Here is a 72089-nt window from a genome sequence, read left to right on the forward strand (position 1 = left end):
ACCTGCCATTCCACGAGTTGATATCACAGGAGAGAAGGGCCAGAGTGGGCAAGAAGGGAGGATCATGTGGGGTGGAGGAGGAGAGTGTGTACGGATGGGTGGACACTGATTAGAAAGGCTGGGTGCGATGCCAACAAGACTGGCGAAGGACCGCCTGCACTTGATGGAACGGCAGAAGCAAATTTAAAGTGGAGAATGTCCGTAATTAGGCGAACACCAACATGTCAGGAAGGCTGCTAAAAGTGGAGAGAGAAGTGGAGGGGATTAGGGAGGGAGTTCGAGAGCAGAAGCAGGGGGTAAGGGAGACCAGACTTAGAAGACTGAAAGGTACGGGAGGTGGGTGCAAGATTGTAAGCGTTTGCAGAGATCGGGTGGAGCAAAGCAGTGGAGGGATTTTAAATATAAACATTTTGGGGGATGGGTAGCAGACGTAGATTAGTGAGGATGGGAGGACTTGACTTAGTGAGTGTTGTTTAGGACTAATTACAGCAGTTGGAATATCAGACGAATCAGCCACCAGTGATGAGGATCATAGGAACAGGATGAGGCCATTCAGCCCCTCGAGCCTGTTCCACCATTCAATTAGATCAAGGCTGATCTGTATCTTAACTCCACTCACCCACCTTGCTCCCATATCCCTTTATACCCTTATCTAACAAAAATCTATCAATCTCAGTTTTTACATTTTCAATTGACCCCCAGGCTTTTTGGGGGAAGAGAGTTCCAGGTTTCCACTGCCCTTTGTGTGAAGCAGCTTCCTGACATCACCAGAAACGGCCGGGCTCTAATTTTAAGGTTATGCCCCCTTGTTCTGGACTCCCCCACCAGAGGAAATAGTTTCTCTCTATCCACCCGATCAAATCCTTTAATCATCTTAAACACAATGTTAAGCCTTTGAACACAACTCAGAGCTGTTTGTAATGCAAAAATGTTTTTCATTCAATATGCCCAGCAGGGGAACAGAGTTAAACAGACAAATGTCATCACCATGGGTTGCAAACCAGTGGGGACAGATTCTCTCATTCATCATGGTCAAGTCTGACCAGTAGTTCCACAAACCAATTTCTCTCTGCACAAGTCATGGGCCATTCGGCCCAACTGGTCCGTGCTGGTGTTTATGCTGTACACGAGCCTCCTCCCTCCCTACTTCATCCGACCCGATCAACACATCCTTCTATTCTTTTCTCCCTCGTGTTTATCCAACTTCCCCTTAAATGTATCTATGCTATTTGTCTCAGCTACTCCTTGTGGTCGCAAGTTCCACATTCTCACTACTCTCTGGTGAAGAACTTTCTCCTGCATTCCCTATTGGATTTATTAGCCACTATTTTATATTTATAACCTCTAATTTTAATCTCCCCCAGAAATGGAAACATTTTCTCTGAATCTGCCCTATCATCTTCAAGACCTCTCAGGTCACCTCTCAGTCTTCTCTTTTCTGAAGAAGAGCCCCAGCCTTTTTAAAAAAAAAACTACAGAATTTACAGCATAGAAACAGGCCATTCAGTCCAACTTTTTCTGAAGCAGAGGGAGGCTGTGAGGGGACATGTTTGGCCGGTATGGGATCAGTCCCAGTCAGTTTCGGAACTGTTCATTTCTAGTGTATTAAGCCCAATAATAAAAGGCAGAGTGGCAGTTTTTTGTTTTTACATATTATAGAATTTACAGCACAGAAACAGGCCATTCGGCCCAACTGGTCTGCGCTGGTGTTTATGCTCCACACGAACCACCTCCCTCCCTCACTTCACCCCAACAGATCCTTCTAATCTTTTTTCGCTCATGTTCTTATCTAGCTTCCCCTTAAATGTATCTGTGCTATTTGCCTCAACTACTCCTTGTGGTCGTGCATTCCACATTCTCACCACCCTCTGGGTAAAGAAGTTTCTCCTGAACTCCGTCCTGGATTTATTGGTGGCGGTTTTATATTTATGACCTTTAGTTCCTTGACTCCCCACAAGTGGAGATATCTTCTCCACATCCACCCTATCAAACCCCTTTGATCGTGATATGGAGCATCGTGGTCACAGTCACTGAGGATGTCATTCATGAGTTCAGCCAGGACTGAAGTGAGTGGATGCAGGACTGGAGCACTTTGACCAAGTTACTCCATAACAGGCCTCTAGGAGTTTTGACAGTAGCATCTGAGACTACCGCCAAACAGGATTGGCAAAGCTATGATTGCCCCCATGATTCAGCAGCCTGCCAATAGCCTCTGTCTGGGCTCACTCACGCAGAATCAACACTAGAACGAAGCACTAGACATTTGCCAATACTAAATGATGCAGCACTGAAAGCGGCCATTCGGCCCATCGTGCCTGTGCTGGCTCTTTGAAAGGAGCTATCCCATTAATCCCACTGGCCTGCTCTTCCCCCCCATAGCCCTGAAAATTTTTCCCCTTCGAGTGTTTATCCAATTCCCTTTTGAAAGTTATTAAATCTGCTTCCACCGCCCTTTCTGCTTCCACATCATAACTCGCTGCGTAAATAAAATTCTCATCTCACCTTTGGTTCTTTTGCCAATTACCTTAAATTGCTGGATCAGGTCCCAAGGAGGAGTTGAAGAGGAAAAAAGGAGGGAGGAGGAAGAGGGATGGAAGGAGGAGTGGAGGTGAAAAGTCAAGGGAAAGTTCTCAGCATCCACAGAACTTAAAATTAACAGAGGACTCCCCAGTCATAAAGGAAAGAGTTTATTTTTCCAAGATTGTCTATGTTGTCGAACACATTGCAAGTAGCAGAAAATGCCCATTCACTCCTCACTGCATCGGTCATACTCGAAGAAATCACAGAAAAAAGTGAAACAAAAAAAGTTATATTGTCATTTTCAGAACTGTGCAGGTTATATACGGATGAAGTGTACATTCAACAGATAACACAAACCACTGAATATCCTGCATAAAAGTTCCCACTTGATAGCCACCAGTCCCAGCAATGCTCGCATATCCACCACATCCCCCCCCCCCCAATCTGGTTTTAAGTAAATTAGTGATGAATCTTTCATTCTGTAGCAGGCTTCTGAATGCTGACAATTACCATTTGTCTAAAACCCATTTCTATAGGTGTTCAATATCGCTCAAGTGACTTAGACTTGTACTCAAAGACAAGCAGCACTTAACAGAACAGAAAGTTTCATTAGAGGTGAGAGTTTATATAAAGACAGCGATTCCAACAGAGGGGTTTGATTACACTCTAACAACATTTACCTGAGGAAGGAGGAAGCCTCCGAAAGCTTGTGAATTTAAAATAAAATTGCTGGACTATAACTTGGTGTTGTAAAATTGTTCACATGGGTAGAGAGTATGGGACTCTAACACATGGGTAGAGAGTATGGGACTCTAACACATGGGTAGAGAGTATGGGACTCTAACACATGGGTAGAGAGTATGGGACTCTAACACATGGGTAGAGAGTATGGGACTCTAACACATGGGTAGAGAGTATGGGACTCTAACACATGGGTAGAGAGTATGGGACTCTAACACATGGGTAGAGAGTATGGGACTCTAACACATGGGTAGAGAGTATGGGACTCTAACACATGGGTAGAGAGTATGGGACTCTAACACATGGGTAGAGAGTATGGGACTCTAACACATGGGTAGAGAGTATGGGACTCTAACACATGGGTAGAGAGTATGGGACTCTAACACATGGGTAGAGAGTATGGGACTCTAACACATGGGTAGAGAGTATGGGACTCTAACACATGGGTAGAGAGTATGGGACTCCACCCTCCCTCCCCACGCACTGCCAGCCATTTGATTTTCGTTCGCCAAGAGTCCCTTACAATAGTGTTCCATCCAGTGAAATTAGGTATTCAACTGCAGCAGCACAAGATTTTGGTAAAACCCAGTGCCCATGGCATTCATAACGCGAAATGGAATTGCACACGCGAGAAGGTGGGACAAAAGGCCTTAGTGTACAAGTGCCAAGGACCATATCGAGCTGATTCCCTGCAGAAGCAACATAAGTATAAGCAAGAGGTCGCATCATCCATTTCTATAAAAACATTTTGACGCAAGGAGCATTACCGATCAATAATCTAATCGCAACACTGTTCAAAATGCAGTTTGGCATCAGAAATTGAGTGTTCACCTTTTCCCTGACCGCTTAATAACTAAACCATTACCTTCACCTCCTGAGCAGAACCTAGAGATTCCGCCTTTGACCAGTGGAAGCCCTCCTGACTTCCTATTCAGTTGTCAAACAAAGCAATGCCATGGAGTTGAGGGATCCGGAAGGGAAGGGGGACATCTCGTCTCACTCGTATCCCTAAGGCACTCAATTCTTCCCAGATTATATACAGCCCCACTCACGGCAAACGCCCGCGATGCGAAACCCTTTAATAAAAATCATACAAGCATTTAAAATAGAAGGCAATCTGGGAACAGTCTGTTGGGACTGCGAGGAACTCACTGGATTTCCCAGTGAGAAGGCAGCGATTACTTTCCACGTTACAAATACATTTGGTTTGTCGGTACAAAAATATCAGCGAGGGTTTTCACATGAATGTAAATCGGGTTTTATTACAGGAAGCACTTTCAAATTTCCACCTGGGTTCCTGCCCGAGAAAAGGGATCTTTCCCTCCGATTGCTGGGAAGAATGTAAATAAACGCAACACAGGATGAAGACAAGAGAAATTAAGAGATCGTGGAAGGCCAAAAGTTACAAAACTTCATGTTCTAAACTACTTCTTTGATCTAAGATGATATTTCTGCAGCAGTGTGCATGATTGGGATTGTATTTAAGGCTGAAGACAAGCACTCAATCAGGGAGGACCCCATGTACAGCTCGACTCTTCAGGCAAGCTTTGCACTGATCCAAATCAGTCCCTACTCAATTCATTTTCATGAAGTTCGCAAGACACGGTTCCCTTGGTTTCAACCAATTCTTGTCCATTTTAAGGGAGTTGCACTCTTGCATCAGTAAGTCAACAAGTCAAACAGTGCATTTTGCACCTCAAGCGAAAGCTGTAATAGTGATGGATTGATCCTCGTAACACCTTCTCAGCACGAACGCTTCATCAATCTACAAGCCTTATCGAAGCTCGACAGTCATGAAACATTACAACTTTTATCCAAAATAATTTGGAAAACAATTCTCAATTTTTAAAAGCTAATCATTTAAAAGCACCCAGCATTTGCAGAGAATCTGTACGTACATTTAAATCTCACCAATATATTAAATTGTATAAAATAATCTATACATAATTCATGTTAATATACAACACCAGCCCCAAATACCTATAAATAACTTGTCTGTTATTCACCAAAAATAACCCAAGGACAAAAAAAAAGTTAGAATAGTCGGCCATCTAGTTAAAGGTTGATGACCCCACTTGTGCAAATCACAACTTTTGCACAAGAGATATATTTTCTGTACCTTTTAAGTACAAATCCAGCTCTTCTCACCTCCCCCTCCCCTTCTAAAAAAAACCCAACAAACTAGTCTCAAATCCAACCCACAGTCCAACGCTCTGATCTGCTTTACCGGATTAACCAAAGATCAAAAACATTCTGTTAAATGCACAGCTGTTAAAGGAAACATTTCTCCTTAATTGGCCTCCTTGGAAGTAGTCAGCTGGCTTGGCTCTTAAGTATCAATCTGACTATATTGGGTGTAATAGGACCGAGTGTCCCAAGCTCTTCAGCTGATGCCTGCAGTGTTGTACTTTGTACAGTGTTTCCCCAGCCCAAGATTTCTTTTGCTGGGCGGGTAGGCGCAGATGGAGGATGGGGCTAATGCAGTTTGTGATCTTACTGACCACCCCAAAATCAGCACAAACACGCCTTAAATATCTACCTCTGCCCAATCATTGCCTCTGCAGAGCCAAAAGGCAGTGGATTGGGAGGAGAGAGTTGGGAGGGGGAAGGTGGCAAGAAAAATGGATTGGAACGAAACAGAAAAGTACATGCAAGGAAAATTAGTTCAGGGCCAATTAGTAATCAATATTCACCCATTTTAAAAATTAGACTTATAAAAAAGATATACTTGTCCAAAAATACATAAATTCACTCATACTTTATACATATTATAACCTGCTCCTCTCCCATCATTCATAAAGCTTCAAACTATTTCCAGAAGTCAGATTTGGTACAAAGGAATTAAGCAGCTTTGTTTTGAGAGCTTTCAGACATTTGACAAGAAACAGGCCGTCAGTCCAAATATTCTCAGATCAAGGGCCAGAGCGGGAGCTGCATTGACCCAAAGTGTGTTTGGAGGAACACTGGGTCGAGGTGGGGAAAATTAAACTTCTCCCCCGTTCTCGATCGTAAGCAAAATACAAAAATCTCAACATCCATCCGATTTATCCATAACCTGCAATGGCACAGAGTAATTTTAGCCTCATTTGAGGAACCGTTAACTTGAAGTGAACCCCTGGCCAAATCGGAGATGACCTACTCTACACTTACCAACTTCTTGGTCAAAAGGCGGAGTATCGACCCAACCATTGCACTTCCGTCTACTTAAATACACCAATTTTGAATGTTACCAGTCTGGGATTGTTCAATCCCAACGCACAGAGTGCTGGGAATTCCACTCGGCAATTTTAAGGCTGCACCTCACGCAGGAGAGTGAAAAAAGTCAATTAAAAGAAACGGTGATCTCTGCGTTTCAATTTTCACATTGCTAGCTTCCCAAACTCAAAGGCTCTCGGAGGCTTTGCCCTTAAGAGGTGGAGAAACAGCCAACTGTCGGCAAATGCAGTACCTGATGGGCATTTTTCTCAACATCAGGCCAAGGTAGCGTAAAGTAGTTTAAGTCAAAATAAGCAACTCAAAACAATTTGATGGTCAGTTGCAATGGATGGAAGAAACCTCCATATCACAGAGCCGTTATAAGAGGGAGAACACGAAAAGGTGGCAAAAGTGACTAGTCTTAACACACTCAGGGAAAGACCCTCCCCCCTCAAGTTGTAGGAAAAGATGTGTTACAAAATATTGCTGGCCACCCCCTCCCGCTTCATGCAGAATGACATTAAACAAACATTCTTCAGTCTAAGCTCACAGCTGATCTCTACACAGTCCTGACAGTGTACCAGACCCTTAAAGAGCACCTGCCCAATGTACCAAACCCACTTTCTGCACAGCGATTTTGCTGCATTTCTTCCTTATTTGAATTATCATTTATTTTTAGGTCACAAAAAACCCGTTTGGTCACAGAAGTGTCTGTAATTCTGCACCAATAATGGGAAGTCTCAGGCTTGGCGACAGGTCATTGTGCCGGGGGGGGGGGGGAAAGAGGGCAGGGAGGAGGACGGTCAACGTGCATTTTGTTCACTGGCCTTTCAATGCTACTGCTGACTGTCAAAGGCAGAAAAATGTTTAGTGGCAGTGTGCGTGGGGAGTTAGATTACAGTCACTGCGGTAAAAAAATCCGAGAGAGTTGGGCGTTCAGGGTCAGACTTCAGGTTGAAGTAACTTTCCAAAAACATTTTTAAAAAAAAAGGGGGACAAACCAGGTGAGCTTCACAATTGATTCTTGATCTGCCCAACCCAGCTCGGTAACAAACCAATCCCTTACTCTCGTCCTCCCCCTATCACCCAGTGGAGTCAGAAGCTTCACCCACATCATTCCAGGCGCACAGCAAGGCACAAACTAAAAGCACGGAGACACGATTTGGGGAAAAATCAAGTGTTGGAATCGGACGCGGGTGACTGTTTTGCAACTGGAATCACTTTCTAATGAGATCTGGCTACCACTTGATGGGAGCAAATTCAAAAAGGGATTTAAAAAAAAACAAAAACAAAACCCAACAAATTCAACACCGGGTAGACTTTAGATCAGACATCTATGTTCATCCAAAGGCAATAATCAACAATCTCCATCACTGGCCAGTTACAAGGCATGATCTGTAATATTTCAAATAGCAGCACAGTTGACTTCAGCTTCCTCTCCACTCCGTGGCCTCTGCCCTCTCGAGTTCCCCTCCGTCACACTCTCTCAGCCTTCCTGTTGGGCTGGTACGCCACACGGAGGATGTTGGGGGTTTCCTCCATGACGCGGACCAGCAGGTTGTCGATGTAGCTCTCCAATTCTCGAACGTGACCGTCTTTCTTCGAGATGATATCTTTCTGTTTCAGAACCAGCTGGATCAGCTCGTCGTGAGTAAGCTGTGCGTAAGCAGCCGCAGGGTCGGATGGATCGTAGTCCTTAAAGGAGGCGAGAAAGAGAGAGAGAGATGGGTTGGGACTCGCAAACAAAGACGGTGGAAAAAAAAAACCTTCCGGGTCGACCAAAATCACAGCTCAAGTTTCAAACTGCAGCTTTCTTACTTAAAATTGAAATCTGAAAATTAATTACAATACAAGGGTCACAATTATAGACCCATGTGAAGTAAACTGTTTCCATTGAAAAGAAGCAGCAAGCTCAGCTTCACCTGTCTCAGAATAAAACCAAATCATTTGACACTTCAGGAACAAGAAGAATCTGGCACCAACATGAAACACTCGTCTTTCTGTTCAGTTTGGTGACTGCCATCGTTGAGCGTGAAACAGTTTGACTCGTGCTTTTCACATCGAGTGAGGAACCTCATTGCTACAGACCTCCTCATTTTCCCCATCACGCGAAAAGATCATTGTACTAAAGTTCTTTCTTTTAATAATTGCCTGCAGTGGCGGGGTGGGGCATTGTCCCTCGCTAAGGTAGGGTCACATGGGCACAGCAGCCGTTTGGGATCTCATCACTCTTCGTGTAAAAGCCTAGACACAGAGCGCGCAGGCTATTCATTCATGGAACCTGATCCTATTCTCAGCCAACGTCCGCACAAGTGCACACTCCATTACGGGGTCACTGAATCGTGGTCAGCAGCAGCACCCCATGCCAATCTTCCCCTTCCCCAACACAAGGACACTGAGTCCAACTGTTGCGTGCGACTTGCTGAAGGCAGCTAACGCAAACATAATATCTAAATCAGGCAAGTGCATGGAAGAGGAATAAACAAAGGGACCAGGCAGTGCATTCCACTCCATCCAAGCTGGAAATTAAAGTCAGTGGGAACCTTTAGACCCAGTTAAAACGGTTGGAAGTTCATTATCTCAGCAGGGACTGATACAATAAGCTAGGCTCTTGGGTTTTAGCCCTTTTCTGGGAATAGAAAACAGAAAAATGATCTTAAAAGATAGCACAAAGCAGGAATTTAGGAGCAAATATTTTACTCTGCAAAGGTCGATTTTACAGTTCAGTTGGGTCAATCATACCCCCTTACCCATTGGGGCAAGGACTGGACAGGCTGATATTTCAGAGAAACATTGCCTTTGCCTCCATCCAAAATCTACAGTCATCTTTCATCCCAAATCCGCAATAGAATATTGGGTATCAGTGGAGTTTCGTAACTGGCTTCGAAAATAGTCGACATATTTTCAAAGGTTTCACAGGTGGAAACAGAGGTCATTTTATTACAGACCCTGGAGATTGAGATATGTTTTCCTCACCCATATCTAGTCCGATTCCTGCTCCGTCAATGCATTCTAAAGCCCCCTGCTGATCACGTGCACTCAGGCTCACTCACGGGAATCAGTATTGGAGCTGCTTTACAACTCAATTTGGAATGGGGACCTTACTCAATCAGAAGAAGAGTAAACTCATCTGGAGTTCACCTTCATAAACAAACGATGCACAGTTGGCATCTGACCTCCTTCAATATATTCTGGAACCTAAAAAAAGCACACTCTGCATCTTGCAAACAGAGTTTGTTCTTTTTAAAAAAAAAATTAGGAGGGAGTCAGTTTGGACAATTAGAAACCCAACATCTGAATCAGTCAAAAAAGGAAACAAGATAATGAACATGGGAAATGTGTTACATTAAATTATATCCAACAGAGTTGAGAAATCAATCTTAACCTTCAATTTCCAACCACTTATGGGGCCTCAATTATTTTCTGCAACTCCTGGATATTTATATTTTAAGACCAATTCCAGGAACGTAAAACCCTAGAACATGATCTTTAGTTACAAGTTATTGTTTAATGACATTCAAATTGCATTAATACTAATATTTCTGATGAATAAACTTAGTTCACCAGGCGACATACTGGTTAGTTGCCCACAAACAATCACTGTATAGTTTCTGGAAGATGACTGCAGCCATTAAAACTGCTTGGACTCGAGACTTGTCTGGGAAGAGAGAGCAAAGAAATAGCAAACTGCCATCCTCAATCGATGTCTTCAGTTCCTCGCCGATGTGTCAATCACATTTCTTCATCACACTGATGTGGGCACAATTTCCCTCATCTTTGCACAGTCAATGCATTTAATTATTAACATTAAATGTGCAAAGATTTAAACCAAGGTATTTGAAAAACCCGCACTCCCCAGGATTAAGGCAGCTTCAACATTGCCAAAATATAAGCCCAAGGTTTCTCACCTGTGCATTTTCCAGCCTTCTATTCCCCCACCCCATTTCCTTCAAATGGACAGAAATGTCTTGGTCTGTGAGCACATGGGAAACCCCTCCCTGCCCCGCGCAGAGTCTGCACTGACAATCACACAAAGCTTGTGTACACTGCATCGCAGTAGGGTGTTGGTTGGAGGAAGCAGTTTCTGAATCTGTTATTTACTGGAGTTCAAAGTATTTACACCAATGACAATATTTTCCACAATTTGTATAACAATTAATTAAAATGAACAAATGCCTCCAACTCCACCCACCTTTAGAAAGGCTTGACTTTCATTGAGTGTTAATGAACGTCCATTTGAAGATTTGCTCACCATCACATCCATATTCTTGATTCTGGTCTTCAAGTTTTCCTCTGAAGTAACTTCGTGCAACCTGGTCTCAGCCGTGTTCATCGGCTTCACAGGGTGAGGTCTGGGAAGAAGAATTTAAACACGTTAAAAAAAAAAACACCCAAGACACCATATTGTACCAAGATACGGTGTGATTGTGCACACCATTCTCTCAAAGGCTTTCAGGGAGTGGGAACCTGACTTAATCCCACTCTCGGGATCAGCTATCACCTGTCCATGCAAATCTTGTTCCAACTTCCTGCAGCTCCCATTCTGAAGCCCGCACCGTGATTCGAGCAATCATCATGCATTATTCTATTAGTTCAACAACTGGGCTAATACATCAATATTGTTCACGTTCAGACAAATCTGCAAAGGGGGGGGGGGGGTAAAGAGGGGAGGTGGGCGGGGAAACAAAAATAATCTTGCTTTGGAAATGGGAATCCTCCAGTCCAACAGCACACTCACATCAGTGTGTTGGATGAAGTGCTTGGAGTGAGAGGTCTCTCTCACCCCCGCCCCAGACAAATCTTACCATGAAACAATGCGTAATGCTTTCAAATTTAAAAATTGAAAGTTTTTCTTGTCCACAGAATTTGAATTCCAATTTAGTGCTAAAAGTGTAAGGGACATTGTGGAAAAAGAACCCAATAGAATTACAATTGGCACTGTAGCTTAGCTTTGGTGGGGTGGAATAGGTCACCCAATTGCTCGCCAGTGATTCTGCTGTTATGCCCCAGACTGATATTATATATTTGTTGCTTGGGCTCATACACTTGAGCAAGGTTTTGTAAGGCGGCACTTGCCCAGGGAACTATACTTCAGGAGGAGAGTGAAGCAGTGCTAGAATTTTCATGTTCACTATGCGTTAACCTAAAACGGTGTACTGTCAGAATTAATGCAGCTCAAAAAGGTGCACAGACTAGAACTACAGATCTGGTCACCTTTCCAAACACTTATCTGGTTATTGTTCAACTACAGGTAGAAAAGAAAAAAGGCTGAGCTCTGCTAAACCACAATGGCATTTAACCCTCCCAAACACACACCCTACCCCCCAGTCACCTGCTTCCACTATTTCAGCTTGAAGAGGATAGAGAACAAAAAAAACTCAAAGCCAAATAAACATGGGCGTAATTAGTTAACCAACAAAACAATGGATATGTGAAGGTAGTGATTGAAAAAAAAAACCCAGCACCAATGGGAGCTCGAGGGCATTTTGAAATCCAGCTCATGCTACAAACCTAAGCTAACAAAGCCTCACCTGCGTCTGGAAGGCACTGCCAACGCACTGTTCTGTGACTGAATTGGTTGTGTCTCCGTGGGCGAAACCCACGCCTGAAGCTGCCTCTTCTGGCCAGAGTGTTCCACTTCATGAGAACTCCCTGCTGGTGGCTTTATCAAGGGAGTGTCATCAGTCACAGGTGATGTGGACTGGGAGACAGGAGATGGAGACAAAGATGGAGACAGAGGGGAAACTGAAAACCCAACAGAATCTAAAAGTGGAGGGGAAGCTTCAATCTGGTCAGAGTCAATGGACCCAACTAGTTTGGTGGAACTGGGAGGGACTGCAATTGAACTTTTGGAAGTCTGCTGCTGGTATTCGTTGAAAGATTCTCCACTTAATTTCAACGTGGAATTCTTCTGCAAGGACTGTGAAGTACTGAAGCTAACTTCTGAAGAATCCAGTTTGGCCACAGTTTCTGTTGGTACCTGATTATCAAAGTCATTCTTGGCTTTTATGGATATATTTGAACTTTCACTTTTATTGGTAAGAGTTGGGCTCTGATCAAAAGGTTTTCTTCTCCTCTCAGTGAAAATCTTTTTGTCGCCACTTTTGCTTTCACTGATTGATGGCTCCTGCAGGCGGGAGTTGTTAGCCTTGTTCTCCTCCATCTTCACCAGTTGCAAGTTACCCAGATGTTCAGAGTCAGTCGTGATGTTTTTGGTCGTATCAGGCTTTGGGTCACCAAGAGTGTGGACTTCTGTCTCTTGAACCTGAATTACAGCTGTGGGTGGAACTCGAGGCACTTGAGATTTTGGCTGACTTGCAGTCTTGCTTTTTTGTATTGTTGTAACGCTGCCTTCTGCAGAACCTTCTATCTTTTCAGGAATCACCGGCAGACCACCATGCCACACATTGGGATTATTTTCCCTTTTCCTGCCTGCTTCCCTCTCCATCGTGGCTGAAAAATCATCATTTTTGCCCTCGCAAGAACTAAGGGTTGAAATTGCAGAAGGTTTTTCTTCAAATCCAGTTGCTGATGTGACATTGTGGTCATTTTCCTTTAGGCCACTGGTTGAGACGTCCGTACCAGCTTTCTCCGCTACCAAAGTGACATCAGTAGCTCTGACCTTGTAAGACTCTGTTAATGGTTCGACATTGCACTCAGTATTCCCACGAAAAGACACCGAGTCCTCACTTGGTCTGTCCTCGGACGAATGCAATGAGTCATCATTAGCAATAGCTGTATTCACGTTGGCTATGTTCCTTGGTGCGGGAGTAGGTGGAACCTTCTGTGTCCCAGCAAACGATGGTTTCAGATTCAACTTTGCCACTGAACCAGACAAGCTACTTCTCGGTGCCACTTTGGGTGGATCTCTCGGAAAGCTAGCTTCCGATGCAAGGGCAGAATTAAGGTCGAGCAACGCTCGAGGTTTCACAAACACCTCTTCACTTAAATTAGCAGGGTCGGGTTTCTCGTAGACAGACTGAAGTTCGCTACCCACCCTCTCATTTTCTTGATTGGTTTCAAGTGCACGGTCTTCAGGTAATCCTTCGTATTTCTTCATCTCTGAAGCAGAGTCATTCTTTCCGTCGTCCGATGACCATTGGTCATCATTTGCAGTTGATTTCTTTCCCATCAGCTCTTGAAACAAGAGTTGAGCAGATTTCTTGTTGCTGTCCCTTTTAGGTGTTTTCATTTCCTGAGTTTTTCCCCCAACAAACTCACTTGCAGAGAAGTTATTTTTTTCAGTGCCTGAAGAGGAAGAGGAGCTGGCAGTCGGAAGAGGAAGCGCAGGGTTGGTGCTGAGCTCTTTTACAGCAGGCGGTGGAGACTCAGACTTTGTATTTACCGAGGAGTGCGGAGATTGGGCAGACAGAAACGTGGGAGGTGGACCATAGGCCATGTGGAGACGGGCAAAGTTAGAGTCCCTCGACTCTTCCGTTTCCACCACTATTGCGGGAACTGAGCTAAGGGGATCATTTTCAGCAGGAAAGAAAGGAGGAGAGTGAGGAACTGAAGGTAAAGCAGATGACAAAGATTCGGCTTTGGTTTCAGCCTTCGGAGACACCTCCAATCTGCAAAAAGGACAAAACACCGGTCAGTGGCCTTTGCAGCTGAGAGAAGCATCACTGTACCTGGGATTTTTTTTTAAGGTGGTGATAAAAATTTTCGTTTGAGCACCATGGAAGTTGGCAATTAAACAAATTGTTCTATTACTATGCTCCATATCTCGATAAAAGTTTCACCTGTCCCAGTAGCACAATAGCAAAAATCGAATGATCCTCCAGAAGCCACTTTATTTTAAGTACCACCACCGTGCACTTTAGTAAAACTAGCAAGTCTGTGCTTCCCAGTCAGATGTTTTTCAAAGCTCATCTCCTGATCCTGTCCTCTTTGAAAATATTGGTCAAAATGGTCAAGAGAGCTCAGGTATTTATTGTGGGACAACTTGACATGTTGCTGTTCGAGTCTCTGCTCTGCCCAATTCACCACTACGCCCGTTTCTCATCCCCCGCCTCCCCTCCCTTCCAGCAGGGATTAAATACTAAACATCTGTCGCCCCTCCCAGCCAACTATTCACCTTCCAAAGGGTTCACGAACTGGAACAGAACCATCAGCTTTGAGCAGAACTTGTAATAAAAAAAAACTTTTTGGGGGACAAGAGCATCGAAAAAAACATCACATGACAAAGAGGAAGGAAAAGACATACCAATAACTAAGATTTAAACACATGTTGGGGCATAAAGATTGGAAAAAACAGAATCAAATGTCATTACTTTTTAAATTAAAAATTCTATCTCTGCTACACGGAAGCCAAGAGTAAAGTTAATATTCTGAAACTTTAGATCATTTTTGCGCAGGAAAGTTATCAGAGGTTAATCCTGGTTGACAGCCAATGTTTTGACTGATAGAGTTCAATAATAAGTCTAGTGGCAGGTTACAGTGACCCGACAGCAAGTCAATGATACCCCATAATATAGACAGTAGCATTTGATGGCACTGTTAGTTTCCAAGTTTTACTGTAATGTAACAGTTATAGGCGCAGTATTTAACTTATTGAAAAAAGGATTATACTGAAACTAAATTGCTTCTGATGTAGTTTATCACTGATGAGATAAGAACTTTATAAAAAATTGCCACTGCGGATGTTGACATATGGATTTGGACATTGACCTCCCCAGGACTGGCTCCACGTCAGACTTGCAAAGCCACCAGCCAGATCAAAACTGATTTACATTCATTTGCATCAACTTCAAATCAAAGCAGAAACCACTGGGATGTAAGGCACAAATGAACAGACAAAACATGGAGTGGGAGGTTTTGCAGTAAAAATCACAACGGAAACCTGCCATTAAATATCCCAGTAACTCCAGCTTAAGACCAGAGAAGATCATCAGACACTCGGTAGTAAGTAGCTGAGCGAGGGAGGGATTTGTGCCAAGTCTGGTGACCTTAGAATGCTAGGCTGGGTGCCCACAGTTTGTGAGTGGAGGAGGCAAAAAACAGCAGCAGCCAGGGCTCCCATTCCTGTACCCTCTCCGGCAATCTCTGCAGCAAGGGTGAGGAAAGGATTGGACTCAGCTGAAACGGCCCTGAAGTGGACGATGTCACGAACACTCAACGACGAGCCCAACGCATCAATATGTTTTTGGTCACCATACCATCTTGACAACACATCTTCGAGAGAGGAAGGGAAGGATGAAAAATGGACAAATGAAAGAAATCCTACTCTCACATTCCTTACACGGTTTTGAAATAATTTCTTGACCTTATGAGGAATGGGGAACATAGCACACTTCCTCCCACCTATCCATCCATTGGTGCCCAACAGTAAATACTCTCAGCTCTTGGTCCTTCTGAGGAACGACTTCACACAAAACTATTTCAGCTCCTCAACTCAGATGAAGCTACTTGTGGCGCCAAAGGCCCAAGTTCCTCTCACCTTCCTCCCAATCGAACTCCGTTTAATTGCTGCAGACTAATTGCTCATGCTAACCCTGAACGCCTGCCACTGTTGGGAAAGCTGGAGGAGGAGGTGGGGGGGGGGTCACTCATTTCAGATTATAACAAACAAATAAAATACAAAGAAATCCAAGCCTCATCATCCTGCCCCAGACACATTCCGACTGGGACTGGTGCTCGGAATATCGTGGGCTGCTGTAATCCCACAGATGGGAGTAACATGGATTTTAGCAAGGCTTTTGACAAAATCCCACATGGCAGACTGGTCAAAAAAGTACAAGCTCCAAGGGAGAGTGTCAAGTTGAATCCCAAATTGGCTCAGTGGCAGGAAGCAAAGGGTAATGGTCGACGGGTGTTTGTGTGACTGGAAGGCTGTTTCCAGTGGGCTCCCGCAGGGCTCAGTACTTGGTCTCTTGCTTTTTGTAATATATTAATGATTTAGACTTAAATGTGGGGGGCATGATTAAGAAGTTTGCAGATGATACAAAAATTGGCCGTGTGGTTGATAGTGAGGAGGAAAGCTGTAGGCTGCAGGAAGATATCAATGGACTGGTCAGGTGGGCAGAAAAGTGGCAAATGGAATTCAACCCAGAGAAGTGTGAGGTAATGCATTTGGGGAGAGCAAACAAGGCAAGGGAGTCCACAATAAATGGGAGGATACTGAGAGGTGTAGAGGAAGTGAGGGACCTTGGAGAGCATGTCCACAGATCCCTGAAGGTAGGAGGACAGGTAGATAAGGTGGTTAAGAAGGCATATGGGATACTTTCCTTTATCAGCCGAGGCACAGACTATAAGAGCAGGGAGGTTATGCTGGAACTGAATAAAACACTGGTTAGGCCACAGCTTGAGTACTGCACACAGTTCTGGTCACCACATTACAGGAAGGATGTGATTGCACCAGAGAGGGTGCAGAGGAGATTTAAGCAGATGTTGCCAGGACTGGAGAATTTTAGCTATGAGGAAAGATTGGATACACTGGGGTTGTTTTCTTTGAAAGAGGAGGCTGAGGGGAGATTTAATTGAGGGGTACAAAATTATGAGGGGCCTAGATAGAGTGGATAGGAAGGACCTATTTCCCTTAGCAGCGAGGTCAATAACCAGGGGGCATAGATTTAAAGTAATTGGTAGAAGGATTAGAGGGGAGCGGAGGAGAAATGTTTTCACCCAGAGGGTGGTGGGGGTCTGGAACTCACTGCCTGAAAGGGTGGTAGAGGCAGAAACCCTCAACTCATTTAAAAAATACCTGGATGTGCACCTGAAGTGCCGTAACCTACAGGGCTACGGACCAAGTGCTGGAAAGTGGGATTAGGCTGGGTGGCTCATTTTCGGCCGGCGCAGACACGATGGGCCGAATGGCCTCCTTCTGTTCCGTAAATTTTCTATGATTCTAACACAGAGGTTTAGTTATCCAGACTGAGAACCGTATTCAGCTCTCACTCATGCATACGCATCACAGTATGGTTATGTTCGTCTTAAAGGCACATAATTCAAGCCAACATGGTGTGAAAAACCTCTGCCAGCACAGCTTTACAGCTCACTTAACACTCAATGAAACAACACTTCACTCTGTTCTTGGGACATGGGTTGATGTCGGCAAGGCCGCTTTTATTGCCCATTCCCAGCTCGTCGAGCTGAGGTGATGGTCGGCCTTCTGTGATTGTTTCTACACTTGAGAGCGTTAGGTCTCAGCCGTGCAGTGTGGGACTGGAGTTACGAGTATGTCAGACCGGGGACCGGTGGGGGGGGGGGGGGGGGGAAGTTTGCTTCCCTGAAGGTATCAACTGAGTTTGCACAACAATCCAGCAGCTGTCACTGGGATTAATTTGCACTTCACCACTTGGATGGTGAACTGGCAGAGCCCGCCCGCTATCAGTCTCTATGGAAATTAATATTGGACGGGGGTCTATAACAGGCGGAGAATCCGCTGCACCAGTTTACAGCCCAAAAAGGTGAAGGTGGAAATTATTCCCACGGTCATTTTTATTTCCTGGTGCCAGTTCACATTACCAGAATATTGATTTCAATTTCACAACTGGTCCTGGGAAGATCTCAACTCTGGGTTGCTAGTCTACTATCACAATCACCGCAGCTCCGGGTCTGACTTGCAGATGGTGCTTGCGGAGGTGGTTTCGGTTTTGCTAGTGGCTGGTGTCATAACGGCCTGTGACTCTCCCAGTCAAAAGCACGTGATCTCAACTGCAGGCTTATTGTACTGCGTCTCTCAGTCTGGAGGCTTACTTCCACGTGGCTGGAGAGGATCACAGAAGGAAAACGTTCCAACAGTCCCAGGATATTGAGTTACAAGATGTTGGGGGAGGGGTGTGGGCATGAGAAGATAGGTATTACAGTAAAGGCTTTACTCCTTCTTCTCCGCACCCATAAAGTGTTACTGCAGCAAGTTACAAAACCGGGCTCCACTCTCCAGTGAGCAACGTGGCACTGCAAATCACAGTTTCAAAGTTTTTCCACCCAGCACAGCTAGATTAATCATGAAAATGTACTAATTCCAGCCAGAAAGGCCATGGAGATCCTACATCAGAAACCAAATTAAGGTGCAACTGTTGGGCCAATGTAGGAAGTTAGATATTAGCAATGACACATTTCTTCCAGGTTAACAACATAAGAAAAAAACATAACTAGGAGCAGGAGTGGGCCACACGGCCCCTCGAGCCTGCTCTGTCATTCAATCAGATCATGGCTGATCTTCGACCTCAACTCCACTTTCCCACCCGATCCCCGTGTCCCTCGATTCCCCGACAGTCCAAAAATCTATCGATCTCAGTCTTGAACATACTCAACGACTGAGCCTCCACAGCCCTCTGGGGTAGAGAACTCCAAAGATTCACAACCCTCTGAGTGAAGCAATTCCTTCTCATCTCAGTCCTAAATGGCCAATGCTTATCCTGAAACTATGCCCCCTAGTTCTAGACTCTCCAGCCATGGGAAACAGCCTCTCAGCATCTACCCTGTCAACACTGTTATACATTGAAATGAGAAATATCCCCTCGAAGACCATTTGAAAATAAAAACAAGGTTAACTGTAGAAGCTTACTTGGGTTTGACGGCCGCTATCCTGCTCGACCAAACAGAGGAGCTTACTGGTTTCTTCGCCTCTTCTGTGCTGTCTTCAAAGGGGTTTTGTGATTCCTTCTTCTCAGCAGCCTTGACCGTTTCAGTCTTTCTGGGAAATAAAGACATTAAGCCTCCTCTCTTGGCCTCCTCCTTTTTGGTCACGACATCTACTTTTGATACTTCGGACTTCTGCACGGGCTGTGGTCTGTTTTCCTCTTTATCAATGTTGTCTTCAAAGGGGTTGAGCGACTTTGCGCCACCACCAGATGCGCTGACGGTTTCCGTCTTCTTACCCATCTCTTTCTTTCCAATACCCAAGGGCAACGAGCCCCCTTGCTTATATTCCCTCTCCTCCTTCAGTTGCTCAGATCTTTGGGGATCGGACAAGTCACCGATGCTCCCCGAAGTTTTGGACACCGGCAGAGTTGCCGATTTGTGGGCCTGCTCACTAGAACTAGTTTCCCATTGAGATTTGGAAGGAGGTGGTGGTGGGCCGCTGGACTCGAGCGTGTCCGTGGAAGGTTTGGACGACAAGTCCTCCACAGAGGTGTAAAACTGGCTGCTGTTCAATGACTTGGAGTCGGGCTTTGGTTTCACATGCACAACTTGGTTTGGTTCTTCTGTGTAAACGTGACTGCCGTTAATGCAGACATTGGACTGGGACGCAGGGTCGCTCTTAGACCTCAGGCCACCAAACAACGACAGGGTGTCCTTCTTCGTGTTCCCACCCGACGTAAAGTTGAGCTGTTTGGTATCAGCACTTGCAGCCCTCTTGTGGCTCATAATCTTTGGTACATACAAAGTCTTGCTGGAGCTTTCCTCTGCAAATTTAAACATTGACAAAATTAATCTCTCATCAAGGCAACCAATGAATACTATGAGTGTACTGACCTCTTTCAACACAGGGTCCACCAATTACCCTTCTTCTGCGGCCCCCCAGGGCGGGTTACAATACACAGAGTTAAGGGGGTGAGGCTGGAGGGGCTACAATTGCCCTCAGCACAGCTGGGTGAGGAGGAACAATAAATCCAGGGCTCCCAGTGATTGGAGTTGGAAGTGTGCACATGCTGACGTCAGCAGTGACGCCCCCCTCGGTTAAATAATCTGCTGACGCTCACTGTCTAGATTCGTAACTACTTGGGCAAGATACTGAAGGGTCCATGGAACCAAACCAAAGAGGGTGAGGATGGGTAGAGTGCAGAACAGGGAGAACATAAGAACATAAGAAATAGGAGCAGGAGTAGGCCAATTGGCCCCTCGAGCCTGCTCCACCATTCAATAAGATCATGGCTGATCGGATCCTAACCTCAAATCTAAATTCATGTCCAATTTCCTGCCCGCTCCCCGTAACCCCTAATTCCCTTTACTTCTAGGAAACTGTCTATTTCTGTTTTAAATTTATTTAATGATGTAGCTTCCACAGCTTCCTGGGGCAGCAAATTCCACAGACCTACTACCCTCTGAGTGAAGAAGTTTCTCCTCATCTCAGTTTTGAAGAAGCAGCCCCTTATTCTAAGATTATGCTCCCTAGTTCTAGTTTCACCCATCCTTGGGAACATCCTTACCGCATCCACCCGATCAAGCCCCTTCACAATCTTATATGTTTCAATAAGATCGCCTCTCATTCTTCTGAACTCCAATGAGTAGAGTCCCAATCTACTCAACCTCTCCTCATATGCCCGCCCCCTCATCACCGGGATTAACCGAGTGAACCTTCTTTGTACTGCCTCGAGAGCAAGACAGGGGACAAGACAAACAGAAAAGAAGTGAAATAAGCACCTTTGAAAGGCAATCGAGCTCCAACCACTGCAAATTCAAGATGGTTTTTGCCACTAAAAGAAACCACAAAAAACCACCCACCAGAAACACTCAGTCTGGGCAGCAGAGCCCGTCTATTAACGTTTCCAAGGTGTAATATTATACTCCATTACATAATGAACACATTTTGCCCGTCCCGCCTCTGCCTCTGCCCATCTGCTGCTGAAACCCTCATCCATGCTTCTGTTACCTACAATTCTCTCCTGGCCGGCCTCCCATCTCCACCCTCCGTAAACTTGAGCTCAGGCAAACCTTTGCTGTCCGTATCCTAACCCACACCAAGTCCCGTTCGCCCATCCCCCCCCGTGCTCGCTGACCTACATTGGCTCCCGGCCCGGCAACGCCTCGATTTTAAAATTCACATCCTCGCGTTCGAATCCCTCCACGGCCTCGCCCCTCTCCCTATCCCTGTAACCTCCTCCAGCCCTACAACCCTCCAAAAATCTCTGCGCTCCTCCAACTCTGGAGTCTTGGCCATCTCCGATTTCACCATCGACAGCCGCCCAGGCCCTAGGTTCTGGAATTCCCTCCCCAAACCTCTCCACCTTCTTTATGGCGCCTTAAAACCTACCGCTTTGACCAGGCTTTTGGTCACCTGTCCTAATGTCTCCTTAAGTGGCTCGGTGTCAAATTATGTCTGATTACGCTCCTATGAAGTGCTTTGGGATGTTTAACTACGTTAAAGGCGGTATCTAAATGAAAGTTGTTGTTGAGAAGCCAAACATTACCCTACCTTCAGCAGAGTCGTGCAGCTGTATCTCAGTGAAGTCTTCACTGCCAAAGTTCTTTGCTTTCTTTGCGCTCCCAGATGGAGAAGAGGGGTTGGTGGGTATAACAGACATGGACTGGGACAGTGAAGTCCGCTGCAGGTTAGATTTAGGAAACAACAACTTGAGCTTGGATTTCTTCTTCTTCTCCGTCACAGCCGGCTCGTCATCGCTGTCCCCAGCGGTGCTGATGCTGGGAACGATGGCGGAGGCTGAATCAGAGAAGCCATCTTTCTTCTTCCCCTTGAATTTGTCCTTCAGCTTTCCGAAAGTCGAACGGGACTTGTCCTTCATGGAAAGGTCAAACATGCTGGCCGTCATATTGTTTCGTACGAATCGGATGTCTGCTTCGATTTCACCTCGTTCTTTCTCCTTCTTCCCCGACTTTGAGTGCAGTTTATACCACCTAACGGGAAAACATTAGAATAAACTCCCCTTGAAGAAATAATCAGCTTGCATTTGGTTTGCACCTCATCACATACCACAAAAAGATCCCAGAAACAATTAAACGGAGGGGGTTAGTTAATCTGGTTTTGGTGGTGTTGGTTGAGGAATGTTAGTCACAACACTAAGGAAACTCTCTGCTCCTCTTTGTCTACTACCATGGGATGTTTCAAATCCACCTGAGCTAACGCAACCGTCTCCATCAAAGCACAACACTCCCGACAGTGCAGCACTCTCCTCGGACAGCAGTGGAGCGTCAACCTAGATTATGTGTTCAAAGATATAAAAGGAAACAGAGACCTGCATTTATAAAGCACCTTTCATGACCTCAAGATGTCGCAAAGCGCTTCAAAGCCAATTAAGTGCTTTTTGAAGTGTAGTCACTGTTGTAAGATAGGAAACGTGGCAGCCAATTTATGCACAGCAAGGTCCCACTAACAGCAATGATATAATGATCAGATAATCTGTTTTAGTGATGTTGGTCAAGGGATAAATGTTGGCCCAGGACACCGGGGAGAACTCCCCCCTGCTCTTCTTCAATTAGTGCCATGGGATCTTTACATCCACCCGAGGGAGTGACGGGGCCTCGGTTTAACGTCTCATCCGACAATGCAGCATTCTCTCAGTACATCACTGGAGTGTCAGCCTAGACTATGTGCTCAAGTCTCTGGAGTGGGACTTAAACCCACGACCTTCTGTCTCAGAGACGAGAGTGCCATCACTTAAGTGGATGCTGATTCAGAAGCGAGAGTGATACCAACTCAGCCTGACTGACAGACACACACACCTTCTTTGATGTGTGTGTGTCTCATTTACCTGAGGAAGGAGGAAGTCTCCGAAAGCTTGTGAATTTAAAATAAAATTGCTGGACTATAACTTGGTGTTGTAAAATTGTTTACAATTCTTTGATGTAATCAGATTCTTTTCTTATAAGTAATCTGAGAACACTTCAGCACAATAACTTAAGAAATTAGAAAGATCATCAGAGCTCAGATACATCCTTGTTTTAAGATCAAGGGGAAAGGGGGAGCGAGTTTGCACCAGTTGTTTGATGTTAGCTATGCTATAACTAACCTAGCAACTTAATGTTGACACCAGATGTCTTGCCCCACAACATCCATGCAGGCAAATGGAGACACAGCAGGGACCCTCACTGATCCTCACTCTTACTTTCCGTACCCCCTCCATGACACCAAGGACAATGCACCCTACCCTTCCAGTGCCCTGGATAACCTGGCACAGAGCAGTTACAAACCTGGCACAGACCAGGTTTAATGTTTCAGTACTATACCAAAACTATTCACCCAAGGAGCTATTGGGATCCTCCCAACAAATTCAAACTACATTCTAAAAATAGCCATTTAAAAATGTGTCATATACAAGATATGCACTCCCTCTAACAGCTCAGGTATGTGGTTAATCGCTGCTGGATATGCACTTTTTCCCCCTCTCTCGGTTTGTGTGTATTTGAGAAGCAGGCCCTGCAAAGTTGAAATTGAAATATACGAACGGACATCTCCACCATCAGCAGTGCTGCACTTCCATGGGGCGGCCATTCAGAACATCTCATCGGAAATCTCAATACATCAAAGCTAAGATACGTCCTGGCTTTAAGGAGTGGGACTTGAAAACCTTCTGACTCAGAGGCGAGAGTGCTACCACTGAGCCACAGCTGACGTCAGCATCGGAGGGCCATAATCGAACTGTTATGGGGGAGGGCAATGCGTGCTGGGTTTTGTCCTGTTGATGGGATGAGATCATGAGGAATGAACATCAGACCTGGCAGTGATTCAGAGAAATGGGCTGTGATTGCAATTTACTGGGTGAATTGTGAGAATGATGGAGGAGGAACAGAAAGCATGGAGATTTTAAATGCACTGTCAGGTGCACAACTTCCATTTATATACGAGCACCATTGTCCCCTAACTTGCTGGTAATTATTAACACAACACTAGCTTATACATAACAAGGAGCCTGATGCATTCTGCTTCATTTGTTTGAGTAATGTCAATCAAGCTTCTTCTCTTCTCACCACCCCCCTCAAAATAAATCTGTGTTTCTTAGCTCTCCAAATGTTTCATTCCTTAAATTTCTTCTTCCTCCTTTTTTTTTAATCCTGGGAGGGAAGATACTGGCAAAGGAGCTTTCTCAGAACTACAAGTGTTGCAAGATAGGGGAACACCTCAGGCCAGCGTTGAGTGGCTGGACTCAAAAGCCATTTTGGGAGTAAGCATCGGATGCATACGTACATCACCCCCATTAAACCGATAATATAGAAATCACGGGTGAAGGTGCAGATTTATACTCCTGGATTTTCCATGATTTGGAATTCTCTGCCTGAAAGGGTGGCGGAAGCAGATTCAATCGTGGCTTTCAAAAAGGAATTGGATAAATACTTGAAGGGAAAAAACTTGCAGGGCTACAGGGAAAGAGTGGGGGAATGGGACTAACTGGATTTCTCTTACAAAGAGCCAGCATGGGCTCGATGGTCTGAATGGCCTCCTTCTGTGTTGTAAACATTCTATTGTATGATTACAAATGTGCACCGTGAAGAATATTTTTCTTCGAGATAAAAAATCAGGCGTCCTTTGATCCCAATTTAGACTAGTTAGCAGATTTAAATTGCAAATGCTGCTTTGATGGGAATCATATGAATGTCTTGCATGTATACAGTACACGATGAGGAAAACATTTATCACAGGATTCACACATACACGGTTTTCATTTAATCCAAATAACAAAACACTGACCACCTGCCATCTGAAACATAAAAGGAATCTCCAACGGCTGGACATGAAACCCTGACTTGGAACAAAATAATTTGAACACTGGTCGGCTTTCCAGTTCATGGAGATTTAGTTAGAGGTGGTGCAAGATGGTGAATCCTATTGAATCCACTTTGCCGTTAATGAGGGCTTCACTATTCAAAAGGTGGAAAAGACGACACTACTTTGAAAGTAAGTGAAATGGGTAATTAACCCATAACAGACTGTGCAAAATTAGTTTTAGGTCTGATATTGCACTCTATATTTTTGTGCTTCATATTCCCGTTTAAGTAGCAGCTTTGCCTGAAAAAACTTTGACTGGGAGTGTGTTACAGAAAAGATCAGAGTGTGTAGCATTGCTGAGACTATGTTTGATTGAGTAGGTAGGGTAACTGTTAATCCCTTGGGGCACACAACGCTGCAAAAGGTGGCTTATCAGAGGAGGTTTTTTTGAAAAAAGACTATTAGAGGACAATGTCCAGAGACACCCACCGACATTAAGGTCATGGGGAGAGTCCCCAAGATGATAGCACTGATCAGAGGCTTCGGTTATCAGGGAAGATGCGAGAAACTGAAGTTCTTTTCACTGGAACAAAGGAGAGCTGTTACAAGTGTTTAAAATTATGAAAGATTTTGAACAGATAAATGGAGAAATATTGATCACACCAGACAGTAAACTGCGAACTAGAGAGCAGAAATTTCAGGTCACCACAGTGGTGGAAGGAGAATTCTTCAGAGCTTATGAAAAAAGAAGGCAAAACTTGTATTTATACAGCGTTTTTCATAACCTCAGGACGTCCCAAAGCGCTTTACAACCAATGAAGTACTTCTGAAGTGTAGTCTCTGTTGTAATGTGGGAAACGCGGCAGCTGCCTTGCGCACAGCAAGGTCCCACAAACAGCAATGTGATAATGAGCAGATAATCTGTTCTAGTGATGTTGGTTGAGGGATAAATGCTGGCCCAGGACACCGGGGAAGAACTCCCCTGCTCCTCTTGGAATAGTGCCATGGAACCTTTCACATCCACCCGAGAGGGAAAATGTGAAAAGGAAGCAGATACATATTTGAAAAATAAAAGTTTAAAGATATGGGGAAAGGAACGAAGTGGAGAGTTCTTTGAGAGCCAGCACAGGCGCGAATGGCCTCCTTCTATGCCGTAAAATTCTGTTCTTCACGTCAACACCCAGCATCAAGAGTGACATTTCACAGCGAAACCCAAGAGACAGTGGCGATGTAGCTCATGGATTACTTGCTGGTTGGAAACAGAGGTTTGTCTCGAGTTTTAAACCCTCTTCGATTTACCAATTACATTTCTCATACTCAAAGCTTAATTTAAGGGGTGAGGAGAAAATGTAACTGTACAATTGCTGACAAATGCCTTCAGGAATCAGGTTTATCCTGTTGCCGAGAGATATTCCTAATATTTTTTCATGGAAATGCAGACACTACCTTCCATAAAAATGCCTCGCCTCTGACAACTAACTCAGCCAGTATTTAGTTAGTGTCATTTGACGTCAATCTTACAAGGGCAAGGAATGGTCAGGATACACGTCACAGGGCGTGCTGTTGCAAAGTCCTGAATTGTACTCTGACTGACGCTGGCATTACCTGCGATACAAAGTAATCTACAAACACGTAGACAGGACTCAGTCTTGCAGTGAAACGCTTTCATTAACTTCATGCCAGTGGGAAAAACATCTGCCTCAGTGCCAGGGTCGGATGGTTTAAGACCAGTGTGCAGCTGTGTCACAGTGCTTGGTATCAGAGATACAACCATGAGAAGTTAAAGCAATTCCAGCACTTGGAGCTGGGAATTCGAGGAAGAGGGGGAGGGGAATAACCCATGTCCAAAAAAAAAGGTTTCAGAAAAAAACACAGCTCCCTCATTCCTCTCTTCCCCAACTCTTAATAGATCCAATAGGGAATTCAGGGAGAAACTTCCTTACCCAGAGAGTGGAACTCACTACCACAAGGACTGTTTGAGGCGAATAGCACAGATGCATTTAAGGGGAAGTTAGATAAACAAACGAGGGAGAAAGGAACAGAAGGATATGCTGATCGGGTGAGATGAAGTAGGAAGGGAGGAGACTTGTGCAGAGCATAAACACCGGCATAGACCAGTTGAGCCAAATGGCCTGTTTCTGTGCTGTAAATTGTGTAATTCTTGTACGCTTCTGCCCAGGAAAGAGACCTGTAGGGACCTTGAGCAGAGGTGGTCTTTCTTCTCCAAGGCTGAGGAAGTGGCATCAAGTGCCCCGTTAAAAAGAAATGTGATTTTTTTTAAAAAAAAGTTACCAAGATGTCCTAATTGAATCTGTTGCGTGTGGGAATAAATTTACAAATGCTTCACTTTAACAGTGCAAAACAGCCAACACTTCAACGACATAAAGCAGCAGCTGAATGGAGCACGTGCTGTAAATCAGAGGTCCTGAGGAAGGGTCATAGAACTGAAACATCAGCTGGTTTGACTTGCGTTTCTCCGCAGGTGCTGCCTCACCGGCAGGGTACTGCCAGCCTTTCCTGTTCTTGAATCCAATACTTGAACAACTCTCACCTTCCCACAACACAAACCACAAAACCTGCACCAACATTCTCAGCCACACCTGCACGGCTTCATATTTTTGCAAGTGTCTTTGAAGCTCAGCACAGATTTGCACCAGCCGCAGGATGACTGCTGTACAAGGGGCTGGGAGGTAACTCTTACTGCAGGTACGTTCCAAGCAAATCTCTTGCCATTCAATACCACACGGTGTAGATTGGTTACCATCTGAACAAATTCTCCTTTGTTCCGCAGAAACTGTATCATCGGTGACAACATGTGAGCAACAAAATTCTTCTAAAATTCTTTAACCAGAGATTATGTCACACACAAACTATCCAGCCATTTAACCCCTTGAGCCTCTTCCACCATCCCATTGGATCATGGCCAATTTGTAGCTTAACTGCATCGACCTGCCTTGATTCCATATCCCTTAATCGCCTTGCCCAACAAAAGTCCATCAATCTCAGCTTTTTGGGGGAAGAGAGTTCCAGATTTTCACTGCCCTTTGTGTGATGAAGTGCTTCCTGACATCACCCCTGAACGGCCGAGCTCTAATTTTAAGGTTCTGCCCCCTTGTTCTGGGCTCCCCCCACCAGAGGAAATAGTTTCTCTCTATCTACCCTATCAAATCCTTAAACCATCTTAAACCCCTCGATTAGATCACCCCCTAATCTTCTATACTCGAGGGAATACAAGCCTCGTCTATGCAACCTGTCCTCACAATTTAAACCTTTCAGCCCCCGCATCATTCGGCACTGCACCCCCTCCAAGCTGGCCCATGGTATTTGCATCCCATAGATCACTCCTCGCTGCCTTCAATGTGCTGGTGACGAAATATACAAATCAAAGCAAAGGTTGCCCCAAAAGGGATCAGAAAAGACAAGAGGTGTTGAGTGCAACGAGAAGCCTAACTGCATTCGTAGGGAACTTCCCAGAAACTCCCCAGCCAGGGGAAACATCCTCCCTGCATCTACCCTGTTGAGCCCTGTAAGAATTTTGTATGTTTCAATGAGATGACCTCTCATTCTTCTAAACTCTAGAGAATACAGGCCTAGTCTACTCAATCTCTCCTCACACGACAATCCCACCATCCCAGGAATCAGTCTGGTGAACCTTTGTTGCATTCCCTTCAAAGCAAGTATATTTTTCCTTTCGCAAGGAGACCAAAATTGTAAACAATACTCCAGGTGTGGTCTCACCAAGGCCCTAAATAATTGCAGTAAGACATCCTTGCTCCTGTACTCATCCTCTTGTACTAAAGGCCAACATACCATTTGCCTTCTTAATTGCTTGCTGCACCTGCATGTTAGCTTTCAGTGACTCATGTACAAGGACACCCAGGTCCCTTTGTACATCAACATTTCCCAATCTCTCACCATTTAAAAAATACTCTGTGTTTCTGTTTTACCTACCAAAGTGGATAACTTCACATTTTTAAACATTATATTCCATCTGCCATGTTCTTGCCCACTCACTTAGCCTGTCTATATCCCCTTGAAGCCTTTTTGCATCCTCACAACTCACGATCCCACCTGGTTTTATGTCTTCAGCAAACTTGGAAATATTACATTTGGTCCCCTCATCCAAATCATTGATATAGATTGTGAATAGCTGGGGCCCAAGCACTGATCCCTGCGATACCCCACTAGTTACAGTCTGCCAACCTGAAAACGACCCGTTTATTCCTACTCTCTGTTTTCCGTCTGTTAACCAATTCTCAATCCATATCAGTATATTACCCCCAATTCCATGTGCTCTGACTTTATTCACCAGCCTCCTCTGTGGGACCTTATCGAAAGCCTTCTGAAAATCCAAATACACCACATCCACTGGTTCCCCTTATCTATTCTACTAGTTACATCCTCAAAGAATTCCAATAGGTTTGTCAAACATGATTTCCCTTTCATAAATCCATGTTGACTCTGCCAAATTCTATTATTATTTTCTCAGTGCCCTGTTATCACATCCTTTATAATAGATTCTAGCATTTTCCCGACTACTGATGTTAAGCTGACAGGTTTGTAGTTCCCTGTTTTCTCTCTCCTTCCTTTTTTAAATAGTGGGGTTACATTTGCCACCCTCCAATCTGCAGGAACCGTTCCAGAATCTATAGAATTTGGGAAGAGGACAACCAATGCATCGACTATCTCGAGAGCCACCTCTTTCAAAACCCTGGGATGTCGATCTATATACACACGAGCAATGACACTCGGTGATCTCCATCCTCCCTCTCCCACGTGCCTGGAAACAATTCATGCTTCACGTATTTATCAGCAAACAACCTTTGAAGAACTCACATTGCTTACAGTACAATCAACCCACTTGCATGAAAATACCAGCTGTGTACAAAACAATTCAACCTCAAACTTCCTTATAATCAGGATTTGCATGCAACCAGTTTCATCGAAACGGTGAGCTGTTCTGCTCGTTCCTGCCGCTTCTCTTGCTCTCTCCTGAACTACAGCCAACATACCAACATTGTGCAGATAAGCCCTGCCTCTTGGAGATTGGCTCTCCATCACATTGAGATTACTGAACAGTCAGCAGAAGCAAACAAGGCAAAAAAAAAAGGCATCCAAGCATCTCAGGGAGTTGGGGAGAAAATAGAGATTGTACGAGGGCAGTCAACACATCCTGAATAGTATTTAAGAAAATTTCAGCATGAAATCTCTCCATTGCACCCCCGGGTTATGAACCAACCACAGCTAAGATCGCAGCCACTGCTTTCAGGCCTCCAGAAAAGCCAAACCAGCAACCTGCACACTGCCCAGGGCCACCTCTCCAAAATGGACCAAGTACTTGGATTTCAGTCAACACCTCTCCTTATTGAGGTGCACTGAAGTCTGACCTTGGTGGAATAGCAATCACCATGCAACGAGCACTGCCTTATCACAGCTCACTGGTGCAACGACCACTGCCTGATCACAGCTCACTGGTGCAACGACCACTGCCTGATCACAGCTCACTGGTGCAACGACCACTGCCTGATCACAGCTCACTGGTGCAACGAGCACTGCCTGATCACAGCTCACTGGTGCAACGAGCACTGCCTGATCACAGCTCACTGGTGCAACGACCACCGCCTGATCACAGCTCACTGGTGCAACGACCACTGCCTGATCACAGCTCACTGGTGCAACGACCACCGCCTGATCACAGCTCACTGGTGCAACGACCACTGCCTGATCACAGCTCACTGGTGCAACGACCACTGCCTGATCACAGCTCACGGGTGCAACGAGCACCGCCTGATCACAGCTCACGGGTGCAACGACCACTGCCTGATCACAGCTCACGGGTGCAATGAGCACTGCCTGATCACAGCTCACGGGTGCAACGAGCACCGCCTGATCACAGCTCACGGGTGCAATGAGCACTGCCTGATCACAGCTCACGGGTGCAACGACCACTGCCTGATCACAGCTCACGGGTGCAACGAGCACCGCCTGATCACAGCTCACTGGTGCAATGAGCACTGCCTTCTCACAGCTCACTGGTGCAACAAGCACTGCCTGATCACAGCTCACGGGTGCAACGACCACTGCCTGATCACAGCTCACTGGTGCAACGACCACTGCCTGATCACAGCTCACTGGTGCAACGAGCACCGCCTGATCACAGCTCACTGGTGCAACGACCACTGCCTGATCACAGCTCACTGGTGCAACGACCACTGCCTGATCACAGCTCACTGGTGCAACGACCACTGCCTGATCACAGCTCACTGGTGCAACGAGCACTGCCTGATCACAGCTCACTGGTGCAACGACCACCGCCTGATCACAGCTCACTGGTGCAACAAGCACTGCCTTCTCACAGCTCACGGGTGCTTCGAGCACTGCCTGATCACAGCTCACTGGTGCAACAAGCACTGCCTTCTCACAGCTCACGGGTGCTTCGAGCACTGCCTGATCACAGCTCACTGGTGCAACGAGCACTGCCTGATCACAGCTCACTGGTGCAACGACCACTGCCTGATCACAGCTCACTGGTGCAACGACCACTGCCTGATCACAGCTCACTGGTGCTTCCAAATTCCGTGAGTAAAACTCTTTTGGAGAGTGGCTGGAAGGGCACAGTGGAGTTGAGGCCTGTTAAACTGAGCAAGGACACACAGCACAAGCTCGTGTTTTGTACAAAATGGCATATTTACTTCAGATTCGGGAGCTGCGAAAAAAGGCAAACTCTCATTAAATTTTCCTCACACTAGCTCATAAACAGGTGCTCCTCCAACCACTGTGTGAATGGAAGGAAGGAGGTTTGGTGGGGGGGAAGTTAACAACTTTGGAGACAACCCCTTCAAAAAGCTAGAATTTAGCATCACCGTCCGGGAACATGCACAGGGCAACTGTACTGCAGATTGTGAACTCCTGCAAAGAGCTTGAGGTTTTTGCAGTGACAACATATGTTACATTACTGCAGTCAGACCACCTGCAGTTTGGGTTTCCATTTCAGCCGCAAGGCGACCTCAAGGAGATTGTCCCTCTCTGCTGGGTTTCGCTCTGGCTGTAACAGGAGGAGTTCAACAGATTTGGTGGATCACACTGACCTTTTAACGGCATCGTTGGCTGGTTGAGATCAAAAGTATCGCTGCCGTTCGCTTACCGGCGAGGAAAGTTCTGCTCAAGTGGTTCCACTTCTCCACCCCTCTCTCCTCCCCCTCCCCAAGAGAACGTTGGTGCTGCTGGCCTTGCACTGCACTCAAGGCAGCACGTGTACCCAGCAAACGTGCTTCGGTTCGTACTGCACACCGACTCGCAATTGTACAGCGCCTTTAATGTAGCAAAACGTCCCGAGGATTGTAATTTTACGAAAATTGACACCGTGCCAAAAGGAGATATTTGGACAGGTGACCAAAAGCGTGGTCAAAGAGGTGGGTGTTATGGAGAGTCTCTAAAGAGGAGAGAGGGGTGGCGAGGTTTCGGGGGGTGGGTGTGACAGGATAACTCAGAAGCTTGACAGCCCAATCAGGAGCTTGTCACACTGGTCTGAAGCCCCAGAAAGCAAGACTGATGCAAAATACCGGCAGGTGATGTGACTTAAAACACACTTTAAGCGAAGAGGTCGCTGCTGCGTGCCCAGTCTTTAACGCGGATATTTCTAGAATTTACCACTTCCGCAAGCAGACTATTTATCGGGAGGGCAGAAATTACGGTAAATTACGTTTGTTTTGTATTGAAGACTAGAGTGGAGGTTCAAATGGTATTTAGAAGCACTACGTTTTACACCAGTGTGTAGCCTGGGCCTGTCCCAGCAGCAACTCGAACAATGCAGCTTAAAAAACAGGGACACAAGCTACGGAACAAACACAGGTTTGTGTGTCTCGTCTGCCTTGTAGCCTGGTACCTGTATCCCGGACAGTCAGACTTTCCATCGACAGCTACACTTGCCAGATGGAGGGCTGCACCTCTCGATAAAACCACTGCTCCATCCGCCCACTGAAAATGCAAGTTAACTGGTTCCAGAACTCAAAACCAGCTGCATTAACCCCTCCTCACTCCTCACTCCTCTTCGAATCACAGAATGATACAGCACAGAAGGAGGCCATTCAGCCCATTGTTCATCCCTGTGTTGGCTCTTTGAAAGAGCTTTTAAAAAAAAAAGACACCAAGTCACAGCTTTGCTGGTTTTAAGATTGAAAAGGGTCCCCTTTGAAACAATGCAGCTGGACTGTGCCTTTGTCCAAATACGAGTTGATTCTATTTGAATGTAGAGGATTACAAATCGATCAACACTCGTCAGAGCTAGAAGCCACCTAAAAAAAACACACCCATTTGTGGTGTGAACATGAAGAATTTGCATTTATATAGCACCTTTCACATCAGGACATCCCAAAGTGATTTACAACCAGTGAAATACTTTTGAAGTGTAGTCTCTGTTGTAATGTAGGAAACGCGGCAGCCAATTTGCACACAGCAAGATCCCACAAACAACAATGTGATAATGACCAGGTAATCTGTTTTAGTGGTGTTGGTTGAGGGATGAATATTAGCCCAGGACACCGGGGGAGGAGAACTCCCCTCGAATAGTGCCATGGGATGTTTTACATCCACTCGAGGGGCGAGATGGGGCCTCGGTCTGAGGTCTCATCTGAAGGACGGCACCTCTGACAGTGCAGCACTCCCTCAGTTCATTCTTTTCTATGTAGTGGCCAAACTGAGGTGTGAAAATCCAACCTGGGCCGTTACAGGTGAACAGAAGTGACTTTGGGTGAACTGGTCTTGCGGGCGAGGCCTGTAAATCTCTCACTGCCGACTGGTGATATTTTAGTTCCAGGATTTGAACTGTAAGAAATTCATAAAGCAGTTCAGTAATCCTTATTAAAGCTCTAACACTGTACTGGTGGAAAGCTGTCCCATTCTCCCTCCCCAGGCCACCGATGTTCTTCCAAACGTGTTCTTGCACTGCAGATCCTTCGACAGGCACTGATCTAAATAAGTGGATCAAGCAGCAGATGAAACTGAGCTGGTTATTACGTGTGGTGTTTGGTATGCGAGCCTCCTGTTCACCAGTGCCTGATGCTGTATTTGTTTACACAGCAATGCTTCACAGTTTTCCACTGTGCAAACAGAGCAACCGAAAGCACAGGGTGGGAACACTGCCAAACACAAGGGCTGTTTAATTATGGATTACAGCAGACACTAAGAATTCCTATAATCATTTTAATAGATTGTCTTGTGCAACTTTGGACTGGTGATGTCATTCCAGCGTTCTCGTGTCTCACTTGTTCCCTTCTCTCTCTTTTTACACAAACCCAAGAGCACAGGCAATGATTGATTGCTTTTCTGACATGGTTTGTGGTCCGATGTCCACTAAATAGGCGATGACAAGTTATTCAGAACTGTAAAGATAAGTCACAAGGGAAGGAAGCCATGACAGGGTCCAAAACAAAGTTATTGCTCATTACTCAACTCATGACCTTCAATTTTTTTTATTTTGAAAAATTCCCCCAGTGATACACCCCCTTCTTTTTTGGTTGACTGCAAACCAGAGATAAAGTAAATAGAATTTCCAGCACAGAAACAGGCCATTCGGCCCAACTGGTCTATGCTCGTTTATGCTCCAAACAAGCCTCCTCCCACCCTTCATCGAACCCTATCAGCACACCCTTCTATTCCTTTCCCCCTCGTGTGTTTACCCAGCTTTCCCTTAAATGCATCTATGCTATTCGCCTCAACTATTGAATATGGGAGCGAGTTCCACATTCTCACCACTCTCTGGGTAAAGAAGTTTCTCCTGAATTCCCGATTAGATTTATTAATGACTATCTTATTGTTGGTTGAGGAATAAATATTGGCCAGGACTTAAGCAAGGTACTGTAATTACTTTTAGGGAAGAACTTCTAACTGAGCAAAACAAACTCAAATTTGAGGTGGTTGGGAAAGTGGGAGTAACTTCTCAAATACGAGAGAGAGAGAGAGAGAGAGGGAGAGAGGGAGAGAGGGAGAGAGAGAGCCGTCACAGAGTGGTGCAAGGGTGTTTCGCCCATCCACGTATCAGTGTGAATGTGAGGTTAAACAGAGACTCTCTCCATTTGCTCACATGGAAGATCAATGGCTCCAATGCCACTATCCAAGTAAGAACAGGGAGCTCTCAGTCTCCTGGCCAATATTACTTGCTCAATCAACACCAAATACTGTTTATCTGGTCAATGATTCATTTGCTGTTTGCAAGACCTTGCAGTATGTAAGTTGGATGCTGCATTTGCCGACATAACAGTGACTGTACTTCGAAAATTAAGTAATTGGTTGTAAAGTATTTTGGGATGGCCAGAGGAAATGAAATGCACCATAAAAATAAGGTTTTTTTTTTCACAACATCGTATTAAAGGAACATTTCAACAGCTCGTGCACCAGTTCACTTTGTGCAATGCAGTGTTTATTAAAAATTCTACATTTTGTTTGGCTTTCAGGGAGGTTCCCACTTCAAGGTTTCCAGCACACACATAATTTAAACTCTACCATAATATATGCATACTGCACATACCAATCCTCATTACACCCTTCAGAACTGAATAGCCTTGTGGAAAAAGACGGTTGAAACTCACCCAGAACGAGTCGTTGAAACACATGCACAGAACGAGCTCCATTTCTTTGCTCAAGCTCCTTCTGCTGTGTCCAGACAATATTCATTTGCTCCAAACTCAAGAGCACCCCGACTGTCTATTACCCACACCAAAATCCCAAGTGGTCACTGAGTAGCGAGACTGCCAATTTAGTGATTTGCCCTTTTGGCTCATACCCATTTGAAGCTGGATTGAGACCCGTTTGTCACAAATTCCATATAGGATCCAGACAGCCGACAGCCCATTGGGCTGGACTGGTAACACAAGCCTCTCGTGTGAAAGGATGCTCTGCACCTCAGAGTCCCCACGATACCGGGAGCATGCTACCTACAATGTTCATGAATTTGTTTCACAACTAGCCCTCACTCTGTCAGCCCGGTGAAACCATCTCCATGCCACACCTGCGTGCAGATACTTTCCACTGGTCCCACATCACTTCAGGTCTGCTCCTGGTCACTTCCATTTTTGGTGTTTGGAGGGGTGGAGCTATGAGTCCACGTGACCGGTCCAAACATACCAAACACTACCATCTAATCTCTCTTCCACAATCCCGTTCCTGTCAAATATTTAGCTGGTTCCCTCTGCATTTACCAGATTAACTGCCTCCCAGGAAGTCTTCTGTACAGATGCATTTGTCATTGCAGTGGTACACAGATAGGAGTACATCTCGTCAACCAAAAATTGCAGCCTGCAACAAGATAGAGACAATGGGCCTGCACTGCAGGACGACTGAACCATCAAACCGATCAGATGTCAGTTACCTCATTTTATCTGGCTTGTACAATCTGGATTTAGTGCAATAATTTGCAGTACACTGGCCTCTTGCGCACACCGATTTTCATCGCTCCACCATTGGCAGCCGTGCCTTCAGCTGCCTGGGCCCTCAGCTCTGGAAATCCCTCCCTCAACCTCTCCACCTTTCAAAAGTTCCTTAAAATCTACCTCTTTGAACAAGCTTTTGGTCACCTGTACTAGTATCTCCTCGCGTGGCTCGGTGTCAAATTTTTGTTTGATAACCTTCCTGTGAAGCTCCTTGGGACATTTTACTACATTAAAGACGCCACATAAGTGCAAGTTGTTGGTGTACTCACTATTTATTTTCTACAACATTAGAAATGTGCATTCATTAAAGATTTTAGAAGGACGTCAATTAGATCAGTTCAATTTTTAAGCCTGCTGAAGACCCCAAAAAGCCCTTATTCTGACAATCTGCAGGCTTGGCATCACCAAGAACATAGTGCACACCCCCAAGGTGTTCCCTCATCACTGTTTGGTTCACCTTATCTACTGCCCTGGTCTCCTACACCATTGGCCTTGACTTCATTTTTTTTAAAAATTGAAGACATCGAAGTCAACCACCCTGCTCTGCAGCTTTTCAGATACATGTTCTTTATTTTGAAAAAGAGCACAATGGCCAGAACTGGATGAAGTATTCCTAAAAATAAACATACATTAACAAAGGCAGCCATTTGCAACTTCCTGTGTCATGTGTGCATTCACTTCCTTTTATGTAACCATGCACGTTGCATCGGTGACCAGTTTAGGATTCTGCAAATGTGAAACAGATAAATGAAAGGGTTTCCAAACCTCAACCATCAACCATCAACCCAAGAAATTCGACTTCTGCTAAACAAAATTTTAAGATTTGTCAGTATGTCATGATTTCCCACACCGGCAGATTTTAGAGACATATAAAGTTGCGAGATTGCACAATACAGTTTGCCTGTTGAGATCTGCCTGTACAGGAGCCAATGGCACATTGCATTGGACAAGAAGCTGTGAAATGACGCATCAGCTAGCTGAAAACATTTGACTGAACTGTTCATTCAGAAGAGCACGCTGGACACCCTGCAAACAGACAACTGTTATATTTACGCCAGCTTAACGCATCCCAATATCGGAATAATTATTCAAACTGGCTGACCAACTGATTGGATACAGAGGATCGATATAGCCACTCGGCACAGCCCGAACTCCCCCCTCCCGAGGAATGTTAGTGCTGGAGAATTTCACAATTAACATTTTGGGCGCCGAGCAGCCAATTTTAGGATATCACACTCCCAGCAGGGAGTCTCACTCACTGGAGTGCACGAGGAAATTACAAAAACGTTTCTCTCAATATCCCATCCATTAAAATAGATGGATGGAAAATCATGCTGGGGGGACAGGGTGGGGGGGGGCGCAGGGGGGCTCAGGTGCAATATCTCAAGTTGTGCTCCCAGCAAGCAAGGCTCCCCACTGGGAAGCAGCATTTGAAAACCTGCCCCTCCAGGATCAACATTAAGCCATCCCATGACAGATATTCCTCAATAATGTACATCAGATTCAAACGACGAAGAGCACTTTGCGCTATCCCAAGGAGAGGTTGTGCCGTTTCCCACAGCAATCGCGAATCAGAACAACAGTACAAAGCCAAGTTGGCATATTGAGTGGAATGGGCCCATACTCCCTGGAGTTTAGAAGAATGAGAGGCGATCTCATTGAAACATAAAACAGCCTGAGGGGGCTTGATGAGGTAGATGCTGTTTCCCCTGGCTGGAGAGTCTAGAACCAGGGGGCAGAGTCTCAGGATCAGGGGTCAGTCATTTAAGACTGAGATGAGGAGGAATTTCTTCACTCAGAGGGTTGTGAATCTTTAGAATTCTCTACCCCAGAGGGCTGTGGATGCTCAGTCATTGAATATATTCAAGGCTGAAATCAATAGACTTTTGGACTCTGGGGGAGTCAAGGGATATGGGGATTGGGCGGGAAAGTGGAGTTGAGGTCGAAGATCAGCCATGATCTTACTGAATGGCAGAGCAGGCTCGAGGGGCAATACGGCCTACTCTTGCTCCTATTTCTTATCTTCTTGTGCAGTTATATGGTATGGACTTATAGAATCATAAAATGGTTACAGCATGGAAGGAGGCCATTCACCCTGTCGAGTCCATGCCAGACCTCTGCAAGAGCAATCCAGCAAGTCCCACTCTCTCTCCGTAGCCCTGCAAATTTTTTCCTTTCAAGTACTTATCCAGTTCCCATTTGAAGGCCATGATTGAATCTGCCTCCACCACCCCCTCGGGCAGTACATTCCAGATCCTAACCACTTGCTGTGTAAAAAAGTTTTTCCTCAGGTCACCTTTGGTTCTTTTGCCAATCACCTTAAATCTACGTCCTCTGGTTTTTGATCCTTCCACCAATGGGAACAGTTTCTCTCTCTCTCTCTCTCTCGACTCTGTCCATGATTTTGAACACCTCCATCAAATCTCCTCTCAACCTTCTCTGCTCGAAGGAGAACAACCCCACCTTCTCCAGTCTATCCACGTAACTGAAGTCCCTCATCCCTGGAATCATTCGAGTAAATCTCCAATGGGGAAGCGGTCAAACACAATGAAAAGGCAAATCTAGCAAAAAACTTTCAATACAAGTTTCTTCATCTGAAGTTTATACGGCAAGTGACATAGAATATGGGGGGAAGGGGGCAGAGGGGGAATGCAGATCCTGCTTTTATCCCTCAACCATCAACACTAGAACAGATGATCTGGTCATTATCACATTGCTGTTTGTGGGATCTTGCTTTGCGCAAATTGGCTGCTGCATTTCCTACATTACAACAGTGCATACACTTCAAAAGTATTTCACTGGCTGTGATGCGCTTTGAGACATCCTGAGGTAGTGAAAGGCGCTATATAAATGCTAATTCATTCTTTCTCTATGCTGCTGATAAGCGAGAGCTGCTATATAGTTTTCTGGGTGCCACTGCGTCTTTCACACAGACAGTGTGTGCCCCAAGATACCCTGGTGTGTCCTCTGCATTTACAACTGTAAGGAAAAAGCCAATGGACGAAATGAAGCTCATCTCTCAAGTATCCCAGCTCTTCAACTCAGGCTTATCCCTCTCGTACCCCAACTATCCCGGTCTGGCAGCTATGTTTTGAACTCCCCTAAAGTCTGCGTCTCTATACCCTGTCCGGCACATTATTCCAGACGTGTATCACCCTTTGCGTAAAGAAGCTCTTCCCCCTGGCGCCAGATTTAAGTTCTTGTGCAGACTTGTACCCACTGTGAACCCAATCTGTTGTCAACATTGTTCACTGGTCCAGCACTCTGCTGCTCAGGGCTTCACAGAGTCGGCCCTCGGCATAGTGCGACACCAGGGAGTCGACTGCTTTGCACCAACTTTCAGCAGCTGGTTTGGGGGCCATTTTTTGCCAGCTGCAGAAGAGATGTTTCTCCACACTCGGGATGAAAAAGCATTGGCGTAAAATACTGTGGAAGCAAGGGAAAGGAATTCTGTGGTGGGGTTTTGATAAATATCAGTCAGTTCATACAAAACATACGACTCACCCGACTTTGTTTCTGGTCTTATTGTCGTACAGCTCGCTAAGGTTGATGGCCGCCTGTCCCAGGAACTTGTCCAGACCCACCAGGGCCCTGTGCATGACGATCAGGTATAGGGTACACTTCTCTGGGTTGCCCTGATGCAACACGGGCAGCTCGAACTCGGCCTCCTCCCTCCACAGGGGCGCCGCGCTCTTCTCGGTCACCGAGCTGGAGTACTTTTCCTTGCCCAGTTGCATGATGGCGTAGGCATCGTTGGTGCCATCCTTGCCCTTGCTCCGCAGACTCCTGGCCTGGATGACCACCACCTTGACGTGAGTCGGGTACCATTTCTGACTCTGCTCCAATAAAGACATCCCGGCTCTTCACAGCGAAACGCTGCGCCCAAAAGAACAAATATTTCTTTTAGTTTTATTTGTCTAAAACTTTGATTTAAACTATTAAAAAAAAATGGCAATAAATTCATCTCAACAAATTACACAGCTGGACAAATCGCAATCTCCACCCTTCATCCCTCCTATAAAACAGAGTGCTCCCTTGACTTGGTTTCCCAATAATTCGACAAATGACCTGTTGGGTGATCTCCAACTGGAAGACCCGCCACCGAAACCCACTTTTTGGTTTGAACTCCCGACCAGCTCATGGAATCACAACCTCGCGGAATCTCCAAATAATAATAATAATATTAATAATAATATTAATAATAATAAGATAAATCCATTCCCGACCCAAGCCCACTCCTCACCCAAAGCCCATACACCAGGACGCGGTGTGAGCGTGGGCCAAAGTTGCAACAAGTCAGCCGGCTCACATCGCCGGTCCGCCACCGCAACAGGCGGCTCCACACTTCACATAATGACTCCGGATCGCCGGGTGAGAGCCGCTGACTGCGGCCAGACTCTCCCCTCTCTCTCCCCCCCTCCTCTCCACTCCACTGAGTTACATCTCAGCCCGAAGCCGCCGCTCTCCCCGCTCCCTTCATAAACTTCCTGACCTGGTTACATTGATTCCACCTGACTTCACAAACAGGGGACACATCAGCTCAGAGAGCCCGCCTCCTGCCCACCGCCACAGGTCAACCCTGCTGTCAATAACACCACCAGGACCCTGTGATTGGTTCTATGTAACGTCAATCAAATGACGTACACCCCCCCTCTCCACACCCTTTTCAGGCAGGTTAAGGGGGCGGGGCTAGTTCGCCCTGTTGTATAGCAACAAGGATGATGTCATGGGTACATACAATGATCCCAATTTGGGTTGGGTTGGGTCCTTGACATTGGGGAGTGAATTGGAAAGAAACATTTTCCAACCCAGCAGGATGACAGCTTGACAGAACTGTGTAAACTTTATCACATTGTCAGTGCCTGATGTCGTTTATTCAGTAATATACTTTATAGGACCAAGATCTGATTGTCACATCAGAGTTCTCACCTGAGCACTCGAACTTCCGACCCGTTACAATGTTTTATCTCTTTTGATCCGGAATGCTCTTGGAGCAGCCCCGAGGATATTGTTCTGCCACTATGGGGTCCGGCCGACTGCAGATGAGTGGGTCTCGTATGGAGCATAAACACCAACACAGACCAGTTGGGCCGAATGGCCCATTTCTGTGCTGTACACTCTACGTAATTCTACGTGCCCCATCGATTGCACTCCACAGTGCAACTGAACCAAGGGCATCGCAGGCCCACAAAAATGTGGCCCATGATTCTGCTGTCAGGATAAGAGGGATCTTTTCAGAGGCTGGTCTTGTGACTTTACCCTCTGTGAGTTTATGTAGGAGCCCAGAACGCCCACTAAGGCTGTCTCGCTGGTCCCACTGAATAAACAGAACAGCAGCCCGCCGAGCTCGCTGTTCCAAAACAGGCTACTTCAATAGCGCAAGTTTTGAAGCAACTTGCTATTTGAAATATCTTGGGATAGCACAAAACATCTGGAAGAGCCGGTGCCACAACATAAGGCTTTCATAATAGATTAATTGGTCGTTCATCTCATTGCTGTTTGTGGGACTTTCCTATTCTCGAATGGCTGCAGCATTGGGCATTCTATTGAAATGTTCATTGTGTAAAGTGCTTTGAGGTGTTTCAACCAGATCAAATGCAAAATAAATGCAAGTTTTTTTTGTTACATTTAAAAGAATTACGAATCAATGTTTTCTACCCCACTCCAATGGTAGTGGTGTCTTGGGGGCAATGAGCTGTGTTTGGCCCTTCAAATTCAAACAGTGTATGTGGTTAACACAAATTCCCTGGTGTATGAGGATTGGTCAATTAAGTCATCAATTTATGGAATGTAGTGCTATCTGGTGCAGTGTGGCACCCCCCCTCCCTGTGTTTACTGAAACCCCCCCGCCCCCCCCCATACCCTGTAGGGTATTGCAGGCCACATTTTAGTGGGCCTGCAATGCTCTGGGTCCAGCTACACTGTGGAGTGCAATCGATGGAGGACATAGAATTATATAGAATGCACAACATAGAAACAGGCCTTTCCGCCCAACAGGTCTATGCCGGTGTTTATGCTTCACACGAGACCCGCACATCTTTTATAAATCGATTGTAAAGCACCTTTCATGTTCTCAGGGCATCCCAAAGTGTTGTAGCAGGGCTGTGAAACCTCCTGACTCAGAGGCAAAAGTGGTACCACCGAGCCAAGGCATCTAGTACCATCGACACTGCGGCACTCAGCACTGCACACACACTCAAACCCAATTACAGAACTTGAAGCAAGGTTGTTTTCCCACATCCTGCTGAGCTGCACAAAGCCACAACCCACTGTAACGGACATTGCTACCGACTGAGGCCAGCTGACTGTGTGATGTGTACTGTGATTGTAATGTACCGCATGATTCATACTGCTGGAATAATGAATTTGTTTTATTACACAGCAATGCTAAACAACACATGTGGATATATTATCGGGCCTCTGAACAATATTTCAAATAAGCAAATACAGACCAGTTTTAAAATCAGGAACGTTTGTGAGAAAACAATGCTTTGTTTCTTGAAAATCAGTCTGAAGGCAAAGAGTTCCTCACGCTCAGTCCTCATAGGAGCTTTCAAATCATTAACGTTTATACAATGACCTGTCATCTCGTGCGGTGAATATTGATAAAAAGGGAATGGGATCAAATCCTAATTAAGAGTAAGGCTGTGAGTTTTGAGAGAAGAAAATGATTTTTCAGAGATGGTGAGTGAGCTCAGGGTGATAAAAAGGAAGTGTTGGTGAGCGAGCTTGATTTTGTACACACTTCCCCAAATTCTTCACAATTATTACAGCAACTCTTTGAAGAAATTGAAAGCAGCAACTTTCAGTTGTAATTATTAAGGGAAGACTCCTGCCTCAAAACCTTCAAACTCTTGGAAAAAGATCACTGTCGTCTTCAACAGCCAAGGACAACGACGATTTGTCATGTGATCATTATAGCTGCCCCACCATCTTCAGAGTGCAAAGCAAACACTATTCCCACACTGTCTCTCTGATCCCTCTTGCTATCTTCGATAATGCAGAACCAACATGAACACTGCTGGCTCTCCAGCCTCTTAGCTGGAATGATAATCTGCCTTAAAGCTCCTTCTTGGCTTCAAGCTTAAATACCAGACATGCCTGCGTGAGAGAGGACAATGGCTCAGGCTTGTGTCCTGATACTCTCAATCATATTTTGCTGACTCACTTTGCCTTGTGTTTACCGAGAAGCTGTAATGAGAGTTGCAAAGTTTTGATCGTCAGGAGTTACGTTTGAACTTTGTCAACGAAACCATCGGGGAGCGAGGCAGCAGCCTGAATCTGCCTCCGCACTGGCACTTGTTTCGTTCAGATTCTGGGAGGCCGCTGTCTGTGAACTGGCTCCTGGAGTTTACACTGCTAAACCCAGCTCTCTTATCCCAGTGGCAGAATCATAGCTCCAGTTTTAGGCGCATGGATTCCAGTGTCCCAGAATCTGACCGAAGCAAACACGGTATCATGCCAGCTGCGTACATTCTCAAAGCACCAATTCAGCAGCCATTCACCAACGGGCTACTCTGTAACCAGAAGCACATGCGTGAAGAACAGGTTCCACACCCATTATGTGGGGAAAACACCCGACACCTGCTTGGTCCCAGCCCAAGACTGGGCTCTTGCAAAGTGTAGGGGAGCTACAGCCGGGTTCCTGTGTTCAACAAATTTGTGGTATATAGAAGTTACAACATGGAAACAGGCCCTTCGGCCCAACATGTCCATGTCGCCCAGTTTATACCACTAAGCTAGTCCCAATTTCCTGCACTTGGCCCATATCCCTCTATACCCATCTTACCCATGTAACTGTCCAAATGCTTTTTAAAAGACAAAATTGTACCCGCCTCTACTACTGCCTCTGGCAGCTCGTTCCAGACACTCACCACCCTTTGAGTGAAAAAATTGCCCCTCTGGACCCTTTTGTATCTCTCCCCTCTCACCTTAAATCTATGCCCCCTTGTTATAGACTCCCCTACCTTTGGGAAGAGATTTTGACTATCTACCTTATCTATGCCCCTCATTATTTTATAGACTTCTATAAGATCACCCCTTAACCTCCTACTCTCCAGGGAAAAAAGTCCCAGTCTGTCTAACCTCTCCCTATAAGTCAAACCATCAAGTCCCGGTAGCATCCTAGTAAATCTTTTCTGCACTCTTTCTAGTTTAATAATATCCTTTCTATAATAGGGTGACCAGAACTGTACTCAGTATTCCAAGTGTGGCCTTACTAATGTCTTGTACAACTTCAACAAGACATCCCAACTCCTGTATTCAATGTTCTGACCAATGAAACCAAGCATGCTGAATGCCTTCTTCACCACCCTATCCACCTGTGACTCCACTTTCAAGGAGCTATGAACCTGTATTCCTAGATCTCTTTGTTCTATAACTCTCCCCAACGCCCTACCATTAACGGAGTAGGTCCTGGCCCGATTCGATCTACCAAAATGCATCACCTCACATTTATCTAAATTAAACTCCATCTGCCATTCATCGGCCCACTGGCCCAATTTATCAAGATCCCGTTGCAATCCTAGATAACCTTCTTTACTGACCACAATGCCACCAATCTTAGTGTCATCTGCAAACTTACTAACCATGCCTCCTAAATTCTCATCCAAATCATTAATATAAATAACAAATAACAGCGGACCCAGCACCGATCCCTGAGGCACACCGCTGGTCACAGGCCTCCAGTTTGAAAAACAACCCTCTACAACCACCCTCTGTCTTCTGTCAACAAGCCAATTTTGTATCCAATTGGCTACCTCACCTTGGATCCCGTGAGATTTAACCTTATGTAACAACCTAACTGTACTGGGGGACGAAAGTTATAGACTGTGACAGTAACACAACTCAACAGTGTTCAGTTCACTTGACATATAGAAGCAGCTTGAAAACCCTTGGTCATAATACTGTGAGTATCTCAGTTTGGAACATCCTGCTCCAAATGGAACAAACATTTCAGAAACAGTACATAAAGAACAGAAGAAAGCCTGGGACCAGCAAAGGTCATCCGATCAGCTGAGTGCTCTCCATCCAAATGGACAATGCACAAATTGTACTGGACTGTCCCCAAGAGAAGGTATAGGCATCACTAGACAGTGGGCTTACCTGACAGTGAAAGAGATTAACGAGGCCTGTTTTCTTAGTCAAATTGGAGGTGATCTCAAATCCAGTGTACAATAACTTACATTTCTATCACGCTTTTAACGTAAGAAACATCACAAGATTCTCTACAGATGGGTGAACAAACCAGATGCCAAATCAGGAAAGATCACAGAATCATACAGCACAGAAGGAGGCCATTCAGCCCATCGTGCCTGTGCCGGCTCTCTGAAAGAGCTATCCAATTAGTCCCACTCCCCCCGCTCTTTCCCCACAGCCCTGCAAATTTTTCCCCTTCAAATATTTATCCAATTCCCCTTTTGAAAGTTACTATTGAATCTGCTCCCACCGCCCTGTCAGGGAGTGCATTCCAGATCATAACAACACATTGTGTAGAAAAACTCTCCTCATCTCCGCCCCCTGGTTCTGTTGGCAATTATCTTAAATCTGTGTCCTCTGGTTACTGACCCTCCTGCCAGTGGAAATAGGGAGGGGTGGCCAAACGTCTGGTTTAAGAAATGGATTTTGAGGAGGTTTTTAAAGGAGGGGAGAAAGCTGAAAAGGTAGAGGGGTTTAGGGAAGGAATTCCAGAGTGTGGGGCCCAGGCAGCTGTTGGGTAGTGGGGAGGGTCGAACAAAAGAGTTCAGAGTCAGAGGAACAAAGAGTTTGGGGGGCAGATAGAGTGGGAAGAAGTTGTGGAGATGGCGTAGGGTGAGGCCATGGAGGAACTTAAAGATGAGGATGAGGATTTTAAATTTAAAGAGTTGGGAAGATGGACAGGCCGCCAATATGGCTCAGCAAGGATAGGAGTGATGGGCAAGCTGTGAGGAGCAGAGTATTGGACAAGTTGGAGTTAATGGACAGTGAGGTCGACAAGGAAACCATGAGAGTAATTGAGGCTGGAGATGACAAAGGCCAAGTATAATCTTTGGAGAGGTTGTGGGGTCAGATGCTCACCTTAGGATCAAAAAGGACAAAGAGATGGTGAGCAGTCTGGTTGAACCTGAGACGGAGCTGGGGAGAGGAATGGAGTCAGTGATGGGGCCAAATACGACGGCTTTGGTCTTCCCAATATTGAGCTAGAAGTTATGACACATTCAAGGCTGGATGTTAGACTTCCGTGAGTGCAACAGGAATGGAGTGTCCGTTAATACTCTGCCAGGTTCAGTTACTTGAGGGGGAATTTTAACTGGGAACAGGATTCAAGGGGGCAGGGGAGGGGATGGGGCAAACGCCAAATGTGCCCGACCTTGGCAGCATGAGGCCCCTGGGGGAATTTGAACTCCCAGGCCTCATCTGCAGACCGCCGGTCAGCTGTCCACCCAAAATGGGCTGGTAGCGACAGCTGGTTGACGGGCAGGAGCGCAAGTTCGGGTGGCCAGAGACCGCCATCCAGCGCAAAAGGAAGTCCAGCCGCAGGAAGATAAGTCACGGGGAGGGGGTTTCGGGAGGATCTCGTGAGTAGGGAGTGGGGGAAGCCCAGGGCATGGGAGGCATAAATTGTCCTTGTGGGGTTTGAAGGAGAAATCCTGCTCATCCTGGCCCCACGACTTACCTTAATTGGCCTCTTCTGGTCCCACAGCCTCTTCCCACTGTTTTCTCCTGAAAACTGCAGCGACTTAACCGGTCGTCGGATCCCGATCTGCATATTTAAAGAAGGTCTTGGGACGTTTTACTACGTTAAAGGCGCTATATAAATGCAAGTTGTTGTAACATAGTTGGGTAAACTCCAAACACAGCATTACTCCTCCTTAATATTCAGCACAATATCTCCCACTTTAACACATTCTTTCCCAGGACCTCAAGACCTGTAGAACTCTTCACCCCCCCACTGTCAGTCTTTCCTTCCTCCTACAATTTACAGACTTTTATAACCCAAGCTCGGAGTCCCCGAACCATGAGATCTTATCCCTTCTGCTACTGTTTTGAAGCTTTGCTGCGTTTTATATTCTGCAGTCACCGTCGTTGCCGAGGAGAATTCCTCATCAGAAATTATTGGAACTCAAGACTCGCCCGACTCTTACCCAATTCCCTGTTCGGTTTTGGACGTGGTAAAAGGTGGTAACTTACACTTAGCTGATACATGAAACATCAACAGATTACAATGGAGAGTAAGTTCGTAGCTCACCTGCATTGAGAACAGAGGTTCTTAATTATGTTCCATTTTGAAAGGCACCAAGGGAGGCAGTAGAATCTGTAATATTATTGTCCCGATCTTATCAGTATCACTTCCCCCTTCTATTTCTCAATACGAGCTGAGCTACCTTGCTGCCTCCAAACTGGTTTTTCCTGAAACTTGAGTGCAGACGCAAACCAGCACCAAAAGACAGATTCCACCCTTTGAGTGCGAGAATGCAGAGGCTGTTCCTTCTCTACTCAATGGTCCATTGGACGAAAGAGCCTTGGTGCTCAAACAACAACAACAACTTGCCTCTAACGTAGTAAAGCATTCCAAGGCGCTTCACAGGAGCGTTATCAGACAAAAATTGACACTGAGCCAAAGAAGTGGACATTAGGACAGGTGGCCAACGGCTTTGTCAAACAGGTAATTTTGAAGGAGCGTCTGAAAGGAGGAGAGAGAGGCGGAGAGGTTTATAGGGGGAATTCCAGAGCTAAGGGCCCAGGCAGCTGAAGGCACGGCCGCCAATGGTGGGGCGATGGAAATCAGGGATGTGAAAGAGGCCGGAATTGGAGGAGCGCAGAGATCTTGGAGGGTTGTAGGGCTGGAGGAGGTTACAGAGAGAGGGAGAAGCGAGGCCACAGAGGGATTAGAAAATGAGGATGAGGATTTTAAAATCTCTCATTAGCCATTGCAAGAATTGAACAAGGGAGGATCCAATAAAAGCCATGGATATGACACCTTCCTCCATCGGGTGTTGGATCAGGCATTCCAATCTTCAGGCAGGTCGTCCCAAAATAAAAATTCCCACAAGTAAATTGGGCCCTTAATAACCTGACATTGCACATTACGCTGGGTGGGAGCCCTGGCACGGAGTCTCGGTGTCAGTGGGCGCAGGTCAGGGCATCGGGGCTGTGTGTGAAGGTTTTTGCAAATCTCTGCTTCCAACGTGCAGCGCGTTTGGGGACGAGATGGAATCATAAAATAGGACACGTGGGCAGGGAGCAAAGTTGCGCTGCATTTTGCGTTAAAGACTTTTGGGGTGTCGAGAGAGGATGAGCTGCAGACCTGGTGGGGGCGGGAAGGAGGGGGCCCATCGCTGAAAAATAATCAGCCTCGGTTTTAACTCAGGGCCGGAATTGGGCAGGGATCCGTCTGATCCCCCTCCCCGCACCTCCCCCACACCACTCCGAGTCTGAGACCGGGGAGATTTTAACTCCCGCGGAAACAGACCCGGGCAAGGTAAGTGAGGAAGTGGGGGGAGGAGGGGGGAAGAGGTAAAGTTTGCGATCGAGGGGGGGAGGAAGTGTGTGGAGGAGCACTCCTGGCTCGCAAGGAACCTTTAAAGAGTTACCTGGTCTTCCTGTGGCCGGGAATTTTCCCACTGCCGGTCTTTGCTGGCGGGTCCCAGACTGCGAGGCTTCAGCCGTTAAAATGGCACGCGCGTCCCGACAACGACTCCGCCATTGAATTTAGGCCCTCCATCACTAAACCTCTTCGCCTCTCCACCTCTCTCTCCTCCCTTAAGACGCTCCTTAAAACCTATCTCTTTGACCAAGCTGTTGGCCCACTCCTCTGGGGCAGACGGGCTTTCCCATGTCTATCTCAGGTAAGTTAAGGTGGGGGCGTGGAAATTTCTTTTTTTATTCATTCATGGGATGTGGGCGTCGCTGGCGAGGCCGGCATTTATTGCCCATCCCTATTGCCCTTGAGAAGGTGGTGGTGAGCCGCCTTCATGAACCGCTGCAGTCCGTGTGGTGAAGGTTCTCCCACAGTGCTGTTAGGAAGGGAGTTCCAGGATTTTGACCCAGCGACGATGAAGGAACGGCGATATATTTCCAAGTCGGGGTGGTGTGTGACTTGGTGATTGATCATTGGTGAAGGTCATTGATGAAGCAGCTGAAGATGGTTGGGCCTAGGACACTGCCCTGAGGAACTCCTGCAGCAATGTCCTGGTGCTGAGATGATTAGCCTCCAATAACCTCGACCATCTTCCTTTGTGCTAGGTATGACTCCAGCCACTGGAGAGTTTTCCCCCTGATTCCCATTGACTTCAATTTTACTCGGGCTCCTTAGAGCCACACTCGGCCAAATGCTGCCTTGATGTCAAGGGCAGTCACTCTCACCTCACTTCTGGAATTCAGCTCTTTTGTCCATGTTTGGACCAAGGCTGTAATGAGGTCTGGAGCCGAGTGGTCCTGGCGGAACCCAAACTGAGCATCGGTGAGTAGGTTATTGGTGAGTAAGTGCTGCTTGATAGCACTGTCGACGACACCTTCCATCACTTTGCTGATGATTGAGAGTAGACTGATGGGGCGGTAATTGGCTGGATTGGATTTGTCCTGCTTTTTGTGGACAGGACATACCTGGGCAATTTTCCACATTGTCAGGTAGATGCCAGTGTCTTCAGCACTACTGCTGGGATGTTGTCGGGGCCCATAGCCTTTGTTGTATCCAGTGCACTCAGCCATTTCTTGATATCACGTAGAGTGAATCAAATTGGCCGAAGACTGGCTTCCGTGATGGTGGGGATATCGGGAGGAGGCCGAGATGGATCATCCACTCAGCACTTCTGGCTGAAGATGGTTGCAAACACTTCAGCCTTGTCTTTTGCACTCACGTGCTGGACTCCGCTATCATTGAGGATGGGGATGTTTACAGAGCCTCCTCCTCCCGTTAGTTGTTTAATTGTCCACCACCATTCACGACTGGATGTGGCAGGACTGCAGAGCTTTGATCTGATCCGTTGGCTGTGGAATTGCTTAGCTCTGTCCATAGCATGTTGCTTCCGCTGTTTAGCATGCATGTAGTCCTGAGTTGTAGCTTCACCAGGTTGGCACCTCATTTTTAGGTACGCCTGGTGCTGCTCCTGGCATGCTCTTCTACACTCCTCTTTGAACCAGGGTTGATCCCCTGGCTTGTTGGTAATGGTAGAGTGAGGAATATGCCGGGCCATGAGGTTACAGATTGTGCTGGAGTACAATTCTGCTGCTGCTGATGGCCCACAGCGCCTCATGGATGCCCAGTTTTGAGCTGCTCGATCTGTTCTGAATCTATCCCATTTAGCACAATGATAGTGCCACACAACATGTTGGATGGTGTCCTCAGTGCGAAGACAGGACTTCGTCTCCACGAGGACTGTGCGGTGGTCACTCCTACCAATACTGTCATGGACAGATGCATTTGCGACAGGTAGATTGGTGAGGACGAGGTCAAGTAAGTTTTTCCCTCGTGTTGGTTCGCTCACCACCTGCCGCAGGCCCAGTCTAGCAGCTATGTCCTTCAGGACTCGGCCAGCTCGGTCAGTAGTGGTGCTACCGAGCCACTCTTGGTGATGGACATTGAAGATCCCCACCCAGAGTACATTCTGTGCCCTTGCTACCCTCAGTGCTTCCTCCAAGTGGTGTTCAACATGGAGGAGGACTGATTCATCAGCTGAGGGAGGACGGTAGGTGGTAATCAGCAGGAGGTTTCCTTGCCCATGTTTGACCTGATGCCATGAGATTTCATGGGGTCCAGAGTCAATGTTGAGGACTCCCAGGGCCACTCCCTCCTGACTGTATATCACTGTACCGCCACCTCTGGTGGGTCTGTCCTGCCGGTGGGACAGGACATACCCAGTGATGGTGATGGAAGAGTCTGGGACGTTGGCTGAAAGGTATGATTCTGTGAGTATGGCTATGTCAGGCTGTTGCTTGACTGGTCTGTGGGACAGCTCTCCCAATTTTGGCACAAGTCCCCAGATGTTCGTGAGGAGGACCTTGCAGGGTCGACCGGGCGTGTGAATGTGTCAGGAATGCAGTGTGAAATCCGCACCCCCCCCCCACCCCCAACATCTTAACTCCCCTCCCGCACCGTTTCCGTGGGCGGGGGATTAAATTACCCCCTATTTTACTGCACTCGGTTTCCCAGTATTTGGGGGCTGCCTCTTCCCCCTGGAACTGAGCTCTCCCGTATAAAACAGGCACAGGTCCCGTGATCAAAACAAAAAGTGCTGGGAACAGCTCAGCAGGTCAGGCAGCATCCGTGGAGAGGGAGGCGGGGTCAGTTTGAATGAATTCCCGTGAGCCGACCTGCTCAAGTGGGATTCTTACAGGGTGGCTGTTGCTGCTAAAATTGCTGGAGAACCTTCTTTGTCTCACAGTTGGACTTTCCATCTTGCTCAATGCATTAGCTGTCACAGCTGGGGATGGAGAGAGCACTTTCTGCTATTTTTGGAATGTTTTGGCCAGTTCCCAAAAGGCGCACATTATTATTGGTTACTGCTGCCGTTGAAATAGCAGCATATAATTTCTGTTCAAAAGAACTCAGATGCATTGTCCACACTGTTCACTGTATCCTTGTCTCCGTCTCCTGACTGACTGCAGCTATCGCAAACATGGTACTGGACCTGCCCACGCACTGCATGACTGAGGGCCGTCAGCCCTCCCTAAGGGGCCCTCTCCAGCACCAACACGAGTTGCAAGCACTCGATTCGATGTTTGACAAGGAGCAGGAAAGTCAAGTCTCACTCATCTGGAGTGAGGCTCGCTCATCTTGATCTGAAAATGTTAAATATTTTGATGCAGCTCCTTCCTGTAAATACATCGAATTGCACGGAATTTACAGCACAGAAACAGGCCATTCGGCCCAACTGGTCCATGCCGGTGTTTGTGCTCCACACGAGCCTCCTCCCTCCCTACTTCATCTCCCCCTATCGGCATATCCTTCTATTCCTTTCTCCCTCATGTACTTATCTAGCTTCCTCTTAAATGCATCTACGTTATTTGTCTCAACCCCCCCCCCCACCCACCCAGTCCATGTGGTAGCAAGTGCCACATTCTGGCCACTCTCTGGGCAAAGAAGTTTCTCCTGAATTCTTTACTGGATTTATAATTATAATAACGCTGCTCTACGCATGGGAACGGTTCTGTGATCTTTCTCGCACGACCGTAAGCTCGATGCCTCGTACCTCCCCAAAGCCGACTGTTCTGCAAGAACTGCTGTGCGTTCCACACTCTGCATTTACCCGTAAAGTCCAGAAAAACTTCACAAAGATCGTCTCAGTTCTGTTTCCAGATCGTAGGATTCTATCCCCTGCTCATCGGGACTACTGAAGCAAGCATCAGGTGAGAGCAAAGTCCTGAGTCTCCTGTCAGTCCCTGGTACAACTCCTCCTGCTCTTACAGAACCCTCTCTTCTTGTTACAAGCCCCTCTGGCTGCCAAATAATACGTCGGGCAAAAGATTAATTAAAAAAAATATATAGTTTTTCAATTTTATTTAAATTCAACAACAGACAAAATTAAGCTGCAGTTTGCTCTGAAATGGCATCTGTCGTGACATCAATCTATAGACCCAGAGACCATAAAAATCAACAATATTTCCCTCAATACAGCATTTACGTTAATAAAATTAATACAGAATAACAGCGCGTCTAAGGTAACGCCACGTTAAAAAATAATCACTGATAAACTTCAATGTGAATTTAGTTGATCGTTGACTGAATTACTGCCTGGACCCTCTCTCCCACAACATGTTATTCTTTATAATAGTACAGAAATATTGAATATTTCACAAGACCATCGAACTTGGCAGCGAGAAGTTAAGTCACTCTCCCAATTTTTGCTGTGATTCATACAGCAGTTCACTGAGTGTTAGAGGGGAATGATACCTTAAAAGCACACGCCTTGAAAACACCAAAATGAACTATTTCTCAACACACTTTAAAAACACTTCCAACAACATAATGCAGCAATTACATATTCCCCAAAAGGCATTAGCAACAATTCAACACAGCAGGCATCTCGGGCGTGATCGGCACAGGGGAGGCAATGGTGACACCGGAACTCTGGTCAGTCAGGATTCAGAATGAGAGAGCTGAAAAGTATTACATGGAGAAGATGCTTCCACTTGAGGGGGAGACCAAAACCAGAGGTCAGAAATAGAAGAGAGTCACGAATAAACTCAATAGGGAATTCAGGAGAAACTTCTTTACCCAGAGAGTGGTGAGAATGTGGAACTCGCTCCCATATTCAATAGTTGAGGCGAATAGCATAGATGCATTTAAGGGGAAGCTTAATAAACGCATGAGGGAGAAAGGAATAGAAGGATCTAGTGATAGATTCAGATGAAGTAAGGTGAGAGGAGGCTCATGTGGAGCATAAACACCAGCATGGTGCAGTTGGGCCGAATGGCCTGTTTCTGTGCTGTAGATCTTCGGGACAAAAAATGCAAACAATTCTGAATAAAGTTCTGTTCATTTATTTTTGCCTTCAATGCTATTTTTCTATAAAGTATAAACATGGTGAGTTACCTGATCGCAGCTCGGGAGGGTCAGATCAGACAGATTAGCTGCTGTTGATTGCTACCTAGTGACTGCTGCTGGGAACTGCGTCTGTGTCCACATTAACTGAAAAGGAGATTGGATTCAGTGGTGAACGATATACTTACACTTGAAGAATAGGCAAAGTAATGCACGGTGTCCAGCACAACGTACTCCAGCAAGAATAAGAACTTGCATTACTATAATGCCTTTCGCATCCTTAGGACATCCGAAAGTGTTTCACAGCCCAGTGAATTACTTTGAAGTACAGTCACTGCTGTTGAGGACAGGTCTCACAGCCAGTTTGTGCACAGCAAGGTCCCACGGACAGCAAAGAGACAAACGAGCAGTTAAACTGAGTCAGTACTTTCAGGAGAAGAGTTGATAGTGGAGGTGGGGGGAATGGAAAGAAATGTAATTACGAGTGTGGGATCCGACTGGATAACATGCACGTGGCACCGCCCTGACCGCAGTTGCTTAAAACCAACGTACGAAAATGACCAGCTGGTCCATCAAGCCTGTCCCACACTCACAATGCCTGGACCCTCATGAGTAGTCACCTCCTACCCCCCCAGCGCACCCACCTCCCCCCTCACCGCGCCCCACCCCAGCCACCCCCCCACCACGCCCCCCCCACCGCGCACTCCCCAGCCCCCCACCCGCCCCACCCCAGCCCCCACCGTGCCCCCCCCAGCCCCCGCCCCCCCACCCCACTGCGCTCCACCCCCCCCACCACGCCCCCCCAACCACGCACTCCCCAGCCCCCCACCGCGCCCCTCCACCGTGCCCCCCCCAGTCCAACCCCCACGCGCCCCTCCCACTGCGCCCCCCCACCGCGCCCCAACCCAGCCCCCCCCACCGCGCCCACTCCAGTGCACCCCCCCCACCGCGCCCCACCCCAGCCCCCCCCACCGCGCCCCCCCCGGTGCACCCCCCCACCGCACCCCACCCCAGCCCCCCCCACCGCGCCCCCCCCCACTGCACCCCCCCACCGCGCCCCACCCCAGCCCCCCCCACCGCGCCCCCCCCCACTGCGCCCCCCCCACCGCGCCCCACCCCAGCCCCCCCCACCGCGCCCCCCCACTGCACCCCCCACCGCGCCCCCACCGCACTCCCCCCCCACCGCGCCCCCACCGCACTCCCCCCCCACCGCGCCCCACCCCAGCCCCCCCCACCGCGCCCCCACCGCACTCCCCCCCCACCGCGCCCCACCCCAGCCCCCTGCAACCATGTGATCTCCTGAGAGAGGCAAAAGAAAACAGGGCCAATAAGGGGGAAAAAAAACTCTGGGAAATTCCTCTCCCAACCCCCCCAGGCGATGGGAACCAGTCCAGGAGATCACACTGACTTTACGTTCATTAACTGTTAATCCACTCACCTTCTCTATGATGCGATCTCTGCCCCATCTCAGCTCCTTCTTGTAGGCAGAGAGTCGGCACCCACCACACCAGCCGATGTAAACATCTCATCCCCTGCCGGGTACACTGAACTCTTAATTTCAAGTTTCGCTGTCTGTCAGGGAGCAGGAGAGTTTGGAACAGCAATGACTTAACTTTAAAGCAACGCTATTACATTCTGTGATGCAGTAACTGCCTCGCAATCATTACTTGTGGTGTAAGAACATAAGAAATATACTTAAGAAAAGACATACTTGCTCTCGAGGCAGTACAAAGAAGGTTCACTCGGTTAATCCCGGGGATGAGGGGGCGGACATATGAGGAGAGGTTGAGTAGATTGGGACTCTACTCATTGGAGTTCAGAAGAATGAGAGGCGATCTTATTGAAACATATAAGATTGTGAAGGGTCTTGATCGGGTGGATGCAGTAAGGATGTTCCCAAAGATGGGTGAAACTAGAACTAGGGGGCATAATCTTAGAATAAGGGGCTGCTCTTTCAAAACTGAGATGAGGAGAAACTTCTTCACTCAGAGGGTGGTAGGTCTGTGGAATTTGCTGCCCCAGGAAGCTGTGGAAGCTACATCATTAGATAAATTTAAAACAGAAATAGACAGTTTCCTAGAAGTAAAGGGAATTAGGGGTTATGGGGAGCGGGCAGGAAATTGGACATGAAGCTGAGTTCGGATCGGTCAATGCCCTGTGGGTGGCGGAGAGGGCCCAGGGGCTATGTGGCCGGGTCCTGCTCCGACTTCTTGTGTTCTTTAGATTTGTGGTTGGGATCAGATCAGCCATGATCTTATTGAATGGCGGAGCAGGCTCGAGGGGCCGATTGGCCTACTCCTGCTCCAATTTCTTATGTTCTTATGTTCTTATGAAATAGGAGCAGGAGTAGGCCAATCGAGCCTGCTCCGCCATTCAATAAGATCATGGCTGATCTGATCCTAACCTCAAATCTAAATTCATGTCCAATTTCCTGCCCGCTCCCCGTAACCCCTAATTCCCTTTACTTCTAGGAAACTGTCTATTTCTGTTTTAAATTTATTTAATGATGTAGCTTCCACAGCTTCCTGGGGCAGCAAATTCCACAGACCTACTACCCTCTGAGTGAAGAAGTTTCTCCTCATCTCAGTTTTGAAAGAGCGGCCCCTTATTCTAAGATTATGCCCCCTAGTTCTAGTTTCACCCATCCTTGGGAACATCCTTACCGCATCCACCCGATCAAGCCCCTTCACAATCTTATATGTTTCAATAAAATCGCCTCTCATTCTTCTGAACTCCAATGAGTAGAGTCCCAATCTACTCAACCTCTCCTCATATGTCCGCCCCCTCATCCCCGGGATTAACCGAGTGAACCTTCTTTGTACTGCCTCGAGAGCAAGTATGTCTTTTCTTAAGTATGGAGACCAAAACTGTATGCAGTATTCCAGGTGCGGTCTCACCAATACCTTATATAACTGCAGCAATACCTCCCTGTTTTTATATTCTATTCCCCTAGCAATAAAAGCCAACATTCCATTGGCCTTCTTGATCACCTGCTGCACCTGCATACTAACTTTTTGATTTTCTTGCACTAGGACCCCCAGATCCCTTTGTACTGCAGTACTTTCCAGTTGCTCGCCATTAAGATAATAACTTGCTCTCTGATTTTTCCTGCCAAAGTGCATAACCTCACATTTTCCAATATTAGAATCATAGAATCATAGAAGTTACAACATGGAAACAGGCCCTTCGGCCCAACATGTCCATGTCACCCAGTTTATACCACTAAGCTAGTCCCAATTGCCTGCACTTGGCCCATATCCCTTTATACCCATCTTACCCATGTAACTGTCCAAATGCTTTTTAAAAGACAAAATTGTACCCGCCTCTACTACTGCCTCTGGCAGCTCGTTCCAGACACTCACCACCCTTTGAGTGAAAAAATTGCCCCTCTGGACCCTTTTGTATCTCTCCCCTCTCACCTTAAATCTATGTCCCCTCATTATAGACTCCCCTACCTTTGGGAAAAGATTTTGACTATCTACCTTATCTATGCCCCTCATTATTTTATAGACTTCTATAAGATCACCCCTTAACCTCCTACTCTCCAGGAAAAAAAGTCCCAGTCTATCTAACCTCTCCCGATAAGTCAAACCATCAAGTCCCGGTAGCATCCTAGTAAATCTTTTCTGCACTCTTTCGAGTTTAATAATATCCTTTCTATAGTAGGGTGACCAGAGCTGTACACAGTATTCCAAGTGTGGCCTTACTAATGTCTTGTACAACTTCAACAAGACATCCCAACTCCTGTATTCAATATTCTGACCAATGAAACCAAGCATGCCGAATGCCTTCTTCACCACCCTATCCACCTGTGACTCCACTTTCAAGGAGCTGTGAACCTGTACTCCTAGATCTCTTTGTTCTATAACTCACCCCAACGCCCTACCATTAACGGAGTAGGTCCTGGCCCGATTCGATCTACCAAAATGCATCACCTCACATTTATCTAAATTAAACTCCATCTGCCATTCATCGGCCCACTGGCCCAATTTATCAAGATCCCGTTGCAATCCTAGATAACCTTCTTCACTGTCCACAATGCCACCAATCTTGGTGTCATCTGCAAACTTACTAACCATTCCTCCTAAATTCTCATCCAAATCATTAATATAAATAACAAATAACAGCGGACCCAGCACCGATGCCTGAGGCACACCGCTGGTCACAGGCCTCCAGTCTGAAAAACAACCCTCTACAACCACCCTCTGTCTTCTGTCGTCAAGCCAATTTTGTATCCAATTGGCTACCTCACCTTGGATCCCATGAGATTTAACCTTACGTAACAACCTACCATGCGGTACCTTGTCAAAGGCTTTGCTAAAGTCCATGTAGACCACGTCTACTGCACAGCCCTCATCTATCTTCTTGGTTACCCCTTCAAAAAGTCAATCAAATTCGTGAGACATGATTTTCCTCTCACAAAACCATGCTGACTGTTCCTAATCAGTCCCTGCCTCTCCAAATGCCTGTAGATCCTGTCTCTCAGAATACCCTCTAACAACTTACCCACTACAGGTGTCAGGCTCACCGGTCTGTAGTTCCCAGGCTTTTCCCTGCCGCCCTTCTTAAACAAAGGCACAACACTTGCTACCCTCCAATCTTCAGGCACCTCATCTGCCAAATCTCCGCCCACTCACCCAGCCTGTCTATATCGCCTTGTAGGTTTTTTATGTCCTCCTCACTCTCCACTTTCCCTCCCATCTTTGTATCATCTGCAAACTTTGATATGTTACACTCGGTCCCCTCCTCCAAATCGTTAATATAGATTGTAAAGAGTTGGGGACCCAGCACCGACCCCTGCGGAACACCACTGGCTGCTGGTTGCCAGTCCGAGAATGAACCATTTATCCCAACTCTCTGCTTCCTGTTAGATAACCAATCCTCCACCCATGCCAGAATATTACCCCCAATCCAGTGATTCTTTATCTTGAGCAATAATCTTTTATGTGGCACCTTGTCGAATGCCTTCTGGAAGTCTAAATACACTACGTCCACTGGTTCCCCTTTATCCACCCTGTACGTTATGTCCTCAAAGAACTCAAGCAAATTTGTCAGACATGACTTCCCCTTCGTAAAGCCATGCTGACTTTGTCCTATTAAATTATGTTTATTGTCCTGTTAAATTATGTTTGAGGGTACGAGTGTTTCATGGACTTGCGTGACTTTTGTCTCTTTGCCATTTTAGCAGTGTTGCTAACCCAGTAATGTTAACTGTGATGAAGCCTCCATTAAAATAGCAGAGAGAGGAGTCTTGTAGCACTGTGGTGAGTATCCATAGAGTCATCTCGGAAACTCATTCTGAGCTTATGTGTTTGACGTTTGTCGTGCTGCCATGGCGTCATGGTTGAGAAGCAAATCATATTGGTTTCAACAAACATTTTTACCTAAAGCAAACCATTCCTTTAAAAGGCGACCCCAGATTAAAGCTCCTTCCACTCTTTCTTTAAGTCACATATGAAGAGCAGCATGTGGACTTTTTGAATGAAATGTGGATTGTCATCATTTCTGAGGGCTGTGTGTTCATGATCCAGCCGCAGCTGTTCACAGCATCGCACTCCCCACACTCCCCTCCCTTTAGCTGCCTCTGGTTTGCCTGATCACACAGGAATGCACTAAGAAAACCAGAACAATTCGGCCATTGACGAATTCCGATCCTAAATCCGTTCACAGGACAATTCAGGAAACTAAAATCAATGGTTATTTAAGGTTTGGAACTTACATTGCTTTTTGCTTTGTTTTTCTCTTGATTTTATTTTCTCTCTGTCTGTGCTGGGCTCCCTTTCCCCTGTTCCCATTTCCCTGTTCCCACTTCCCCTGTTCCCATTCCCGTGATCCCATTCCCCTGCTCCCACTTTCCCTGTTCCCATTTCCCCTGCTCCCACTTCCCCTGCTCCCATTTCCCTTACTCCCATTTCCCTATTCCCATTTCCCTATTCCCATTTCCCTGATCCAATTTTCCCTGTTCCCACTTCCCCTGATCCCACTTCCCCTGCTCCCGTTTCCCTTGCTCCCATTTCCCCTCTTCCAATTTCCCCTGTTCCCACTTCCCCTGATCCCATTTCCCTGCTCCAATTTCCCCTGTTCCCACTTCCCCTGATCCCATTTCCTTGTTCCAATTTCCCCTGTTCCCACTTCCCCTGTTCCCACTTCCCCTGTTCCAATTTCCCCTGTTCCCACTTCCCCTGTTCCCACTTCCCCTGATCCCATTCCCCTGTTCCCATTTCCCCTGTTCCCACTTCCCCTGTTCCCATTTCCCCTGTTCCCATTTCCCCTGCTCCCGTTTCCCCATCTCCCATTTCTCCTGTTGTCATTTACCCTGCTGAGGCCTCGTTTGTTGCCTTTAATCTTTCTATTTCTACTTGCCGCTCTCTCACTCTCTCTCTCCTGAGCTCTCTGTCTGGCCGTGGTCTGGAGGAAGGAGCTGACCCTGGATGAAACAAAAGAAGGACAATGGTCAGCAGTGGGGACACCACCAATAGCTGGCCAGATTTCATGACAATCCCCACAACTGGCCACTGCAGTTTACAATCATTACCGTTACCCAACAAAATCACAGGCGTGAAATTGTTCCAAGATGTGTGATGTATGAAATGATTTATTAGTGTGTGACGTTCAGGATGGAGATGGTGTATCAACTTCCATTGATTTTATCCAGGGCTGCAGTTGCCATTGTGGATACTGCACATTATTGATCCACAATGTACGCAGCAAAAGAATAATGGGAGCGCACAAAATCACTGGGCGTTTATTGACTCAACAGCTGGAGATTGACAAGTGATGTGTTTGGTACATTGAACCATTACAAACAAATAGCACAACTGATCTGGCAAATCAGTGGCTCGCAAACAATGATCAAATTATTTCAGTCCTGTTCTGTTCTGTCTTCACGACTGAATCCAGTTCGGTTGTCGGAAAAAATGTGAATTCCCAGCATCCCTGCTTAATGCAGCGTTCAGTTCACGGATCTCTGTATTACATAGAATAACATAGAACGTACAGCACAGAAACAGGCCATTCGGCCCAATCGGTCCATGCCGGTGTTTATGCTCCACACGAGCCTCCTCCCACCTCTCTTCATCTCACCCCATCAGCATACCCTTCTATTCCTTTCTCCCTCATGTGTTTATCCAGCTTCCCCTTAATGTCCGATGGCTGAAGGGAGCGATCTGTTCTCCGGCATGTGGCAGCCCATGTGCAATTCACTGCTTCATTCTTGCAGTCTTGAGTCGGCGGGCAACTTGTGACATTGCACATGACGGACTAAGGCATTGGTAACACATATATTTCACAATTTTAGGAATGTGAAGGGTTTTGGCATTCCTTAGTGCAAAGTCAGCCTCCGCACTTAAGCTCTCCAAATTTGGAAAATTAAATCCTTGTCATTTCCAACACAGGTAAGGATTGGGTCTGGTCAGTATTTTGTGCATCTCCAACATCACTTTTGGGTCAATTGAGGAGATCCAGCTGTCTGATGGGACAATGCAATCTGGAACGGTTTGGAATTTGCCCAAGGCCCCTCGTCCCTCAACGAGATTGTCTTTTCCAACCACCGACATCACACCAATAGAGGGCCGCAGAACCTTCGTTTCAAGTTCTGCCGCTGCGTTATAACACGACACTTACCGCGATGCAGTTGTTTGTCGGGACAATTTTCTTCTTACATGTGAACATCTTTTTCAGCTCTGCCCTGAACCGGTCGTGCAGCCAGGCGTAGAGGAAGGGATTACAACAAGCGGAGCTCATCGCAAAACAGTGGCACAGGAGCTGAATCAGGTTGAAGTAGTCCTTATTGATTAGCTTGATGTCGATATCGCGGATGATATTGAAGACGTGAAGAGGGAGCCAACAAACACCGAACGCAGCCACCAGCAGCACCAACAGCCGAAATATCTTCTTGCGTTTCACCTTCTCCCATTTCTCTTGGTTGTGCGTGGCATTGCCGGGGACCACACGGTTCTTGAGTTTGAGGGTGATACGGAGGTAGGACAAGGAGACGGCTGAAAGCGGGAGGATGTAGGTTATGATGAGGGTGCTGTAGGCATAAGCAAGGTGCTCCTTCTTCATTCTCATCCAGAACTCCTCACAGATGGTCAGGTCCTGGTCCTGGAACTCTATGTGGTATGTGTGCGCAAGTGCAGGAGCTGCCAGAGCACAGGACATCAGCCAGACACCAGCCAAGATATACGTACAGGTAGTGATGGAGATACGTTTCTTTAGTGGATGCACCGTGGCATAATATCTGTTGGAAGAAGTGAGAGGTAACATTCAATAATCACACTGGTACTTCTCCTTCTGATCACTCTGAATAAACTTCAGACAAACCACCTCTTTCTAATCCAGTTGCAAAGGTGCCTCACTCATGGCTCAGTGGGTAACACTGCTTATTGAGTTACTGAACAATGCAGACCAGAAAGATCCCAGATGCAATCCTTGGCCTGTGCTGAGCTGGTGATGAGATCACACTGCAATTGGTCACAATGCCCCAGGCCGGGAACGTGAGAATGTCGGCAAGGTTTCCCGTCCCTGAGAGGTGTTCAGTCGCATTGGCCGATGACAGAATTGGCCTTGCTGTGACGCCTTCTGCAGTCGAATGTCCTGCCGAGACTCGCTGTCTACTTGGGTGAGGCACTGAGGGAAATCCTTACCCATGGATTGGGGGGATGTGGGGTGGGGGTTGGTGGTGGGGGAAGAGATTTTTTAACAAGCCAGAGTATTCCTACGTTGTGGACAGGCTGGTGCAATGTGTTAGAGCTCCAATACTCTGTGGAAGGATGGACCTTTCCTGCCTTCAATTCGCCAGATGATGAGCTTTGATCTCCAACGTGACAATCGAGGAGACATTGGGTGATATTTTCAGAGGGAAGGAGAGAAAATCAGAAGGGGCCCCTTCTCTCAACCCACTGCCTCTCAACATTGTACCTTTCAGCGGAGTTGGTGAAGGATGTTCTCCCGTGCTCTAGACTGGGGAGTGGTGCATAGTGCAGGACAGTTGAAAGCGGGCAGAAAAATATACATTTTTATCCCTGTCCCTTTCCAATTTTCCCTCCTCCTCTGAAGTTGAGCACAGTTCCACTGGATGAAGCTTGATAAGTGGCCTTGGACAGGCTTTTTACCCAAAGGGGGACCTCACAGCTGGATCTGATCCTGTCCACATGTGCCTGCTTCCCACCCGGGTCCCTGGATAGTGACCGGCAATGGGAACTTTGGCCGATTTTCCCTTCCCAAACTGGACAATAGTCTTTAAAAAGATGTAAAAGAGAAATGAAGCTCATAATTAACGATGCCCCTCCGTATTGGTCGTACTTTATTTCAGTGAAGTTAAGAGTTAACCACATTGGTGTGGGACTGGAGTCACACATAGCCCAGACCGGGTAAGGACGGCAGGTTTCCTTCCCTAAAGGACATCAGTGAACCAGTTGGGTTTTTACGACAATCCGACAGCTTCGTGGTCACTTTTACAAATACCAACGTTTTATTTCCAGATTTTTTAATCTGAATTCAGATTAAATCTGCCGCAGCGGGATTTGACCTCCAGTTGCTTCCTGTATTATTAATCCAGGCCTCTCGCTCACTAGTCCAGTAACATAATCACTACACTATCATACCCCTGCAAATCCTGAATTTGAGGAGTGGTGGGTGCGTTCAGTTAATCAGTAAAGTTTTTACCCCGGTTTTAATCGATGACATTCTTTTCAGTCGGACAACGACAAACCACAGTCATCTTTTATCAGTTGAGTTTCATGTTGTCACAGCAGGAAGAAAAAATTACTTACTCGCTGGCAACATAATTATACACCAACAACCATCAGGGCACAGCAAAGGGAGAAGAATTATCAGTGGCATAAAAAATAGAATGGACTGTGAATTTTGCTTCGGGCAATCAATCTGTCTCTGAATCAGTAAAAGTAGCCACGCAGGTTAATAAGGCCATTAAAAAAACACACACAAAACACCGGGGGTCATTTCCAGAGGGATAGAATTGAAAAGCAGAGAAGTCATGTAACCCTACGGACATGAGTTGTACACATCTGCATTTAGGCAGTTGCAGGATTACACTGGAGACAGCAGCCAACTCTTTGTGAACCGTTGGACCTGGGGTCTTCCTCGTCACTGGACCACAGCGGAATGCCACTGACAGCATTAGCCCCCAGACCCATTGTGGTGCCTCGATGACTGTTAAGTGTGATGAACTCCAATGCAGATGTTAACGGGCAAACTGTGCTTCAATTTATGGGGGAAAAGAAAATGGGCAGGAGGGAAGAGAATCTCTTATTTCTTCGTTCTGGGGAAGTGGACGACATTGGCGAGGCCGCATTTATCACCTTGTCCCAGCCGTCCTGTGAAGGACCTTCTGTTTGAACCGCTGCAGTCCATGTGGGGATGGTAAGATGAGCTAATATCTTGATTAAGGGGGCAATATTTGTGGATCAATGACGTTTTTCCATCACAGCTGTGGGAAATACCCCCATGGCATCCCTTTCCATTCTATTCTGAGTGAAATCATGTTTCCTCCTCGGCAGTTGTAGCTCGAACAGAACGCCCTGTACCTTTAGCAGCTCTGACACATGAACAGCCTTAAAAGATCATCACACAAAGGATATTGTAAGTGCGACAAGAAGTTCGGAACCAGACTGCTCATCAAAGCTTAGAGAGCTATGTCTGGGGAATTCTCTTAGCACTACAGGATTTTAATATAAATGGAATTCAAAGCTCCATTATGTGCCTTCACTTCAATTGTCACCATGCATGCAAGGACATTTTCTCAGACAGATGATTGCGGGCGTCTGTTTGTTGAATAGAGGTTGTCGTATGGGAGAAGGTTAATTCTGCAGAAACACTTACAGGATACCGGTCGCAGTCCATGAAGGAGAAGGCAGAATCTCAACCAACACCATGAGAGTGCAGTTTGAGTGGTCAAGCTGAGTGAAGTCCTTCCAACCCAAGGAGCATTTGAGGATGAAGACTCACTGACTGCCAATGGGAAACGCAGCCAGCTGGGGATTCAGGGCGGCTCCAGGCCCTCAGACACATCGGGTTATCGCAGACCCGTCCGCGTTTAATTCACTCCATGTGTTCGTTTTAGCACATCCGTCTGTGTTATTTTTACCCAGGCGTTAACTCATAGGAATATAGAAACAGGAGGAGGCCATTCAGCCCCTCGAGCCTGTTCCGGCATTCAATTAGATCATGGCTGATCTGTATTTCAGCTCCATCTCCCAGCCTTTGGTTTCATGTCCCTTAACGCATGCCTAACAAAAATCTATCAATCTCCCAACATCAATAAAACAGATGATCTGGTCATTTATCTCATTGCTGCTTGTGGGATCTTGCTGTGCGCAAATTGACTGCCACGTTTCCTACATTACAACAGTGCTTCGTTGGCTGTAAAGCACTTTGGGACATTCTGAGGTGGTGAAAGGCGCTGCAAAAATAAAAGTTATTTCTTTCTTTCTTGTCATGGTTGAACAGCCTGATAACACTTACTGTTGCACATGAAAGTTAGCCACTTCTACAGCGTACTGGAACTGCACCTTAGCAGGAGGGAAAATTAGACCAGCAACAAATAATTTCAGAAAAATTAGCAACACCCGTTTGCAAGGATTTATCAGAGGTTCAAGGACTTTTGACATAAACAATGGAAAGCTGGTGATAATTTCCCTTCGCCTCTGTCTTCATCAAAATACAGGGAAACAGAACGATGAAACCATTATATATTTTTTTTTTTTGTTGGGTTTTAAATCTCGATTACCTGTCGACGGCGATCGCCGTCAAGGTGAAGACGGACACGTAGACCGTAACCGGCTGCATGAGGAACACGAAGTAACACATGAACTTGCCGAAGATCCAGCCTCGCGGGTGGAAGGCGTAGGCCAGGGTGAAAGGCACGCAGGTGGCGCACATCAGCATGTCCGAGAAGGCCAGGTTGCCGATGAAGAAATTGGTGGCGTTGTGCATCTTCTTGGTTTTGCAGATGACGTAGAGCAGCAGGTAGTTTCCGAAGATCCCGATGAAGACCACCAGCACGTAGCAGGGGATGATGAGGGGCTTGAACGACTGGATCAACTCAACTCCGGTGAACTGGGAGGAACTGTTGGCGTTGTCCATCAGTGCAATCTGATAGGCCGTTGTGTTTGCTGGATCCAGGCTCCAGCTTTCTGTGGATATAGACACCATTCTGCTCTTTACCACCCTGCCCTGACACCCTCTTCTGGCTTGTCCTCACTCTCTACAATTTTCGTGCTGGCTTTCTATTTAATTTGCCTCTTTTTGTAATAAGTAATTTATAGTTCTGTTGTCACAGATTAATGGTCTTTTGAGTGTTTATGTATGACCAGTCTTGGCATTTACTCTGCCTTTTTCTCTTCCCGGTTTCTGGAACTTTCTTAATATTAAACGCCCTTCTTTGTAATTTTTCAACAGAATAGCCAACAGTGCAAAACCTCGTCTGTGTAAATCAGTCCCATCTGCGGCTTTTCTTTCCCCTCTCTAAAAATCCTCTCACTGCTCCTTTCCTCCCTGTACTGATGGCTTTCTCCTTTCACTACCTGTGTCCCTCGTCCTGCCTTTATTTGGGTGAAATGAAACGAGCCGAATCCTTTCAGACTCCTGCAGAAACAAAAACAGAAGAAATAGCCCATCAAAGTTAAAGGGCGGGACATTTTCGAATGGGTTAAAACATCATCAGAAAGGTTGATCAGCTGGTGTTTGTAGTTAACGTTGAAACCAGTTAACTTTACGTGATCTGCAATTCGTTCCAGAAATCAGAAAATATTATTTTCATATACCACTGAAATGAGGAGCCCTTTTTACCTGAATAGAAATCTCTTGTTGAATGATGCAGTCGAAGTATTGGGGCCCCCAACGAATATTTATACCTGTTTCATAACTATGTATAATATTAGTTTTGTTTTATTAAATTTCAACCTACTCCCCCAGTTTCCAAAGAAACACGATTTCAACACTTTTAATTTGAACAGATACTAAAGGACTTTACAAATCATTTTAAAATCATTGAAAAAAAATCTTTCAGCTCATTAATATTCATCAGCACATAAATATACAATTTTTAATTTTGTTCCAAAATTCCATTCAAATATCATTGACAACTGAACTTTGATGTATTCATGAATAATTTAAATATTGATTTAATATGATTTTGTTCATTTGTTCATTAACATTATCAATCGCTAACTTTAAACTATTGCAGTGTCAAGGAAAATCAAATTAAATTCAACACATCACTTGGAGCAATGTGCGTCTCGATAGTGTTTGTGTAGAAGGTCTCAAAATGCTTTCATAACATGAATACATATTTGCCTCCCCACTGTTAAATATTCATGCAGCTGTGTTCCTGCACAGCACTTTGCTGGAACATTTCAGTCTGGATGAACATGTTCACAGTGAATTAAATAACTAGATATAAAATTCCTGGACTTACAAGTGAAACACTTCTCACGCGCAGACAAAGACGGTGCTTTGCCAGAGCTCCTGATCCTGATCCTTGTTTCTTTCCCTTCTGTCCACTGATGACTGAGCCTGCTGGAGCAGCTCTCACTTTGTCTGATGTGCTCAGCGTTGCCTCTGTTTTTCTGGAGGATTGCAACTCTGCTCAGGACCAGCAATAAATAGGGAGAGACCAGCCCCCTCTGTTGATCACCAAGGGAACGGCACAGTCATCTCGAAACCCCTTTCCGATCAAAATCGTGGCACTCTCTCACCTGTCATTGGATAACGCACTGTTGTAATCAATTCCTGCCCCCCGCCCCCACTCATTACAGGAGTATTTAAAGTCGATCTGTCTCCTTCCGTTGAAGACTCTCATCCGCAATGCTGACCGATTTAAAGTTTCAGCTGCTGACTGTCCTGATGTCCAGTTCCAGGACTTTTAGGTTTTAGCTGAGAACTCCAGCATTCGTAGAAACATGGAAATTTACGGCACAGGAGGAAGCCATTCGGCCCATCGCGTCTGTGCCGGCCGAGAAAGAGCTAGCCAGCTTCATCCCACTTTCCAGCTCTTGGTCCGTAGCCCTGTAGGTTACGGCACTTTTAATGAGTTGAGGATTTCTGCCTCTCCCACCCTCTCAGGCAGTGAGTTCCAGACCCCCACCGCCCTCTGGGTGAAAAAAATTCTCCTCAACTCCCCTCTAATCCTTCTACCAATTACTTTAAATCTATGCCCCCTGGTTATTGACTCCTCTGCTAAGGGAAATAGGTCCTTCCTATCCTCGCTATCTAGGCCCCTAATAATTTTGTACATGTCAATTAAATCTCCCCTCAGCCTCCTCTGATTCAAAGAAAACAACCCCAGCCTATCCAATCTTTCCTCATAGCTAAAATTCTCCAGTCCTGGCAACATCCTCATAAATCTCCTCTGCACCCTCTCCAGTGCAATCACATCTTTCCTGTAATGTGGTGACCAGAACTATGCACAGTACTCAAGCTGTGGCCTAACTAGTGTTTTATACAGTTCCAGCATAACCTCCCTGCTCTTATATTCTATGCCTCAGCTAATAAAGGAAAGTATCCCGTATGCCTTCTTAACCACCTTATCTACCCATCCTGCTACCTTCAGGGATCTGTGGACATGCACTCCAAGGTCCCTCTCTTCCTCTACACCTCTCAGTATCCTCCCATTTATTGTGTATTCCCTTGCCTTGTTTGCCCTCCCCAAATGCATTACCTCGCACTTCTCTGGATTGAATCCCATTTGCCACTTTTCTGCCCACCTGACCAGTCCATTGATATCTTCCTGCAGTCTACAGCTTTCCTCCTCACTATCAACCACACGGCCAATTTTTGTATCATCTGCAAACTTCTTAATCATGCCCCCTACATTTAAATCTAAATCATTAATATATTACAAAAAGCAAGGGACCTGGTACTGAGCCCTGCGGAACCCCACTGGAAACAGCCTTCCAGTCACAAAAACACCCATCGACCATTACCCTTTGCTTCCTGCCACTGAGCCAATTTTGGATCTAACTTACCACTCTCCCTTGGATCCCATGGGCTTTTACTTTTCTGACCAGTCTGCCACATGGGACCTTGTCAAACTTTCATTTTTAAAAAATAGTCTCATCAAGTAAGTGGTTTTCAAACACTGGCACGTAGCTGCCATATACAAAGGGAGAATGTTTCGGAGTGAGATCTATCAACAAAAAGACAAAGCAAGACCCATCTAATTGAGGTGATTAAAGGATTTGATAGGGTGGATGGAGAGAGAAACTATTTCCTCTGGTGGGAGAGTCCAGAACAAGGGGGCAGAACCTTAAAATTAGAGCCAGGCCGTTCAGGGGTGATGTCAGGAAGCATTTCTTCACACAAAGGGGAGTGGAAATCTGGAACTCTCTCCCCAAAAAAGCTGTGGATGCTGGGGGTCAATTGAAAAAATGAAGAACTGAAGATTGATAGATTTTTTATTAGTCAAGGATATTAAGGATTATGGAATCAAGGCAGGTCGATGGAATTAAGATTCCGATCAGCCACGATCGAATTGAATGGCGGAACAGGCTCGAGGGGCTGAATGGCCTCCTCCTGTTGCTGTGTTCAAAGTCGGCGGTTCTCGTTCCTTTCTCTGAGCTAAAAAGGTTACGTCTTTACATCAGTGTGAGCGAGACACGATCGGCTCGGAGCACTCTCCTGGCCGGTGCTGAGCTATCTTTGCACCACAAAGAAAAATAATTCTTCTCCATCCGTCTGTGACATTTGAGATTTTTTTCTCTGCTGCTTTGCCTCATCCAACCCACTGCCTTTCTGTTCCCCGAGCCCAGCTCCTCATCAGTTCCATAGTCGGACCCCGCAGGCCCCTCGAATTGATTCCCTATAAAACTATGGAAACGGTTTAAGGGTGAAAGAAGTCTATTCAGACCACGTTAAAAAAAAAATCTCCTGTGATTAAAAATACTAATTGATCAAATGTGCCTGCGGCAGTTGTGCAAAAGAGCTCATCAGTGTGAGTCTGTAGGGGCACTGAGGGGTCAGACAAGAATTAGTGGGGGTCAAACACATTCCCACGGGAGGGCAATCAGCTCCCTGCCGCATAGCTTCAGGAGCAGGCTGCAGGCAAGTTTTAACAGGTAGTGACAATGTAAAATATGGAATATGGTCGGGGGGGGGGATAATTGACAGAGTGGAAGGTCAGCAACATAACCGGTAAACTATCAGAACAAATGGTCGTTCATTTCTCCTGCAGTCACAGAAAACACAAGGAGCAGGCACTCTGGGTGCCTCTGTGTTAGCAACGTCACTAAACAACAACCTGCATTTATATAGCGCCTTTAACGTCCCAGGGCGCTTCACAAGAACCTTATCAGACAAAATCTTGACCTCGAGTCACACGAGGAGATATTAGGGACAGGCGACCAAAAGCTTGGTCAAAGAGGTAGGTTTCAAGGAGCGTCTTAAAGGAGGAGAGAGAGGTAGAGAGGCGGAGAGGTTTAGGGAGGGAATTCCAGAGCTCAGGGCCCAGGGGCAGCTGAAGGCACGGCCGCCGATGGTGGAGCGATTAAAATCGGGGATGCACAAGAGGCAAGAATTGGAGAAACGCAGAGATCTCGGAGGGTTGTAGGGGCTGGAGGAGGTTAACGAGATAGGGAGGGGCGAGGGCCACGGATGGATTTGAAAACAAAGATGAGAATTTTAAAATCGAGGCGTTCCCGGACCACGTCTTCAGTTTGCAGCAAAATTGAAGATGTGTTCTTTTGGGACACGAATGCAGTTTCACTGGAAATGTTGACCAGAGGGAATCTCTAAAACCCAACAAAGGAACTCTTTCTCCAAGAGAACAAAGGGGATGAGGGAATATTATTAAAACATGCAAACATCCGAACCTGCATGATGCACATTAATTCTCCTCTGTCAAAAAATAAAGGAGCCATTCTCTATTGCCTTGATTAGATTTGAGGCCTGATTTTAACTCAGTTTGTAGTTTGGATCCCATTGCGAAGAGAAGACCTGCTTTTTGTTAAACTTTTAGTCAAGCATCCCTGGAACAGCACAGTAACACAGGAAAGAATCTGCATTTATATAAGCGATTTTCAGGACACCCCAAAGCTCTTTACAGCCAATGAAGTATTTTTGAAGTGTAGTCACTGTTGTAATTTAGGAAACACAGCAGCCAATTTGCGCACAGCAAGATCCCACAAACAGCAATGAGATAAATGATCAGGTCAATTGTTTTAGATATTGGTCGAGGGATAAATATTGGCCAGGACGCCGGGGAGAACTCCCCCTGCCCCTCTTCAAAATGGGCCGGTGTTTATACTCCACACGAGCCTCTTCCCTCCCTACTTCATCGAACCCAGTCAGCATATCCTTCTATTCCTTTCTCCCTCGTGTGCTTATCTAGCTCCCCGTTAAATGCATCCACGCTATCTTTAGAAATTGGCTTGCTGTCCTGTCCCGTTCTCTTGGTCAAATGATCGACCGGGGCTCATATATAGAGAATGGGGAAGAACGGCAGAGCTGTGAATTCACATCTCAGCACGGGTCACCACCTTCAGGAGGAGAGAGAGAGAGTTCTGTTTCTCTCTGCCAAACAGGATGACAGGCTTCGCTAACATTTTATATTTTATGCAGCAGTTCACCAGCTGCAAACCAACGTCAAGTAAACCAGTCTGAGCAACAGGGGGCTTGTTATCTCTCAGAAATCGCACTGGTCTTAAGGGTGGCTGAATTTAAATTCTCAGGGTCTGACGCATACGTTATCGGAACTGCCTGCTCAAAGAAAATGGGAATGTCAGTGTGAGTTGTTGATAAAATGCAACGCGACCAGTGTCGGTCTGACACCTGCTTTCCTGCTACATTAGACATGTTAAATTATTTCCTAAATTCACCTGCAATTTTGTCAATTTGCGACTTTTCTTGATGGGGAACATCAGAAGGAGGCGATTTAAATTCTAGCCCCTCAATCAGGGCTTTCGAAACCTGCCCCTGGGAACACACCCACCTTCAAAAAAAAATCTCAATTGTATTTTATATTTTCCTCTATTTTTCCTCTTCCTTCTGAAGGTAACGACTCATTGCTGGGAAATAAGGTTCTCCCAGAAACTGGGGTACAGTCCGACAGGTATCAGGTTCCCCTGTAACTGGGGTACAGTCCGACAGGTATCAGGTTCCCCTGTAACTGGGGTACAGTCCGACAGGTATCAGGTCTCCCCCAGAAACTGGGGTACAGCCCGACAGGTATCAGGCTGCCCCGGAAACTGGGGTACAGTCCGACAGATATCAGGCTCCCCCGGAAACTGGGGTACAGTCTGACAGGTATCAGGCTCCCACGGAAACTGGGGTACAGTCCGACAGGTATCAGGTTTCCCCTGTAACTGGGGTACAGTCTGACAGGTATCAGGCTCCCCTGTAACTGGGGTACAGTCTGACAGGTATCAGGTTTCCCTGTAACTGGGGTTCAGACTGACAGGTA

At 46.3% G+C, this 72089-nt stretch overlaps 2 protein-coding genes across 6 annotated transcripts; both read right to left on the minus strand.

Moving 5' to 3' along the window:
- Positions 1 to 2671: 2671 nt before the first annotated feature.
- Positions 2672 to 47550, minus strand: LOC137335861 (rab11 family-interacting protein 1-like). 5 transcript variants are annotated; one of them, XM_068001351.1, is made up of 7 exons: positions 47438 to 47550; positions 39715 to 40086; positions 21539 to 21978; positions 18968 to 19808; positions 11988 to 14027; positions 10649 to 10808; positions 2672 to 8151 (listed from the first exon to the last, which is right to left on the minus strand). In XM_068001351.1, the coding sequence occupies exons 2-7, from the start codon at positions 40062 to 40064 to the stop codon at positions 7933 to 7935; spliced, it is 4050 nt and encodes a 1349-aa protein (XP_067857452.1). In that variant the 5' UTR covers positions 40065 to 40086; positions 47438 to 47550; the 3' UTR covers positions 2672 to 7932. The 5 variants fall into 5 exon arrangements, with proteins under 5 accessions (XP_067857452.1, XP_067857451.1, XP_067857450.1 ...); XM_068001350.1 differs by lacking the exon at positions 47438 to 47550 and adding an exon at positions 46865 to 46913; XM_068001349.1 differs by lacking the exon at positions 47438 to 47550 and adding an exon at positions 40703 to 40766.
- A 12859-nt stretch (positions 47551 to 60409) lies between these two features.
- LOC137336154 (prolactin-releasing peptide receptor-like) lies at positions 60410 to 65982 on the minus strand. The gene is made up of 2 exons (XM_068001635.1): positions 65421 to 65982; positions 60410 to 61910 (listed from the first exon to the last, which is right to left on the minus strand). The coding sequence occupies exons 1-2, from the start codon at positions 65843 to 65845 to the stop codon at positions 61277 to 61279; spliced, it is 1059 nt and encodes a 352-aa protein (XP_067857736.1). The 5' UTR covers positions 65846 to 65982; the 3' UTR covers positions 60410 to 61276.
- Positions 65983 to 72089: the final 6107 nt, after the last annotated feature.

Source organism: Heptranchias perlo, chromosome 20 (assembly GCF_035084215.1).
Source record: "Heptranchias perlo isolate sHepPer1 chromosome 20, sHepPer1.hap1, whole genome shotgun sequence".
NCBI lineage: Eukaryota > Metazoa > Chordata > Chondrichthyes > Hexanchiformes > Hexanchidae > Heptranchias > Heptranchias perlo.

What these genes read in the sequence shown, in the direction of transcription:
- LOC137335861 (XM_068001351.1), bottom strand. Translation starts at nt 40,064, where the DNA reads ATGTCTTTATTGGAGCAGAGTCAGAAATGGTACCCGACTCACGTCAAG. An exon ending in GCTGCACGACTCTGCTGAAG is followed by an intron (nt 19,809 to 21,538) that starts GTAGGGTAATGT and finishes TTAAATTTGCAG; the next exon opens with AGGAAAGCTCCAGCAAGACT. An exon ending in ATAGCGGCCGTCAAACCCAA is followed by an intron (nt 14,028 to 18,967) that starts GTAAGCTTCTAC and finishes TCCTTTTTGCAG; the next exon opens with ATTGGAGGTGTCTCCGAAGG.
- LOC137336154 (XM_068001635.1), bottom strand. Translation starts at nt 65,845, where the DNA reads ATGGTGTCTATATCCACAGAAAGCTGGAGCCTGGATCCAGCAAACACA. An exon ending in ACGGCGATCGCCGTCGACAG is followed by an intron (nt 61,911 to 65,420) that starts GTAATCGAGATT and finishes TTCTTCCAACAG; the next exon opens with ATATTATGCCACGGTGCATC.